The sequence below is a fragment of the Dermacentor variabilis genome, chromosome 6 (genome assembly GCF_050947875.1).
Source record: "Dermacentor variabilis isolate Ectoservices chromosome 6, ASM5094787v1, whole genome shotgun sequence".
In the NCBI taxonomy this organism is placed as follows: domain Eukaryota; kingdom Metazoa; phylum Arthropoda; class Arachnida; order Ixodida; family Ixodidae; genus Dermacentor; species Dermacentor variabilis.
The window spans coordinates 65932813-66004901 of NC_134573.1; positions in this window are offsets into that span (position 1 = coordinate 65932813).

The window sequence follows — 72089 nt, forward strand, 5'->3', positions numbered from 1 at the left end:
AAATTAATAGCGGGGTGGCCAGCCCGACAGTGTTTTAATAACCGAAGCTGGCAGGAAGCGAGTCGAGTCACTCGGCGCCTGGTGTGCCTCGACCGGGTGGCCTGCTCACGGGAAGTCTAGCGCACTGTGCCGCGCTCTCTGCCGCGGGAGGTCGCGTGAGCTCACGAGAATGGGGGCAATGAAATCAAAACCAACGCGCAATATTTCTGTCTGGCGCACGGCTGCAGTATAACCAGACCTGGTCATGAGTGTTCACAACCTTTCACGCTGGCACGCACGTACTGCAGGCTGGCTCAAGCACGCACGGCGGAGAGCACACTCGCACGCCAGATTTAGGGAGAGCACAGCAAAAGCGGGCCGAAGTTTCGTCGAAGGGACTCGCCGCCTCAAAACAAGAGCTAGCTCGGTCTGCATAGTATAGGCTCCGTCTGAACCGCTCGGTAGAGCTAAGTATAGATGGCTCTGATAGTTAGTCGTTGATCGAGCTTTCTTTTTAATGATACGATTCAACAGCCGTTCAGAATACAGGGAAATTATGCACTATGTCCCAAGTAATGTTAAATAAGCTGTTAAAAATCGCTTTGTGGTGATACGGCTTTGCCGCAACTGGCCCGCATAGTTGTGCCGAAGCCTTCGCCACGTCATCGCTTCGTCCGAGCTGTGCACGTCACCGTCCTCGAGAATAGCAGCAGGAAAAGCCACTGCTCGCCATACGGACAGCTGGACGAGGCTCGCTGCGAGCCTTAGCTGCGGCTGCCGTTTTCCTTCGACAAGGTTATTACGCAGTTGCCGCTTGATATATATATAGTAAAATAATAAACCAGAATATGGTAGTCTGCGATGGCACTCGCCAATGTCGCAATCGCACAGGTTCGATGCATGCATCCTGCTCTTAGCACGACGTGCGAGTCCGACTTCTCGCCGCGTAAAAGAAGAAAATTGCTCTCAGCCTGATTTTGGCCGGACATTTTCGTAGCTTCATCCTTTAGTTTCATCCCCTGGCTCCAACTTGGGTCAGCAGATATTTCTGCCGGCTTGCATACGACCTTCGACACGCTACTCGGCATAGGGAACGGGAAGGGTAGTAGTAGATTCCGTTGTAGACTGCAAAAAGAAAAGAAAAAGAAAAAGGAGGAAAGCTGAAGGACGGTTACGGGTATGCAACGCACATTTTTAAACGTTAGCAGTGGTGGAAGAGGACAAAACGGTTTGTAGTGGAAGGGTGGCCAATATCAACTTTTTCAAAAAATAAAACAGATAGGAATAATAAATATTAATTATCGACTATGAAATATTCAAATGCAGACGCATATACAGGGCGTTTCACGTAACTTGAACCAAAGATTTTTAAAAAGTGGCTAGCAGCAGCTGAATGCAACCAACGGCGTATGGTTTTCCGTCGTGTGGCGCTTCTTAGAGTATCTTTATATTCTGTTTAACTAGGAAATTAAGTACGATCAATAATGCAAAATTTTTAATATTCACTTTAAGGTATCTGCGTTTCGTGGCGTTGTATAGCGGATTGATGAACGACCGGTCCAATTTTCGGTGGCAATTGTACATGCCGCGTGGCGATTTCTTTTTTCGGCGTTTAAAGGAATCCCGCAATATATGAAATAAAACCACGTGACTGCGCTCGTGCGCCACCGTATTGCGGCGCTTTCAACCGTGCGTTCAGCCTATCGCTCTTCAGGCACGACGGCGCTTCCTTTCCGCGTGCCACCGCCAAAGATTCTGACACACTGTGAAGCCGATGCCCAGAGCCGCGGCCGCTTGCTTCGGCACGGTCCACGAGCGCCGTTCAATCGCACGAAGCGCGCTACAGTCCGCCATGGCCACCCCACAGTCCGGACCTCGCCCTTAGTGATTTCCAAGTTTGTGGTCCGCTGAAGAAGTTTCTCGCAGGACAGCGATTCACGTGCAACGATCAAGCCAGGACAGCAGTCCGACGGTGGTTCCCACAGTCAGCAGGACGAATTCTACCACAAGGGCATCTGAAATTGAGTGCTGCGATGGGACAAACTTCTCAACCGGTGTGAGGACTATGTAGAAGAATAGTGTAGGGTAGGTACAATAGTACGCATATTTGTAATTATCTGTACGCACCTTATTTTGGCTAATAAGAAGTAGGAGCAAGGACTTTCTCATTCGCGCTCGTAGTTCCCGCGATCATCGAGTGAGATGTGTTCATGCTTGCTTGTGTGCGCGTGCCACCATGCCTGTTAATTTAATTAGTCAGCGAATGTGAACAAACTTATACGGCCGATAAACCTACTATCCATATTCCGTATAGCTCTGTACTAAGTTGCTATTGCAATCAATGCTCCGTCTTTCTGGTGAAACTGCGACTTTTTTCTTAGAAACCAGGACATAAATTGTGCTATGTGTTGCACTGAACGACATGGATCGAAAATGCGATCTTTCTGCAAAATTGAGCAATAACAGTGCAGTGGTAAGTGCAAAATGTCTTTTCGAAGATGTTAAGGTGAATATACAGGACCCCGTATAGTCTATATATATATATATATATATATATATATATATATATATATATATATATATATATGTATATATTGTAACGCGCAGTTGAGTGACGGTACTTTAATGGCCTTACGTTGGGCGAACTTGTGCCCGACAAACAGCTAAGCGAGAGCCTCACTACAACGCCCACAGTATTTTCGCAAGAGCCCCACACCTCTTCATCTTCCCTCGTGTCCCGCGCTGATGACACGTTGCTCCGATTGCGCGTGCCTTGCGAGCCCGTGTTGCCCGCTTCACTGCCGCTATCTTTCGCAGGTAGCAGTAAACAACTGAACGGACGCAGGAGGTGGCTGGCGCGAGTAAATTGAAATCATCTTGTGTCAATACATAAAGCCGGAATATTCGCTTCCGAATAACTACCTAACGTGCTTGTCCTAACTCGTAAAAAGAGGTCCTGGACAATTACAATGAGCTTTAAACACAAGTTCACTAACTGTCATTAAAGTAACTGCATGATCGAATAGCCTCTCAACATTATTTAGAACGTGGTTGCAAACAAGTTTGCCAAGAATTAATGGTATGCTTTATGAATATTTTCCAAAAAGGCTAATTTATTTGTTGTTTAAAAATGTCTAGAAGCTTTGCAAAAAGAAAAGAAAAAGCTGCTGAAGGACTTGTGTGCCTTATGCAGATGTAAAAGGGGCCGTTGCAAAGAAAACGTCGTTGGTTGGTTAGATTCGGCATTCGAAAATACTGAATAAGGGATTGTATAATGCAAATACGAATAGTCAGTGTGCAATATTGTATTTGTGTACGAAACTTAGAATATGAGCCCACCCCTACTTTGTAGACATAGGGGGTGGGAGAGCGGGGGGAGAGTTAACTTTTGTCGCAGCGTTTATTTATTTTAACATTGTGATGACGGCCCTTAGAACGCTAGAGTGATTATATGCTGAACGTCTCCGACAAAATCGTTGTTTTTGAAAGCGAAGTCGATGCACGTTCCCTTATATGTGGTGACAGATCCCGGCCGGGCGGCGAGTTCCAACATCGCTTGTTGCTGATTACCGGCCAGGAAATCAAAGTTGTTTGCTGGAATGTTGAAGTGTCCCACGAGGAGCATTGCGCGAGGCCTGTATGCGGCAGCAATGCATTGGTGAGGTAGGAGACACCCTGTGAGTAGGTGGCTTTGGGATTAGAGGGCACCACTGCGACAACTAGTTGATTCTCCACTATCACTGCGCACACCTCGCCCGCGCTCGTACAGGTGTCTTCGAAGAGGTCCAAGCATTCCGCGTGCAGGTTGTCTCAGTAGTAAATAGCCACACCCGCCGCATGATTGTCGCGCTCACGTCGATATGCAAAGCAGTGCACGCATCCTGTCACCTATAGCGGCTCTTCAGGATCCATGTAGCTCTCAGAAAGAACAACACATTATGGGGCAGAACGGGACAACGGGGTCGCAGTGAATGCCACGTGCGTTCGGTGCCAAGGAGCGTACGCATTGATCGTTGCGACGGAGATATTGGCGCGTCGATCGCTCACCGAGCAATTGTATTCGAAGGGGTTGTTCGGAAACTATGCGGTGAACGCCTCGGTTGCAGCCTCTTCCACTCTGGCTGGTGCATCTGCTTGCCCGCTCCGGCGCCTCGGTCCTGCCTGGGAGGCTTCAAGCACGCGGTAGTGGCGTCAAACACGGTGCGCCTCTGTCTCTGCGCGGCTCGAAGTATACAGGGTCGTCGCGCTATGTGCCGCTTTGCGTCTGCTTCGGCGCGCACTCAGGAGTAATCTCGCCTACGTCGGCGTGCTGCTGCCTCCAGCGGCACGCGAGACAGGACTGCTGGGGCAGGCTGGGCTGTTTCAGCTCTCGATCTCGTGGATTGCTTGGGATTCGGAGGGTCCCGCTTCCTTCGTGACATTCCGCGATATGGTGGCCGCATTCGGTTGGTTTGTAGGTGGGTTGGTGGCTCGCGCCCACTACGGGGTGCTGATTTCAGCCACCCGTGGTGCAGAAAGGGCAAGACCATCCGATGTTCAAAGGAACCGAGCTTTGAATAACCGTGAGTCAACTATCATCTTCCATTGGTGGAAGCGCACGCTTCAACCAATGGAAGCGCCTTCTGGTGCGCTGCCTTAAGGTTTAATTTAGTGAGTAAACGTAATAACGATATTTACGAATGAGACGATGACGAAAAATTTAGGCCTTTCTACATCACTAAGTGAGCCTTTTGTTATGCTTTCCGAGAAGGCGTATTGCTGGGAGTTATGGGAACAATGAATTCAAAGCCAGCCGCTGTTTTGAAACGCGGGGCATATGAGAGACCTAAGATGCCACGTAAAGTTAGCAGTTCGTGACAAATAATGGTCATTTCGCGCTCAAATGAAAATATCTCGTTTGGGTACGTCGGGTATTCAATTATTATATGTTAACTTGTATCTACAGTGCCACAGCTATCACACCAGGGACCAGTGGTGCGTCCTACGGGATACAGATAACTGTTCGTGAATGCTAACTTACTTCAGTGGAAGGTAGCTCTCTGACTGACGAGGAAGTATATACACAATAGTGAACAAAGATATATGATATTTTGCATTCAGGTCCCGCAAGTAAAATTGCTCAGATAGTTGGCCCTGCGTTATGCCAGTCCGCTAACCTATAGAGCAGTAGTCCCTTGAACGAGAATTTCCGCCGTGCTTTATTCTCGCCGCATAGCGCGCCCGCCGCGTACCTAATTTGCGTATTCCAAGTACGTATCACAAGGAAACCGTAATATCAGACAGTAGAGAAATTACCTGCCTGCTGATGAGATAAATTTTAGCGATGGGTGGGGAGCTTAGCCGAACAAAACATTTGGCATGCTACTACAGGAATAATATAAACCAATAGATAAAACGACGAGAAAAAGGAAAGAACGCGAACCTTTCTACTCGCATAAAAACTCCGAAACGGGCAGCAGTGAGAATCGTGAACCGAACAAAGTGGGAAAACGAGCTCTATGGCACCGTGAATAATAATAAAAAAAAACTCTATCATCCTTTGTCTTTTTGGCTCCGCCGCAGAGAGGAATATTTTTGTTATCGGCGGTGCCTAAGAGCTCAGCTTTCCAGTTTCTAGTACCACATGCATATACATTCAAACCAATGTGCAACGCATCGGAAAGTATGTCGAGTTGGTTCAAATTCAAGGGGAAGAAGAAAAAAAAAAGCCGCCTGTGTTGCAGCTCCTGTCTTGTGTATGGAACCTCGCGTTATTCTTTGAAGCATATGTTCGAAACAAGCCAGTGTACAGAGTTTGCTTTTGCTTTGTTTGTGCAGCTTCAGGTGCGCGCACGCGCGCGGGTAAGAAGTCCGACTGAAGGGACTGATTGACGAAATGTTTACTACATTTAGGGTCCCCTTCACGCTGTTTCCTCGGCCCTGTAGTGCTCTGTTCAAACGTACAACCAGGCTACCGTGGAACTGTTTTCCCAGCCGAAAGTGAAGCAGGAACTCCATCACATGAGCTTTCTTTCTGCGCGTTTTGCACCAAGAAGCGGGCTTGCGCGTGATTGCCAAGCACAAAAAGGTATAAGGCACAAGCTGGCTTCTCAAAAAAATAACAAAGAGTTTTTCAATTTAGTAACAGAGAAAGCGCATGTTTTAAGGTTTTGAATTTAGCGCGCACGCGCTTTGCTATGCTGCGAAAGTTAAGGAGCTTACTCAACCGAAAGGGGCTAGACGACCTTAAGCTGCTTGAGAGGACTCGCTAGTTGCTTTGGTAACGAGATTGGGAGCACGGCGCCATTTTGGTAAAAGGCTTTCGTCATGCTGAAAAGGGCGTACCCGGAGGCAAATTATGGGGCAGCACGTTTTGCGCATGCTCGAAAGAAGCAGTACTCATCTGCATGTATCAGGTAAAACGTGGAATAGCTAATTTTATCTGACCAAGCCTCCGCTGAGCGCGTTTGGCTGAAAGGAAGCGCGACACTTATTTCGGCAGATAAGCCTATTTACCTACTATAGTGAATCAACGTCTTTGACATAAGGTTAGGTTGTGCTCCATGATAAAGCCTACCATAAAACTTTAACCTTGCGTTAGTGCGTAATATATGGTTATACTTATATTTTCAACAACTAAGGCAACAAGCGCTTCGGAACCAACTGCTATATTTTGGGACGTATAAGAGCTGCAATTTCTGTTATTGAAAAGTAAAGCTTTCGTGCACTTAGCGTCGATCCTCCTTGCAAACTTTCAGTACGCCGCTGAAACATGAAAAAAATCTGCAGTAATCTGCAGTTCTTAAACCACGAGAAACGGACCGCAACACAAGAAATGGGGCTGAATTTGCGAAGTGCTCCGTTAGTAAGTGCTGTTTTCCGTTGGCAGGCCGCATTCATTAATATGTACAGCATTCGGATTAATTGGAATTTTCTTTCACGAACGGTTCTATCATAAGAGAGCAAGAGCTCTTTGGGAATGCGGGTCCAGAATATGGTTTGCTGGAAGTTTTGGGATACCGATGTTTCGTAATGTAGCCGTGCAGAGTATGCTTTCTATTCTACTTATGCGATGACTGCGCCTTAATTCATGTTGAAGATTCCAATCAGCTATACCTCCAACTTTTGATGTAGGGCCTTACCTTAGGAATGTCGACTGATGTACGTTACAGCAAATTTGCGTGTGTTGTTCCCGACAATCACTTAGTATATAATAATTCTCGGCTTATTAGCATATGACTTCGCACACGTGCTTCATTAGATATGTTAGGCTGTAAAAGCGTATTTTTTTTCGTAATAAATTAATATTCAATGCATTCTTGCAAATCTTTAACAGAGTAAGACGTCTGAGCTGGCTTGCTGCAAGTAATTTAATGCATTTTATAGCACACGGGATAAGCGCTTGTCCCACTGATATCAACATTATGGGGCAAAACATAATAAATATCATTGGCTTGTCCCGCGGCCTTCTACATAATTGTGCCGCGTCTCCTTGCGCTGTCGCTACGTAGTGCTTGCTGTGTCAACAGCTCGTCATAATTTCCATCGCAGTGAGATTTACGATATGGATGCGGTATACTGGGTGAAATAATTGGGACCCACTGCCTCGTTTCTGTTATGGCCCCATTCCCATCGCAGGCTCTCTAAAAGCGACGCTTTTGTTTGCAAACCTTGCTGGGTTCCGCGACCGTGGTAGCTGCGGCCTGGCTGCCACCTTTGACGAATAGGCCAGCCAAACAGATCGCAGCACGCGCGGCGCGCGCGCCGCTGGGCTCCTTGCAGCACCACCAGATGACGGTCACCTCCCTGCATCCGCGGCAGCGGCGGCGCCGGCCGTGCGGTGCGCAGATAAAAAAAAAGAACCAGAAAGCTCGCCTTCGCGCATCCGGGGCTGCACGGTAATAAGGAAGCAGACGCTTCTTGCGGGTAGAATGGATTCAAATTGCGCTACGTGCATACGCGCATGTTACCTCCTAAACCATGATGCGTTCAAGGCGTCCCTCGTACCCGCTAGTAGTCAGCAACTCCGCTTAACAAAGGACTTGGTATAATTTGTGTGCGCCCGCGCTTGTGTGCGTGTGTTTGCGTGGGCGCATGCGTGGACTCGTGTTTCTTCTCTTTATGCGTTCGCAAGAGGCTTCGCTGTGTGTAGATTCCAACTCCTTTATTCTGCTGTATATGTTTTTTACTTCTAGAACACCACGACACGGTCACGTAATTTCGCGAAAGTGATATTTCGTGCTGTCACTCCCCAATCGGTTTACTTAGAAAATAAAATGTTGTAATGTGGTATGTCCTGATAGGAGGAATAATAAAGCTTCGTCATGAATGCAAAGGGCAGAGGGAGTAGGTGTGTTGGTTGCATCACTCGCACGAGTTCATTGCCGTCGATTGGAGTGGTTTGTACTGTTTTGCAAACTGACGTCACCACAGAAGCTGATTCGATTGCTTATTACTGGCATCTACTAGCCGTGTCACGGGAGGAGTCCCGCTTTGCGAGAGTCTGCATGTAGCGACGATCAGGTCTGTTTTGACCTTCTTCGCATCGATGACACAGAAGAGGACATTATCCTAAAATGCATGCTGGAGCTATTTATGCAATGTGGAAATACATTACGACGAAAGGTCCGAGGAATTCGGAAATAACCTACAGGCGAGGAATTATATTACAGTCATATATATAAGGTAACGATGAAAAAGCACGAACCAGTAATAAAAGTTCCGACATATAAGAAACATGAATAATAACGAAATAAGTGGCACAGAACTAGCAAAAATAACCATGTAAGTACAATAATGGTAATACAAAGCCGTACGGACACGTGAACAAGGATATACGAGTAAACAGTCAACGTCCCACGCTCCGTGAAATGTGAAATTTTGGAGTATTTATATCTTTATTTTTATTTTCGCGTTCTCCGATTTCATCGTTATAAGCTCCGCTCATTAACTTGCTTGTTGATTTGTTTGTTTGCTCTTTCTGCACACTCATTACATTGAACAGGCATGCTCCTTCGTTTTTTCCAACGCCTTTTTGTTTAATTTTTCATTCTCTCTGTCAGTCTTGCCTTCTCCTTTTGCTCACTTTCTCTAATGCAGGCTAGCAAACTATACTTAGACTGCTATAACCTCCGGTCCTCTTCCTTATCACTTTTCTGTGCTTGAAAATGTTCTGCTCGTTGAAAATCGTGTTATCGTTCTTATCCATGCCGATACTCGATAAAAGGCTCTGCAAGTGCTATCGCCTTTGAAATTGTTTGAACAAGGCTAGCTGGCATATTAAACACAGCTCAGCTGCGCGTCAGAAACGTTCTGTGCGGAAAGAAGTGTCATAGGAAGCAAGGCACAATGACGTACGCTCAATAAAAAGCAGAAAAACGAGAAAAAAAACGCAAGAAATCATGTTGTAATGCTGTGGAGACCAGAAAAAACGAGGGACTGGAATTTTAAAAAATTCCGCCTCTTATGAGTGAATCTGAAAAAAAAAGAACAGTTTGGCAATTCTACCGAGTCGCTCCGGAAAACACCCTATCCTTGTTGCAGAGAAGAGGCATTCACACGGATCGAAAATTGGAAGCGTCTTGTTGATAGCTGCCACGACTGTCTTCGTTATCCTTCGTTTTTTTTTTATCGGTCTCGGTTTTGAGGTTTATCAAACTTGGAATGGCGCCCGTAGAATGGATGAGTGGTTGAAAAATAGCAGACGAGCACGACACGGCACATTCGTGCTCGCATACGCTAGCCCGCAAAGAAGCCAGCTCATTCTAACATTCCGCTTTTTTTTTATCTGAATGGGTGATAGCCCGAGGGCGTATGATCAGTGGTCGTATTTTTGCTCTGGTAACCATAAAGACGAAAAGGAAACCATAAAAAAGAGAAAGCGGGAAGTTGACACACATAAATTCATGAAAAAATGGAAGCCTAGAGGTATCAGCAAATTCCATATAAAACGTGAGATTCCTGACTTGACGTTGCGGCAAAAAGATCTGCTTTTTCCAAACCGTCAAGCACCGCAAGGAAATGCGAGGACAGGAAACTACGCGTTGCGATCAGCACGACGCGAGAAACTTAGCGGCGCAGCGCACGAAGCGTGGGTAGACACGGCGGTGGCAATTTTAAGATCTGCCTGCACGTAGGCGATCAAGAAAAGACGTATCGAAAAAAAAAGAAAGAGAGAAAAGCGATATGTACTCTGAAAACCCGCGAGCATCGGGCATTCTTCCCCTAAGCAGGTTGAAATTCGATAGCATTGGCAGCCCGAGGGACGGTTTTCCTTTACCGCCCCCCCCCCCAATCGGTTTTCTCAACTATATATATATATATATATATATATATATATATATATATATATATATATATATATATATATATATATATATATATATATATATATATATATATATATATATATATATATTTATATCTTTCTGCACAGCGTAAAGCTACAAAAATGTGTTCACACTGTCTTATACTCTCCGTGCGATTAAAAACAAAAAAGAAAAAAAAACAAAGTGGAGGAAGATTTTTAAAAGCTTCGATGCACGAGGCTAGTATTCGTCGTGAGTAAGTTTTATACCTTCACAAGCAAACTTTTCTCGTCCCACGGCAGCCAAAACGGCGACGTGAGGATGCAATGCTGCCCGCTGTTCTTGACGACATTATGCCTCGGCGCAGTTCTTTGTTTAGAACCATAAAGTATACGTGTCAAAAATGTTTGTGGTTTGTTATTATTTTTTGCGCTTATGTACCGAGTTCCGTGTACATCTCGCCGTGCATAGTTTCTACAAACAAAGCTACCACGTCAGCTTGATCTCCTTGCTCGTTTCATTGGTTGTCAATGTCTTGCAGTGTTCATATTTATTAAGAAGCTTACGTTTCCATATCCGCGGTCCTTGCGTCCAAGTCCCTGTGATAATTTATCTGCACATTTGTCGAGCAGCAGAAATGATGCTCATACCGTGCGTTGCGGGACATTCTCAACTGGGCCACGGCGAAACACTGCTCCCTCGCTGCGTGGTACGAAAGCGCTTCAGATATTTTTGAGGACTACGGCCGAGTTATAGTGTGCCTGTAGGTGTATGGCGTCGATATTGTGTGTTTCCTTGTGTTTTTTTTTTCGTTTCTATCCACTGTTCCTTTCGTCTTTTATTTCCCCTTACCCTTCGTTCCTGTGCAGGGTAGCAAACCCTCCGATTAACCTCCTTGCCCTTTCCCGTCCCATTAATCTCTTTTGTGCTTATCTGATCACCGTGCGCAACATAACTTTCACCCAACACCTAGAGTAGCATGCCAGGCCGTCAGCCACGCAAGCATCTGCAGTTTTCATTAAACACAGAATTCGTTACAGCCTGACACTCCTTGAGTTGTAAGCTGTTCTTTGTATCCCAATCAGTTTTTCTACGGTGCGTCATGCTGACTGTAACGGCATGCTTTAAGTGCGCGCGGATTTCCGTAGCAAAATAAAACATTCCTCGTTGCGAAGACTCGTCCTTGCAGTCAACATTCATGCGGTATGGCATCAGCCTAAGTGCGCGCCTAGTCGCACGCAACGTGCTACAAACTACTGAAAAGGAATTGCATCCTTACCTGAAATGCTCTGAAAGATGAACTGACGGAGAGCGACAATCAGCTTCGTCCTTTATCTACAATACTTTGGACAGATAGTGATGGTGATGTGGGTGTACGACGTCTGTCTTATTGACGACATATTGATCGAGATGCCGAGGACTAATGTGGCATTTTCTGACATTTCAGTGTAACGCGAACATGCACGTTTTGCCAGGCAATTTTCGCGACCCTCTTCGTGACTTGAAACCTCTTCTCTCTTAGGTGGCAAACTCGTGTTTTCTTTCAGCAGACTTGCCGAACCAGTTTGATAGCCTCGAGCACCAGCACACTTCCCTGGGCGCCAGGAAGTTTGGTATTATGGCCAACTTTGTGTCCATCATCTGTCGTCTGTCCAAACACGTGTCCGCGTGGCTATACTCTGGAATTGTCTATTTGGCCCAAAAGATACCCCAATATTTTAATACTGCTAACCAACTCTATAGCTGTCTCTACATATAAGAGGTTTAGGACACCACGTACTTGTCTATTATTTGGTCTGTATACTATACATTTCGTCTTGTTTGCGTTTATTTCTAAATTATTTACGTCAGGCCATTTATGCATTTGAGAGAATCAAGCCTCACTTAATTCGAAGTACGTTATAGCCTCTACAAACAGAATACCGTCACATCATCAGCGTATAAAACATATTTCGCTTCTGTGTGGGTGTTTACTAAATCGTTAATGTAAAGATTAAAAAGAAGAGGTTCAGTCGGTAACATCGGTAGCAATCGTTAACAAGTTCAATCAGTAACATTGAATTTTTGCAATCTGTTTTCTGTCGTTTAAGTAAGACGTGATCAAATTTAAACCGTGAACTGCTATAACATAACTTTCAAGTTTCTTAAGAGGAAGCTTTAGCTCGGGCCCAACTCCGACGCGGCCTATTCAAATACATGTAAAACGCAAACGCGTTTTTCTGAGATAACCCCTAGACCGATGTTAATGAAATTTGTTGCATGTCAGAGAGAAAGTTAAATTCTAGTGACTGTTGGAAGCGGAACTTCGATTTGGGTCCTGGATTTTGTTAAAAGATGTTGCAAAAATACGGAAGTTCAAAAAAATAAAAGAACGAAGTTTACGAATTCATAACTCTGCATCAAAAACAGATATCGTAGTTCTGTAAACGGCATCCATTAGACCACTGAAAGCGGACAAATTTAATATGTCATTTTATATCTTACGGGAATTTGTTGCGCTGTTTACAAAGATTCTGCAAAGCTCAATTTCCATATTACTAAATTTTTGAGATTCATGTGTATCATATAAATTTTGTCCGCTTTAGATGTACTATTAGATGCAATTCACAGAATTCTATTATAGTTTTTCGTTTCTGAGTTACAGAGTTGCAAACTTGATAGTTCCTTTTTTTGAAAATTTTTGATCTTTGCTAATTTTTAATAAAAAATTAAGGATCTAAATCAAAAATTCGAAACCAACAGTCACTAGATTTTAAGTTTTTCTTTTAAAGGCAACAAACTTCATCAAATTTGGTGCAGTGGTTGCCGAGAAAAACGAATTCTCGTTTTACATGTATTTAGATAGGAGCACTCGAGCTAAAGCTTCCTTTTAAGGACTATATTATAGTCATTGTTATCAAGAGCCTTGGTAAAATCCATGTAAATAGCGAGCACTAAATGTTTTTCTTCAGACTGTGACAAAATAAAATCCTTTTGTTCCAAGAGTGTAAGTTCCGTAGGCCTGAACTTTCTAAAGCCATATTGCGCAGTTGAAATAATATGGTGCATTTTTTTTCTAGACAACTATTTATTTGTCAGTGCATAAGATTTTGGAGTCCTTCAGGAAAGATACGCAAGACCTAAATCGACCTATAGCTCCTTATATCGTTCTCATTCCCGTTTTCAAGGATAACTATCACTCTCGCATTTACATACTTCACATTCTTCTCGGAAAAACGCCAGGCGATAAGCAAAGATTAAAAATCTGAGTAAGATACGGAGGCAGAATATCTAGCTCATATTTAATCTGCCCTATTCGCGTGCCGTCAACATCGCACCTACAGCTGTGCTTCCGAGAAATAAATAAAAGTGCGAACTTCTTCCTCAACAACAGGCCGTAAAGACAAAGAAGTGTATTTTCGTGGAATAAATTTCGAAAAATTATCGAAGAAAACCGTGTTTGTAGTGGCGATTACATAACTGTTAAAACAAATTGCAAAAGCATCGCCAGATATTTGAAATGCATTTAACTTATTCAGGTATTCACGGGGGATCCATACCCCCTTAAATAATTTACTGCGCTTTAAGAGTGAACGTAATTTCTTCCACCAGAGACCGGTCTTCCGCGAGCAACCTACGCGTTCCAACTGAATGTATCGCGACCTAGTCGCCTTGATTGCTTCGTTTAGTTTGTTGCGGTACGCCTTATGCTGCTTTAGGACATTAGATCCTCTACTTTTAATGAAGTCGTGGCATAAGTTATTCTTGAAGCATACATTTTTTTATACAGGTCGGGCGTTGTCCAAGGATTTCTCATTTTTTCTGCCAACATTAATTTTTTTTTTCGAAGAAGTGACGTCTGTATAATTTTACCACGGGATTCGTGAAACTGTTACAGGCTTCTTCAACGTTAAGAATCCGTCGAAGATCACAAAAAAAAGTAGCTCGTTTCTAAAGGCATCTAAACTTTACTCAGCAATTGAGTGCCAATAAATCCACTGCTGTTTCTTGTTTTTGAAATTGCTTCTTTTTTACCATCAAGCATTTTACCATCAAGGAAGGTGGTCACTGATACCATGTGATAATGTCCGTACGTTATAATTCATGTTTCAAAATTTGTTATGAATAGGTCAAAGTATGTGTAGCGAAGCCTTATGTCACATTTTCAATAAGCGGGGACGCCGCTGTTACGATGCAGACGAGTGTCACGTAGCTTCATCGAAATGTTACTTAGCGAGCCCAAGCGTCTAGACATCACAATCAGTGTTTCCGAGAACTTGTCGCCATGTTCGACAGCACACGTATGGTAACCGTGGAAACAGGTGAATTCAGGCAAAACACGCGCTTTATGTTTTGAAGTTGGCTAGGGCAGGGTATTCGAAGATGAAAAGTTGGGAATGCAGATGATATTTGCCACTAGCTTCATGCAACCAATGGTAAATAGTGATAAAATATTAATATGAGCCTAACGTGATTGCTACCTTAAAAGGCAGAATGCACACCGACATACAGGATGCGTTGAGGTTAAACAACTGGGGAATAAGGTGCAAATAGTCGACGTGGGGAAAGTTGGGAAAATGTTCTGTGGAGGGTGAGAGAATAGATGTGAGTGTAAAACGGTCGTACACTTTTATTTTCTTCGTGGCACGGCATCTCGCAAGACCGATACGAATGGGAAGCATTTAACTGTTCACCCATCCCATAAGTGCACCACTTCATATGCACACTCATCTGCCTGTCGTGAAGACGGCAGGATAGGAGACGGCCTAGCCCCGAATCAGCGCAGCGCACATCGTATTTATTTGTTGATGCTGAAATGGACGGTGCGGGTTGCGACGCAATCTTCCGGAAAGTGCTTGAATACTTGAAGGACGGCTTCCGCGGACTCTTTACTCAGCTTGCGCCGACAGACCTGCTGGGACATTCCTACAGCAAATTACGTTAGGCGAGCGAGGGCATTCGTAAAGGGTCCGCACAGTGCTCTCGCGGGAGCCAACACCGGTCGCCGCAGCGTCTCGAAGCCAGGCGCGAGCTCCATTCGAAAGACGTTCTCCTGCACTCGCACTATGTTGGCCCAACGAATTTTGCGGACAGCAGCTGCAGCTTGATATGCGCACGCAGCGTTACAGCAACAGAGCAGCGAAGCAAAGATGTTTGGGCAGCCAATTTTACGAAGGAAAAAATAGTGAATAAAGGAGCAGAACGCTTCGTATTTGCTGTCCTGGGGTTAACAGCGCAAAACGCAGACGGGTGACACGAGACGAGAGGACGACACCGCGAGCGCTGCTCGTGGTGTCGTTTTCTCGTCTGGTGTCAGCCCTCTACGTTTCTTTTTTTTTTTTTGCGCTGTTAACACCAAGATAGAAAGCCAACAAGCCCAAGCTGCTGTTCTAGGATTTGCTTTGACTTGATGCACATCGCTCACGAGACCACTAGAGAAGATTCTGAAGTCACTCAGTTCTACAAAGGAAAAAAAAAATAATTCTGCGCTTCCTACGGACACTTTGGAATCTTTCTCAAGCGATTGCGTAATCTATTTAAAGGAAATGCAGTACACACAACCACATTTATTGTCATTTATGCAGCACGCAGCATACATTTCAAGACAATAAGGTCTTGAAATGTTCGTATCTATGGACTGCAGCATTCGGGCAGGCTACGCTCTAAGGTAGAGCTCATGCGAACGCACGCCGTGGAACGTCGAATCAGCGAATCCCACGATGATGACGATAGTGATCTAGAGAAAAGAAAGACGCTTGATTCGGATGAACGCAGTGTTTGATGTTTGTCGAGGAAAATGTTGTGGGGATATTTGTACGCAGGCAGAAGCAACGACGCGGTGGACAGTGGTGAGGGGGACAGTTTCGTCTCGTTCCAGAGTCTGTGGCCAATTGCAAACTGGCACACGTGCGAGTGCGAGTGCTTTTGCGCGAGCGGGGCCTCGTGAGCGCGTACTACGCGATGCGAGGCGCGCCGATCGTCTGAAAGAGATCTGCTGGCATTGGCACAGAATTAAGTATTCTTGCGATTGCGGCTCAATGGGAATAGTACTCGAAGATCGGGGTTTCAGCCCACCATTGTACTGCGCAGCAAATGTTTAGGAGGAGTGAGCAAAAAACTGAACTTCAAGCACAGGGTAGATGCGACTGACGGATGATTATGGTAAATACAGATCGCTGGGAAACAACTTGCTGTTACGGGCGATATGTACATATAGGCTTGATCACGATGACAGTCGCAACGACGGCAGCCATATGTTTGTTCGAAAGTCTTCAGACTAGGGGTGTGAAAAATGTAACCCTTAATACCAAATAGAATACGAATTAAAGAGTGACTGAAGTGACTCAAATGCAATCATATATTGAATCCTTTTTGTATAATTTCTGGTTAATCGACATGAGTTTCAGGCATTAATAAGAAACGGTGTTAGCATGTTATTTTCACAATTTTAGCAAGTTCCAGTAAATTGCAGATAATGAAACAAGGATGATTGAAGTATAAATGGATCGACTATTACAAAGAAACAAGCGGTTTGCATATTCACTGCTCTCCGGAGAAGTGCTCACAAATTATAAGAATGAAGATTAACGGGACAATCTTGCGGGTCATTGGGTACGTGAGTACTTGTTCGAGACTCAATAAGAAATGAGCGTCGTATGCGGAAATAGCAGAGTGAAGAAGAAAAGCAGACTTTCCTTCTCTATCTGAGATGGTCATGGCTGAGAGTGCCGCTATCACACGAAATAATTGTTACAACGAAGCGTATTACTTATTTAATCCGACGACAACTTATCGCAGCAGCATCTATAAAAACTACGAAACAGTATCCACTGCCGAAGGCTATGTCTGAGCGAAATTTATGCGAAAATGAGCACGCTATAGCTGCAAGCCTCGCTTTCTGAGCGATGTAGTCTGCTGCTCTATCAAATTTCTAGCGTAATATGTCAAACTTGACCAGCGGGATGAAAGTGGGCGCATTTTTCTTCAGCTTTAAGTTTGAACGCGCAACGTTGGCTGTGTGAAGAATTAAGCTGAAAACTACTTTAAAAATCTTCATTTTTTGCGAAAGATGGCTCCATTCCAGAAACGAATTGAATAAGTGCGTATATATGTTGTCCGGAATGTTCGAAACAATGCACACCCGTGCAGTTAAAACTATTGCAGCTTCCTTTGAGTGAGTCGCTACAGTGTGAGTGAAAGGCCAGCTCAAAGGCTGTAATGACATCAGACGTTCTTGCGGCATTTCCAGTGCGTGAAACTCGAGGCTTGGGGCTTCGAACGGGCTTGTTCCCTTATCCCTAGACCAGCGCTTAGCTCGACGTACTGACATGCCAACCTTCTCTGTCGAACATCGCGCTCCTGCTTAGCGCGTGTGAATGAAGACATTATGGGAATTTGCTGCATCCAATGGATGAAGTAATTAGCCGCTCGCTATTAAGGAGCATCAGCCTATCGTGTGAACGTAGCGAGGCAGGAACCGCTAAATCTGGCTCACGTTTTTGCTAATTGAGCTGAGGAGCGCCGACATGTTCGAAGCCATCCGCGTCGTTACGCGCCTGCGCCGCGAGCCACAGCCGTTTGACAAGCAAGACGACGTCTGTTGCGTCGAATCACTTGGCCGTGGAAATGATAATGAGGTCGACAATCACTTCTGATTTTGAATGTCCTGTTGAGAACCCCAGAGCCAGCTCAGGTACATAATCACTTTTCAAATCCAATTTTGGTTCTTGAGTGACTGCCACGTTGGACAAGTGAATACATCTCTTTTTTAGAAATACCGAGATTAGATGCCAAACGCAGTGCCTCCATGCACATGCATAAGGTAGCCACGTCTTCGTGTTTATTAGGGCAAGAACCAATTTTGTTTGTGAGATACAAAGCCACGAATATGAAACATTGAGTTGTCATTTGACATATCGACAAATCAACACTACGACTGTATAGATCAAATTAGTGTCAATTTTCTCGTAGAGCTTACAACAAAAACGCGGTTAAACCACTTTGGTACAGCGGATTCTATATGTGAGACGCATTTCTTACGTAATCGCTTCTCGGTTAATTTTAAGAACAGCTGAAGGCGATGTGCAGCATGTTGTGCAAGGGGCATCAGGAGGATACAACACGTGCGTGCAGCCTGCCACACGTTGGGGCAACTGATGTCCTACGGCGGAGAAGCATCGGCCTTCGGTTCGCACTCGCGTGATAAAGTCTGTGCAGGCTGATCAGACCCGCCGCATGCGATTCGACTGTAGATTACACGGTACTGCTTGAGCCTTGGGTGGTGATGCAAAAGTGATTTCCATAGAGGCGAGGAAAATGAGGACCTGTTGTAGTACTGAGGTCACACCCCAACCGAATTTCTGCCCCTCTTCCCCGCTCCCATTATTTATAGTGCGGTTGGCATTCTATTTGTATTTCGCAAACTTAGCGGAACGTTCGTATGTAGCCTCTTTCGCACCACCGATCTCATCAATATGTCTGCGCCCGAACAGACAATTTGGACCACTGGGAATAGGCAACTACGTGCGTGCCATCGGGTATGCGCCCATTTTTGGTCAATCCCTCAGAATGTGTAAGTTGCCGCACTCTAAAAAAAATGCTTTAAAATGTATCCTTGTCTGGGCTGAGTCGAATCCGCGTTACACGGGTTCCTCAAGCACACGAGACCGATACTTTTGCGTGCTACAACACGAATGTGCATGGGCAGCAAGGGAAAAAAAATGTCAGCGTTCACACGTACTTGGACTCCACGAATCTCGGAGGGTACGTGCAGACTTTACGGCGGAGTCGCTAGATGGTGCATTGTGCGCATTGGGAGTCACGTGAGAGGAACGTGGCTGCAGTACACGCCTTATGCGTGGCGCATTTCGCTGGTTGTAATACGGTATGTCGCTACGTGGCTTCAATGCTAAATCATTAACGCAGACATTCATCGTAGGTTGGGTTCTGAGAGCATTTTGTTTCGATTGCCGATGCATATGATTTCAGAGACAGATTACCGACCAGGAGCTTTTTTTATTAACAACGAAAGATAGCCGACACATGAAAGAAATAGCTAATTCGCTCGACGTATAGAAGGGGTAGCGGGGTAAGCTTGAATTCATCCCACTCTGAGCGTTGTATTTATTTATTTTTTTCTTACTCAAGCGCTTGCACTTTCACCGCCGGAACGAAGACGGCACGACAAGCAAATTATCGGTGGTCAGAGAGGAAAATCGCTTTCATACATAAAAGTAAGGAAGGTAACTAGAACTAGCGCGGCCATTTCGCAGTCCGACTGCATTCACGGCACGTGTCGTCTGGCACAAGCCTGGAAGCTCGTAATTGGATATTCCGTACGATAATGCGATAACCCTTTGCTCACCTTTTGGCTCCGAATACCGCATGCGAGTAATTCGGAGTTGGCTTTCATGCTGATTAGCGACGCCGCTTCGTCTCCACGGGCACGTATACATTCGTGGTCTGACTGCTCGCGCGCAAATGAAACGCGCTCGCTGTTCCACGCCGTTGCTTTTGCGGCACCCAGGCAGTAGCAGCGGCTCGCGGGCGCCGCCGTCTCTAGCTCTTTGGTTTGCCGCAGGACACAGTGAGCTCCGTTTTTTTTTTTACTGTCTGGCTTAACACAGGACAAAACATGACAGAAAAAGAAAACATTTTTCGTATGCACAACCCGCCATCGCAGAGGGGAGCCGCCGCATGCAGAGACGTGACGGGAGTTTCTTCCTGTCGGTGTAACTAGACAAAACCAGGCGAACAACTGTGCCATGTGTTCTGACGAAGGAGACGGTCGACACGGCGGCAAATATGTTGCTAAAGTTGCCTAGAAACGAGGATGGGGCAACCTCAATATCTCCTAAAGTTGCAAAGAATAAAGAAGTCAGGTTTAATGTTATAAAAATGAAAACGCAGGTGACTGTACTAAACGAGATTAACGGTCGTCGAATTGAGCGGGCAGTGCCTTCCTCGGTATGTATATAAAAACCGGGTGCGGTGACGGCGGCAGCAGCGATACAAAGCGCGAGCAAGTCGCCTGCGATATCGAGACGGTCTTGCGCAGGAGTTCCTGCGTCTTGGCCGGTAAGTTTGCGTCGATGATATCGAGCTTACGACGAGCAGAGCGTGAAAGAGTGATGTATGAAGCGCCATCTTTGTCACCGCATTTTATTGACTAGTCGCTGTAACAGTAAATTTCCGAAATTTCTTTTTTTTAATGACAAAGCACGATGCATAATTGATTCAAGAAGTCGACAATCCAAAACAAGCAGAGATGGTAGGAGGGGCGTCGTAATGTAGGGTTCCGGATTATTTTGAACCAACTGGGATCTTGTAACGTGATCCTATAGGTCTAAGCGCAAAAGCATTCTTGCATTCATCCCCACGTCCGGAACGCGGCCGCCGCGGCCGAGAATCGAACCCGGAACCTCGCGCGCGGTGGCAGAATGCCATAGCCATCGCGGCGGGTTCGAACCACGACGTGCTCGCGGTGCGTGTCCAATCTGTTGCCAAAGATCCGTCCACCGGGTGTGGCTGCGCGGTGACACAGGACTTGCGACGTCGCTGCGTCGACAGCTGAGACGACAGTAGTTTCTCCCGTGTGCCGGAAGATTTGCGCGGAGTTTCACTCGATATCTGTCGAGTCTGTCGATGCTCAGCGTTGTAAAACGCGTCCGCGTATGTGAATGGCTTCCGCGAGCGGTCACTTGTGTGGAGAGATGCATCGGCGTATCTCAGGCGTCTCGCTCGCGCGTGTTGCTTCAAGTCATCGAGCTGCACGGACACTTTCATTCAGCCGGGACTAGTGTCCCAGCGTGATGTGCAGGCAAAACGAAGCACAGGAATGCTGGCTTTCGGAGTATTCCATGTTAAAAGTATTCATGGCTGTTGTAGGCTCTGGTAATGTATACGTAATACAACAAAAAAAGGAAACTGCAGATAACAACTTATCTCGAAGTGCTCCCGGAACAGCTATCACCGACGGGATGACAGCGACAGAGTTGGTTGCTTGGTTGATCCTATATACAATTGGCGAGCCCATACAAGATGCAGATTCATTCTGACTACGTCAATAGGTGTCCGGAACGTCGGTGAACCCCGCGAGAGCGCACGCTGCTCGAGCCCGCGCGACTCTGCCGCTGCGACAATGGCTACACCTTAACCAATGCTGCAGCCGCTACGATCTCGTCACATTCCAGCCAATTTCAAGTCCAATTCGCAGTTCCGGCAGTGACAAAAAAAAAAAAAAAGAAACATGGTCCGTGATTCCCAGCAATCCGCATTTTGATTTGCGCTTACCAGTCGCGTAGCCAGAATTTTTTTGTGGGGAGAGAGGGAGAGGGGAGGGAGGGTGCAGCAGGCCATCGACTGTGCATGGTCACCTGACTGTTCCAAGTAATAATGAATAGAAGTAGCACGCACAACTAACACAGGGCCTCGCTTCACTCGTGGCCTCCAAGTTTGTACCTGCGTGCGCCTGTAGGATCTCGGAGACGACGGCTTCAAGATTTGTGTCTGCACTCTCCAGTTGCCCTTGACTATAGTTACTTTGCTAGTATGTCCCATGACTCTTCCCTTCACCATCGTGCAGTGCCACCTACACAGAGGATGAAAGCCTCTTGCTTTTATTGCGATAGCAAATATATCACACACCAGGCGTATTTCTGCCGTCGGTGTCGATCGGCATCGCCGTGAAGTTCCGTACAAAGCACAAAGGCGAGAATATTGTCCCCGTGCACCGCATGCTGTATGTGCGAGTGAAAGCGCACGAAGGTAAGCCGGCGATGGTGGCTAAACCTCGCGCACGAAAGAGAGGCTGTTCGGCCTCTACAAGAAAAGTCGCGCTCGTTCACTTTCACATGCCAATTTTTTTTACGGTTCTGCATGCGAAATTTTTTGTCCGGGTCACGCAGTCAGTCGTGTGGGCTCTCGCACGTCGCTAATAACCATTTCTATGGGGTAACATTGGGGATCCTAGCCTGATCAGCTGGACGCCATCGGGGAACGTCAGAAGAAATGGCACCTTCGCGCACATACATCCAGTGGCGTTATGTGAAGCCACATCGCTGCATGTTAAAAACGAAAACGCAGAAAGGGGCAAATGATTTATCAAAGAATGATAAAGGCGATAAGAAATTCCCGTCGAAAGCCGCCTCACAAGTACCAAAATAGACTCTCTTACCATAGCGCGGCACAACGACTGTGACATCCCTGAAGTGTCGACACCCATGATAAATTTAAACCCCTGTCACTCAGGCACGCAAGGGTGCTGTGGAGTCCAATCTGGGTCGGATGCTTGAACACGGATATTTTAGACCACGATCTTGCATGATCCGGACCCAGCAGTTCGCGATCGTAGGCTGTCCTCTCCACCGGAATGCTGATTGAGCACTGCCAGCTCGATCCGGATCGTAGAAACCTGCAGCAGCTACAGTTCTGGATCGCGACCGAAAAATTTGATCCGTGTCGGCCTTGATGGCGATCGGAAGTGTCCGCGTTGCATCGGTATCAAAGAACGACCGAAAGTCAAAGCGATTCAAACCGCCACTGTCCTCCTCTCAAAACCCAACTCGCGGAGTCAGGAGTCCCTAGAGTACGGTCCGCGTTCTTTTGATAAATGGGTTACCTAATCACACGCCTGTGCTAAAGCGCTTAACTGCATGCAACTGGCCACTACATATATGCTACCGATCAAGCTACCGATCAAGCGCGCGCTGTAAAACAAACGCGAAGTAGCAGAATGGGCGTCGCACGCTGGAATCAGTCGCGGCTCAGCGAGTCGCTCAAAGCACGTCGAAGTAGAGCTGCAGCGTCACGAGCATACTCGTCGTCACAGGCAAACTATCATGGCTGTCATGGCTTAGCTACAAGGCGAAGCAACAACGCTGCCGCATTTAATAGCAAGTATTATGTAAAACGGCAAACTTTCGCATTCCGACTTACTTGATTTTGCGGACGGCGGTTATCCACGCCTGCGTACGCATTCCTTTTCATACCATTTGCGCGAGAAACTCCTGAACTTGACAGGCGGCTGTGGGTACCGGGTGTTCTTGTCAGTGTTGTGGCAGTTCACTACGCAAGAGTACCGGCCTTCTTGGACATCCGACCACCGAACCTTCGCGAAACAACGACTACGCGAGATGCATTTTGGCGAACGTCGCGGGCATCGTGAGCCTGGCGAGCGCCTCACGGTGCCGGTGACCTGACGCATGTTGACACCCCGGTCCGCTAGGGGAAGAAGTGGCGCTAGCGTCTGTCGGCAAACGAAAACGCCTCTATTGAGATACGCGTTGTGCTTTGCTTTGCATGCACATCTCATCTACATTGCCTTCTTCCTTGTGACAGACAGTTCACAGCCACAGGCGACGAGTCTGCGCTCGTGTCACCTGCCAAAATGATGTTAGATAGTCACATTTCAGTCGACAGAGTTTCTCTACTTACTTTTTCCTGCATTATTTCTACTCACGTTTCTACAGTCTCTGCATATACTTTCTTTTTTGCTTGTATGAATAAGTACAAGGCTGGAAACAACAGTATGCGCCGGTTACTGCTTCTGAAGTGAGTAACGTGAAAATATTTTCCTAATGACAAAACATCACAAATCTAAAAAAAAAAGTTGTAAAATGTCATGTTGACAAATCTGCAAAACGCGATACTTCCCTGCAATGAAATGCGGATCAAAATGTCACAAACACTACAGGTACAGTACAGTACAGATGCACGAAGTGGCGCAAGAGGGAAAAAATGCATACAGTAACCTACATACAGCGCATACATTGTACATAGCGGTCGCGAAACGAAATGTCGCCAAGAAAAAAAAAATGCCGTAGGCTCTCACGCAAACGGCGCCCACTGCATCCCGGTAGGCCATGCTTCACAACTTGTGCCTTTCGTTCCAGTCTGCCCGTCAGATTAGAGACTCGGCACGAAGGTTCTTAACTGCGAGGGTGGTAGAGGGCACGCGTCAAACTGTCACAGTGCTTCGGTAGCGGCGGGCATAAAGGGGCGCGGCCTCTCCCTCCCATAGTCTTGCCACTTAGATCGATATCGATTAACTAGTTCAATAAGAGCGAGTTAGGTGGATGACGACACACGCGGGAAGTGGCGCAGTGGTTTCCTTCTTCCTGGAGAGGCCTTGGGAGATTGCGCGGGTCACGCAAACGCTGACCACTGTATAACGCGATCCTGTGTGCATAAACCTGCGAGCGTCGGGCACCGTTTCTGCTATTTCAATCGAGTGCATTGCTCCACACACGCCGCGGTAGCTCAGTCGCTATGGCGTGGCGCTGCTGAACAGAAGGTGATGGGTTCGATCCCAGCCGCGGTGGCCTCATTGCAATGAGGGTGGAATGCAAAAGTGTTCGTGCACTGTTCGTTAGGCGCAGGCTAAAAAAAAAAAACAAGACACAGACGAACCCTATAGGTGAAAATGGATCCGGAGTCCTCCGCTACTACGTGTCTCATAGAGATCGTGGCTATAGCACACAAAGCTTTAGAGTATATATATATATATATGTGTGTGTGTGTGCGTGTGTGTGTGTGTGTGTGTGTGTGTGTGTGTGTGTGATATAACCAGTGCAAGAGGGGACACAGAACATAACAAAGGCGACAAGTACTAGCGCTGACTTCCAACAGGCGTTTAAAACTGTGATGTGATTGGATGCAGGATCACTCCAGAAAAAGGCAGAAGCAGCACGCAGAATCACAAACACACATCAGACTTGTATTGACGCACATAAGACACAGAAAACGGAAAACACACGTGGCAGTTCCCCAGAATAGCTCACAGACGACATGCAGCTATATATATGTATCGGTAAATTATAATTGGCCTTACAGTTCAGGCGGAAGCGCGTGTCGCCGTGTCGGAGACCTGCCGGAACCGATGTCGGACAGCCGTAACGGACGGCCGGGTCGGTTTTCGGTTGTAGAATAATTGCCTTCCGCTTTTGACAATGATCCGCTAGCGTAAGCTATCACGTGTTCATGTCCATCTTTTCTCTGGACTAGGACGGCACCGAGGCCTAAGCTACTGGCGTCAGTGTGTATTTCGGTATCGGCGTGCTCGTCGAAGTGCGCAATTACGGGCGGCTACTGCATGCGTCTTTTGAGTTCTTGAAATGCGTCGGCCTGCGGCGTTTCCCACTTGAACTCGACGTCACATATAGTTAGCTTTGTCAGCGGCTCAGCAATGCGTGAAAAGTCCTTGACAAATCGCCTGTAGTAGGCACACGTGCCAAGAAATCTACGCACTACCTTATTGTGGATGGGCTGCGGGAACTTTGCGATGGCAGGTGTCTTCTGCGGGTCGGGGCGCGCTCCAGACTTGCTGATGACGTGGCCTAGGAACAGAAGCTAATCGTAAGCGAAGCGGCACATTTCTGGCTTCAGAGTGAGCCCTCATGACTTGATGGCCTCTAGTACTGTCGCAAGCTGCCGAAGGTGATCGTCGAAATTTCCGGCGAAGACGACAACGTCATCCAACTAAACAAGACAGGTCTGCCACTTCAATCCTGCTAACACCGTGTCCATGACGCGCTGGAACGTTGCAGGCGCCGAGCACAGTCCGAATGCCATGACCTTGAAATCGTAGAGGCCGTCTGGGGTGATGAAGGCGGTCTTTTCGCGATCTCTTTCGACGACTTCTATTTGCCAATAGCCAGACTTGAGGTCCATCGTCCAAGTATTTAGCGTTGCAGAGCCGATCCAATGCGTCGTCAATCCGTGGGAGGGGGTATACGTCCTTCTTCGTGATCTTGTTCAGACTACAATAATCGACGCAGAAACGTAGGGTTCTGTCCTTTTTCTTCACCAGGACAACAGGGGATACCCACGGGCTTTTCGACGGCTGGATGTTGTCGTCGCGCAGCATTTCGTCGACTTGTTCTCTTATAGCTTCACATTCTCGCGGCGAAACTCGGTAAGGGCTCTGGCGGAGAGGTCGAGCACAATTCCTCGGTGATTATGCCATGCTTGGCCACTGGTGTTTGTCGAATCCTCGATGACGTCGAAAAGCAGCCTTTGTATCGTCGGAGAAGACTTCTGAGCTGCTGTTGCTTTATCACGGGGAGACTTGGATGAATGTCATAGTCTGGTTCGGGAACCACGGTCGTCGGGGTAGATGCGGCGGAATCCGAGAGGACAAACGCATTACTGGTTTCCATAATTTCCTCGATGTACGCGATCGTCGTACCCTTGTTAATGTGCTTGAACTCCTGGCTGAAGTTTGTCAGCAACACTTCAGTTTTCGCTCCATGAAGGAAGGAAAAAGTGGAGAAGGAAGGCAGGGAGGTTAACCAGTTTTGCCTAACCGGTTTGCTACCCTACACATGGGAGCGGGATGGGGGGGGTTGAAAGATGGGGAGAAGAGATAGAGGGCACATAACACGGCACACACATCGTTGGTTACAGTCTGTCACTCTTGTGCGGTACGTGACATCACTGTCACAGCCGCTTGTCCAAGCCCGTATCCTTCATGAAGTTGAGCGATCCCTCTTGCGACGCAAATTTCACCGTCTAGCAGTAGACATTGGTCGCCTTCGATGACGCCTTCTACGTCAGCCGGTGTTTCGGTGCCGACCGAAATAATAATGCTGGAGCGAGGCGGGATGCTCACTTGATCTTCGAGCACACTCAAGGTGTGGTGACTACGAGGGCTCTCCGGCGGTATCGCTTTATGTTCCGACAGCGTTATTGACTTCGACTTCAGGTCGATGACTGCGCCGTGTTGGTTCAGGAAGTCCATACCGAGAATGACGTCTCGTGAACATTGTTGGAGGATAACGAAGGTGGCAGGGTAAGTCTGGTCATGAATGGTTATTCTTGCCGTGCAGATTTCAGTCGGCGTGATGAGGTGTCCTCCAGCGGTCCGAATTTGAGGGTCTTCCCATGCGGTCTTAATTTTCTTCAACTGGGTGACGATGTGTCCACTCATTAAGGAGTAATCAGACCCTGTATCCACTAAGGTGGTAACGGCGTGGCCATCGAGAAGCACGTCGAGGTCTGTGGTTCTTTGTCTGGCGTTGCAGTTAGGTCTTGGCGTCGGATCACGGCTGGGTCGTGTTGAACTGAAGTTGGAACGTCGCGTCGTCAAGTCGTCTTTCGTCGGTGTAGTCTTGGCTTCCTGACTTCGTCGGGACGGCGGCATGTCGTTATAATGTCGTCGAGATGGTCTCTTCGTCGTCTTCGTCGGCGGCGGAGGATCTTGGTCAGTTCGACGAACAGCAACCGCACCTCCATCGGTTGCTGCTTTTAGTTTCCCGCATATGGGCTCGCAGAGCGGCCCCGTGCTGGGCCAGTGTATGGACGGCGCTGCGGCGACAGGTAGCGGACTGGTGACGGCGACCGGGATGGTCGTCGAGGGCTCCACTGAGTAGCGGCGAGGTAGTCGGCGATGTCACGAGGGCGTTCACCTACCCGAGGGCACGGTGCGTTGACGGCGAACCCTCGCAATCCCAGGTCGCGGTATGGGCATAGGCGGTACACATGGCCGGCTTCCCCGCAGTGGCAGCAGAGCGGGCGGTGGTCAGGAGCGCGCCAAACATCTGTCTTCCTCGGGTAGCTGCGCTGGGCGACGTCTGGGCGTGCTGGCGGCAGCGGCAGTGGTCGACGGAATTGCGGCGTTACGGGGCCCTGGCGCGATCGTGGAGGGGGACCTTGACGGCGGGCGACGGCGGCGTGGGTCATCGCTTGCGGCTGGGGCTGCGATGATTGTGGTTGTACCTCGGGAACTCCGAGCGATCGCTGGACTTCTTCTTTGACAATCTCGGTGATTGAGGCCACTTGAGGTTTCGATGAAGTGAAGATTCTTTGAAGCTCCTCTCGTACGACTGCCCGGATGGTCTCGCGCAGGTCGTCGTTGGCCATTGATTGAACTCCGGCGCAGCTTGTTGGCTTGGTGCGTCGGTCGAATTGCTGGTTCCGCAATTCCAGTGTCTTCTCTATGCTCGTCGCCTCACGAAGTAACTCGACGACAGTCTTTGGTGGGCTTCTTACCATTCCGGCGAAAAGTTCCTCCTTTACACCGCGCATCAGTAGGCGGACTTTCTTCTCCTCGGACATTTCCGGGTCTGCGTAGCGGAACAGACGGGTCATTTCCTCAGTGAAGATCGCGATCGTCTCACTCGGCAGCTGCGCTCTGGTTTCCAGTAGAGCTTGGGCTCGCTCTTTTCGCACGACGCTTGTAAATGTTTGCAGGAAGCCGCTTCGGAACAGGTCCCACGTCGTCAAGGTGGCTTCTCGATTCTCGAACCACGTCCTGGCGGCGTCCTCCAATGCGAAATAGACATGTCGCAGCTTGTCGTCTCTTGCCCAGCTGTTAAACGTAGCGACCCTCTCATACGTTTCCAGCCAGCTTTCCGGGTCCTCAAATGTGGAACCGCGGAACGTCGGTGGTTCCCTGGGCTGCTGCAGCACGATGGGTGACGCCGGGGCTGCCATTGGGGTTGCCTTGGCCACAATCGTCTTGGTCTTCTCAGCTAGAAGTCCGTGCTCCGGGGGCAGCTGTTGAAGACGGCGGCTTTCTCGATCGTCTCGGACTACGTTGGTGTTCTCTTTGCGGTCCGGGCTTGGATCACGGCTTCTCGGGGGCGTCCGGTACATGAACAAAAAGCACCTCCACCAGATGTCACGTGGTGGTGACGGTGAAGAACACAGTAGCAATACTGTGAACGACAAAACTAACTTTTATTGGGCGAACCTGTGCACACAAGATAGGCTACACTTATAGCACAACGATAGCGGCGAACACGGTCGGCGACCGTCGAAAATCTGGTCAGCGGGTCAAGCGCGTTGGCTTTTATAGATCAGTCGTCGAATGTTCCAGATTAACCGCTGGGACCCACGTGTCTCCCACAAAGTTCTACACAATTCGCTGCGCGCATACATGCAATCAGATTACACAAGTTGCGGTGAAAGACAGTGGACGGAACCATCGATAACATTCCGGAAACTTCTTTTACATGCATGCGCGTCCTGCGCTGTGCGATAACATTTGTTAGGCGGCGAAACGTGGTCGCCCGATAAAGATAAGTACACGTGTCAATATTGCTACGAGGCTCTGCAGTAGCGAACGATGATGAGATAATTGACGAAAACGACGATCGCCAATAGTCGCCCGCACGGACTCCATCTTGTATGCCTCTCTTCTGATCGTTGTATATAGCCTGTAAATATATTGTCAAGCGTCTTTTCTCCCCGTAACATTTTGCTGAAAAGTGCGGGTTTTTCACGTTTCAAGACGGATTTACGCAGCGGACGCTCCTTGGCGGCATCTACAATACCATGCACAAGGCGGGGACGAGACTGATTTGGTTTATATAGGTTTAGCTTGCAGTTCTTACCGCCTTGTGAGCATAGCTCAAGATCAGAGGGAGGTGCTTCGTCAAGTATCCATCAAAGCAGCTTTGAATCAGTCACTCAGTCAGTAAGTGAATCAATCAATCTTGGATGCGAGCACGAGGAATTAGACCCGTTTTCTCGCGAATCATCTCAACAAGCGACTGGGGTTGAAAAATAATGTACTAAATGCAAAATTTAGAGGCAAAGAAGATAAACATTTCACAAACCAGCCTAGAAAAACAAGCGTACAATGAAACAATTAGAAGATATCTAACGAACTGACGGGAAGTGTCCAAGAGGGACCAACCCAGGTGGCCGGGATTTCCTTCTCAACGTTCATTATAGCAGTGCGGGCGCGGATCCATCGACTTTTGGTGTTGACATATTTGTGAATATCCGGGTCCAATAAAGGCGTGACCTGCGCGCTTCAGCCATGCGGTAGGCATCGCTCGATCTCCTCGATGGAGCTGAAATCAGGAAATTTGCAATCGTAGGGGGGTGTTAGCCGGTAGAATATAGGGGTAATTGGAGATCTGTGGGAGAGGCATTCGACCAGCAGGGCGCATAAAATAAAGGGATGTTGATCTCGATGATGAGGGTGGTAAACTGCAACGCAGGTTCTGTACATGCAAAATTCGGCGAAGTTAGACTTTCCGGCTAAACAAAGCGGATTTAAAAAAAATGGCTACTTTTTTACATAGCCTCCCACTCCTCCTCCTCCATCTGTGAACTTTTAGCTATAAGCAAATACAGTGCGGAGTCTAGCTGAATGGGTGCGGAATGCGCCTCGTCACGTGATAACTTCTCAACGGCTACCCCAGTGATGGCACTGATTATGCAACAGTAGGCTCTATACGGTACGAAAGGGAAAGTGTAAAGACAAAATTAGAATTAAACCTTCTATTCGCCCCGCTATGCAGCTTGAGTAATTGTTTCTCGCCCTAAATTCAAACCTACAATAAGACTTTTACATGTAGTACGCAAGAAAGATGTTGCGAATCACGTACAAAGCACCTCAAGAGTTGCTCACGGGTGTCAGCTATCGGAGGAGTGCCTCAAGCTTTTATATTTTAAGCAGCAACGTCGTATTTCGTAATAAACATGCAATTCGACTGTACTAAAACTTCGGCTAAAGTATTTAAAGGTGCTGGATTTCCAGCAGAACGAGTGTCCAGCGCAGCACACGCGATTAGCTGAAAGGAAGGGACGTTTTTCAGCCTATGGTCATTTTACCACCAATACCACTTTTTGACTCGCGATATTTGCGCCGTAAAAGTAATACAGAAAGAACATCAAATATAAGCACTGACGGTCCCGTAGGGTGCTTAGCGAATGTTCACCACGTGAGCACATCGTGTGTGCGAAAAGCTTAAACTCGCAGTTCAACGAAAAGGAGATGGCGTAGGCCAATCTGAACAGAGTAAAGACTGTTTACGCGCGTTCAATTTCGCGGTAATGAAGTGCCCCTTGTGTGCCTTTGACATCCACGACACACGGAAGGTTGGTTTTATTCGATTTGTTCTCTGTGCGGGAGTATTTTCTTTAGTTATTTGGGCAAGAGGTAGAAACACTGTCGCAGCTATAGAGAAAGGAGAAGAAAAGGAACTTTAAAATTTTCCTTACTTTGCTTGCAGATATTGTGCATCCTTCGAAAGATAACAGTCCATGGGGTAACAAATAAGAAGTTATTTTCGTTATACTTACGGGCTTCTAAGAGCCCTCAGAAATCAATAAATCAACCAATCAATCAATCACTCTATCGGTGTTTACTTTGTGTGCCCAGGAACAACCGGGGGTCTAAATACTGGCACGCACAGCAGCAAAAATAAAGATGGGAAGGCAAAATGACTGAAGGTTCCGGGATAAAAATAGAACTGAAAGCAAGAAGGAGCAGAATAAACAGGTGCAGAATGAGAAACAATTCACCAGTAACACAACATTGAGAGGCCGAGTGTATATACGGAAGGAGAGAGGAACGATGTGAAGACAGCAGATGAGGGCAGCTCAAGAGAAGGCGCAAGAGAAAGTGAGAAGCTCGGAACAGAACGAAAACAACGCCTTTGGCAAGATATCAAGATGAAGAAAATGACAGTTGTATAGACTGCATCCTGCAGAGAGGGAAGTGTCTGTTGAAAATAGGCAGGAATGCGGAAGAGTCTATTTTCCCTGATAGTCTTCTGCGGAAACAGCAGTGAAACAAATTAGTCGATCTGTGCATGGAATAATTCCACGAATGATTTTATACAAAAAAGGAGAACGTCGGAACGCCTACGTACAAGGCCCTTTACGACGTCATTTCTATGATAACACATCTCCACTTGACTTATGGGTTGTGCCATTCCCTGACGGTGTTATCGCTCTTGGACTTTATACATGACATCACGGCGACGGCGACAGCAAAATGCCCCTGAAGTATCCATGTAATTGCTTTAGCAATAACAATGAAATGAACATTTTTAAAATTGTCCAACGACACGATTCTAACGCAGAAACTCAAGCACAGAAGCCCGATATTCAAACCATTACGCCACAAACCATGCACGCATCGACAAGAGACAAAAAAAGAAACGACCTTATGAATATATTGCGGGCAAGCCAATGCCTTGCAACGCTTGGCGCGTTTGGATTTGGACACATCAACAAGCTGAACCGTCGCAATTAGTAGCCATTGTGCGTGTTCGCAGCGCCTTCCGCACTTCGAAAAGTATATATTGCTCCGAAACTTACGGCAAAGAGGCGCATATAAAGCATAATATACAAAGCCACAAAAACGTGTGAATCCACAAGCACGAAGATCAGACAGATCCGCGTACTTCTTATGATTCCCATGGTGGCTGAACGATTGCAGCGCCAAAACTTTCTCTACTAATTATTGTAGTAAGCTTTATGGTTGCTGCTGCTGCTGCTGCTGCTGCTGCTGCTGCTGCTGCTGCTGCTGCTGCTGCTGCTGCTGCTGCTGCTGCTGCTGCTGCTGCTGCTGCTGCTGCTGCTGCTGCAAACCGGCGCACGTGACGTCACAGCGTTCAGCGTCCAGTGGCCACGCGTTTACAATCCTCGAAAAATACAGCCACCCGTTTAAAAATATGTGGAATAAACACTGCGTATAGGAACAGACGGGTCTTCCGCTTCGAATGTGGATGCTTCCCTAATTATTTTTTCATATTCTTATTCAGTATCCCTTTAACTGTGAGGAATCATTTGAACTAACGCAGCGTTACTCAGAAAGAAAAGTATGCCCTGCACGCAGAGCTGCAGAAAGAAAACATTCAAATCATGGATGACTATTCTTGTCGTGGAACAAGACCACACCTAAGAAAAGGTGGGACGCGTTTAGGAGTGTTCACCGTCCGCACTCATTTTCGCACTGCGCTATGCGCTACGCGCTTCGGAAGCAGCTATGGTTCCTCCAACGCTTGCTTAACCCAGTATCTTATTGACATAGAAAGGCTAAGAGCGCGATTCTCTCCACGGCAGCCTATGTAAAATGTTCTTTAGCATGCATTTTATTTGGTCACCGGCGACGGACAAGGCTTGTTGTTGACTGTGTGAGAGCTTGTTCGAAATTTTGTCTAACGCCAACTGTCGGAATTTCGCGCTTTTTTTTTCTTGTCTTTTGTTCCGCCCTCATTTCCCGTTTCCTTGTTACTTCTATGTTTCAGTGTTCCAATTTATTTTCTTCCTTCAATTATTGGCTGCATTGCATATTTGGCTTCGTGCGGTTATATCTAACAGAAACCCCAGCCCCTGGCTTACCATTATGTATCACGCTTAACATAAGTGATGTAAGTTTTCATTTCTTCCGCACCGCCACTTTGTGCCCTAATGTGAGCACTTAATTTAGCCCCTTGTGTGTCGTGACAGCTCTCACCTTGAGAAAGGCTGTAAGCGCGCCCAATTATTATTCAATTAAGGAAGTGAGTTCTGTAAAAGCTGTACAAGATGAAAGAAAGAACGCATAAAAGGTTTCCTATCCCCAAGGCTGTAACCAGACCGCTACGAACGGAGTTCAAAGCTCTCTTTCCAGTTTTTCTTTTTATTTGTCCTTGAGTTTTTTTATTTGTCCCTGGGATTTTTGGAACCCGGCTTTGCCGTAGCCATAGTTTCTCATGCTTCTACATCTAAATGAACAAAAAGAACTAAAAAGGAAAGACAAGGAACGAACTAAAAATTTTTAACTCCTAAGCTTAACCAGAAATAGTCCAGGTTGGCTATATTAAGCAGGCGGATGAGAAATATTGCATAACAACATGTTTTAAAGGGCCTCTCACGAGGTTCAGGCATTGTGAACAAAAGAGCCCAGAGTGTAGATGAAGCAGTAACAATCCTGTCTGCAAGATCATTAGACCTTTGTACGCCGAGAAAACCGTTGAAAGTTCAAATGAATGTCAGAAGAAGAGATGAAATGAAAGAGAGAAAGAGAAACAGTGTTAATGCCACGTATGAATAGTACGCACAGCTATCCCAGCTTTAGAGCCAAGCAAACAAAAGCCAACCAAGGTCATCAAAACGCAGGCAAACGCAAGCACAAAGCGCACCACATTGCACATGTGGTAGGGGAGTACTTGTAAGCGTACAGAAGCGTTTGCAACGAGGAACCAAGGAAAGCTGCCATTTGCATTGAAACAAGTATGGCTCGTTCATATTGATCGTAGTTCATTGATCGTAGTTCAATAAAGGTATGCCAATACCTTCATTGCAAAATTCATTCAGCCAGATAGCTAGTTGATAATCTAGCATGTGGTTTCAATAATTCTTACGGCAACGACTGACGGCCCATCTTTCAGGATTGCGGGTAGCGTACGTAATATAATTCATTTATAGTCTTGCAGGGGTTTCTAATGTGTTGTTTCTCTAGCGACACGAGCATCGGAGTGACTCTCTTGTCTCTTGCGCAGCCCTTCCGGTTCACCACTTGAGACGACCGGGGAGACGATTCAAAATAAATCAGATAAGAAATAGAAAAAATAGTACACTACAAAATTCACGGGTTTCATTATAGATGTCATATCAGAGCATAAGTTTATTCACGAGTTGAGTTACTAAAGTGTACAGAATAATCAGAATTAATTGGAAATCACTGATTACCGCACACCAAAGCACAGAATCGTACACCTTAGAAATCCGCCATATGTTGAAATTCTAGTAAACCCGGGAGTAGAAAGCGGAAGTAACGACGCCACTACTGACGTCACACACGAGAAGGTGGCATGATATTTGACTGAGTGAGTGAGGGAAGAAACTTTATTTGGAAGTCCGGCGAGGACGCGAACTCGTCGCGCACCTTTACCTGGCTAATTAATGGAAAACAGCTGCCTGGCATATAGCCTGAACATTTTCCAAGCAATGCGGATGTGACGTCACTCCCTCCTCTTGCTTCTCCTCTCCCGACGCGCGCCTGCTCGCTCGCTTGCTCGCAACAGCTGCGCGCGCGCGCGTTCGTTACATGCTATGACGTTAGCGCCGGAGGAGGCGCGTAAGCTTACGTAAGCTGCCCTTCGTGCCCCGCTCACTAGGCGGCTACTCAATAGGGGGCCCCGCCACGTGGTGCGCGCTGCGCTTCCTCCTCGCCCTCCCTTGCTCCTCCCTCGCATGTCGCGCCAGGGGAAAGACGTTCGTTCGCTTAATCTAGGAACACCAACGCCGAGGTGCGAGTGCCACTAAGAGACACCGAAGTCAAAGATTAGGGTGACCGACCATTTTTTGGTTTTTCATTTAGTGCATAGGAGCGAGATAGCTTGGAATTATAAAGTGGGACCGCGGTTACAGTTGGCATCTTCTTGAAGTGAGCAGTCTAAGATAGATCACGCATTTTACACACTAAGCGGATGATACGCTTTTGGAAAATTATGTTTTTAGCAGTTGCCTGCCATACAAGTGCACGTTAACTAAGAAGCAGAGCAGAAAAATCATTCTTGCAATACAGCATTGCCTGGAAGTGAAAAAATTCTTGGAGTAGCGCTGCAGAAAGCCGACAGTGCGAAACAATTCGCTGAGGGGTAAATTCGAATGAGCATCCAAAGGCACGTCATAAAAATAAACGCCTAGTGTGCTGAACCAGGGAGCAACGGCGTTGGTCCTGGGTTCCTACGAGTTGAAAAAAAAAATGCTTTGCAGTTGAAAAAGAAATTCGTGCTCGTCTAGAGAGCTAACCAGGATCAATTCCATTGGTCCTGGTTCGATGTCTAGAACAGGACGAATATTTCTTCAGCTGCGACGCTTTCTTTATGAAAAACCCGTACGGGGTTACTTGTAGGTTCCTGCTACAGTCGGGTGGGCCACATTTTTCTCGCTTCATTAGCCACCACGCTGGTCGCTAAAGTGAAAAAAAAAAACAGAAAAAGAAAGGAAAAAGTTATCTCGTTTTACAAACATGTTAGAGGTGCTTCAGCAATTGCTAGACATCTTCTAGATTTCGAGTCGGCTGCCCGCATCGAGCGTCAGCGAAGTTGAGCAGCAGCCAACCGGCCAGGTTTCGTCGCCCGCATGCAGCCCGCGCCACGAGCGTGACCCGCGTCCGCTCGTAGCCAGAAAGCAAGAGGAGGAAGACGGAGTGGAGAGAGGGAGGGAGTCGCAACAGTAGTCGCAACAAAAAAGCGTCGCCGCTGCGTCGTTGTTTGCGGAGTTCGTCGATAAATTAGACCTTTGCTCGAGCCGCACCGAGCCGGCCACATCGCCGTTCGATGGCGCGTGAGGGGCGCTCTCACGCACACGTGGCCCGGCGTCGATCAATCACGTCGTCAGCTTTCTCGCTGCCTCCCGGTGGGCGCGACGGCCAGAGCCGTGCCCGCGCAATCGTAGTCTTCCATGCGAAACACCACACTGCGCTGCGGGAGCCCGTTGCCACGGAAAAGCTGTACGCGAGCGTCTAGCAGTGCGCCCGATGCGGGGCAGCCCACGAGAATGCGGGAGGAGGCGCTGCGCGTTGGATGACTCCTCAGTGCGGGAAACAATACCGTATAGAGTCACGTTATAGCCTTAAGCATAACGTCGAAGGAATGCAACGAAAATAATATCGCGTGTTTGATCACGATCGGGCCATTTTACTGGCTAATGACTACCATTTCGCCTTGAAATTTCCCCTCCCGAGCGTTTTAACATGTCACCTGTAGTTTATGTGTAGAATCAGCGATAAAGACGGTGATTTCTGAGGGAGTTACGTGACATTTTTTTTTTTTTTTTTACTTATAGTTCGCTGTCAGTGGCAATGCGTTTATATTAAGTTGTCGCAGGTAAAAATGTCGCAGTGGGGGACTGGCACGAGACACGCCAGTCCCCCACTACGGAGGGGCTAATAATCGCATCGTGGATTTGGCCCGTAATACTCCACAATCTTTTTAAACATACATTTAGCCTAATCACACCTGGTCCATTAGCCGGTTGTACCAAACACCAATGACAATGTATATGAGTAAAGGAATGAGCTACCACTCCCTGCAGTACCACGTGCTTTACGGTATGTAACAAATTAGTCCTGCGACTGTGCGGAAGAAACAGTAGCACAAATCTACAAAGCAAACCCGTACGGGTTTCGCGAATGCAGAGCGACCGGTTCTAATTCCTGGTCAACGGTGGACTTTTAATTATTTCTGCAGTTTTAGGTACCAAAACCAGGATTTTAGTATGAGGCACGCCGTAGTGGGAGGGGACTCCGGATTAAATTCGACCACCCGGGTTCTTCAACGCGAACCGAATGCCCGGTACACCAGCATTCTTGCATTTCGCTCCCATAGAAATACGGCCGCCGCGACCGGGATTTGATCGCGCGATCTCGGGGGGAGCTTTGCTTCACGTTCGAAGCTTTCTTTCCGAGAAACCGTTGTGTGGTTTCCTTGTCGCTTATTGCTACAGTGCAGGTGGATGCTAACTTTTTTTTTTTTTGCCTTCAGTGTTCTTGGGGACTTTGTGGTTACAGTAAAGGGGTGATAAGTTTGCCTTCCTTGTATGACTATTCGATATTGCACGTCAAAGTTGCAACACCTATTGCTGCTTAGGCTATGACTAAAATAAGTTAAACAAACATAAACCAATTTTATCCAAACGAGGAGAAGAAAAGGACTGGCTGGCTGCAGCTGCAATTTCCGCACCGCTCCGTCGCGTTGTCGCTAGCACGGCAGTCGCTTTGGCCAATGGACGCATTTCCTCAAGCTCGAGCGATCTCACCGACCCCATCCGAAGGATAGCAGACTGGGCTGGTTGGTGCGTCATGTTCTCTGTCACGTCGTGTGATGCGTGCGTGTTGTCCTACGGTGTTCTTAACGCTGCCGTTCCCCTGACTAAGCTAACGTCAACATTCTACATTAGCCAGCCCCACCTTGATGTCAGTTAACGGCCAATAGTAGCCGTCCAAGGGAATGACGAAATTGTGCGTCCGATGACGAAATAGTGCGTCTAGAAGAGAGTGAGCACAGGGCCCGCTGTTGAATAGAGAGCGTTTGAGAGAAAGGTGACTTCGCGATCCGCGTGCGGCAGCAAAGTTTGGCTGAGGTGTTCACAGCAGCGTAAACATGCTAACCGCGGACTATGTTATTTCACCAAGCCCCAGGGGTGGGCCAAGGCCCCTTTAAGCGTCCTCCAAATTTTTCTGTTGAGGAATACGATCGCAGAAAAAAAAAGAACAGAAAAAGAAGCTTTGAAAATTGAGCCCTTTGAGAAATGCCCGAGGCCCACCAAACCACAGAAATAAATAAATAAATAAATAAATAAATAAATAAATAAATAAATAAATAAATAAATAAATAAATAAATAAATAAGTAAATAAATAAATAAATGCACTCCACCATACCTTTACTAATCCTATACAGGCAGTGCGCGCAATATTTGATTTAAGGCGCGAGGTCCATAAGCCAACAACTCTCACGATTGATTCATGCGCTTTATAAGTCGCAAAGCGACGCAATTGTGCTATCACAGACGGCGTAATAAGACGGCTTTGGATTAATTTTCACCGCCTGGGTTAGATTATCTTATGCGTACATTACGTTATATAATAGTTTTGTTTTACTTACGGTATTGTAATTCAAGGCCTTTGTTATTGACAACATTATTTTAATAACTACCGTGTCACGGAACCGAACCGGCGACCTTGTGTTCAACAGCAGAAAATCCTACATCAACCAGAACTTACATGCGCAGATTTACCGGACGCTCCTCGGCTTCACACCGCGGGTTTTTATGCGTCAATGCTACGCTGGTGCTGCTGGCGAACTAAAAATGTTCGCCCCGAATTGGGCGTAATGGACGCATCGCGAAAGAAAATGCAAATAAGCGGCTAATTAGCATGACCTCTGCCTATCACTTCGGGATTAGCGATAAAACACGCAAAGCTCGTAGTTAACGGCTTCACTTCAACCGGGGACTGGCGTGCCCCTTTGAAAGCCACGCAAAGCATTGCTTGAAATCATATTCCGAGAAGAGCTATATAACAAGCTTGGGTTACTGAACCAACTCAGCCGCAGTACTGCGCGCGCTCAAGTCGCTTTTCTATTTTTTTTTCTTTCGTTTATCTATGCTCTAGCATCCCTCCAACTTTATGCGGCTAGAATCATAAGGCCCGCAATATAAAAAATTTGCCTTCAGGCCATTCGCATTAGCTTCGCGTACTTAGCCAAACTTGCGCTTTATAGCGCCAACGCGAAACCGTGGTTATTATATGGCGCACATCTTTATTAGCGGGGACCCGACCCCAGCCGCAATAAAAATAATAACAGGCCCAGCCGACGTGCTTATAATATATACTGACGAGACCATCTACGATGCATCGCGCATTGCCCTGAATCGTTTTCAGAATGAATTCGGAAGCGATTGCTTAAATTTATCATCCTGGTTATGAAGTCAGATGCAGTTGGAACAGCGTAAAACTGGTTTATTTATGCAGTTGTCATTGAGTTCAACGAAAATTGACTCTAATTAAATCTAGGCTGTTCCTTCTTCACAGGCCACGAAAAGCAACCGTGATGTGTTCTGGATAAGGCGAGATAATTTTCATGCATCCATGTTGCACACTACTGCAGGATGCAGCATAACCGTAGCAACCTATCACACGATGTTTACATGTCTGTCTGAGGGTATACACAAGTAGAGCATATTGTACCAAGCGTTATGAGATGGTTACATTGTTCACATCAACGGGATACGCTGTTTTTGCCATCTGACTGTGGCAGGCAAACAATATTGACTCTAACGTGATAACTTTCTTTGGGGCTTCCCTCCACACTGCAGTTTGTCAGTTTCCGATCGTCTACTGCTTTAGAAAAAGTTTATTTCCACAAAATTCGATACGAACATTTTGAATCACAATGACTGGCACAATATCCCAAGGAGGATAACACATACGAAGTACTGAGCGTTGTATACACGGCGCATTCCCACAGAAATATCTGAGTCGACAAGGCTTCACTAATATATTACCACTTAGACCAACGTACACACAGCTACCCGTTTACTGCCAATCTCGAACAATGGATGTCACTATGTCCTATTAGGCGTGGACTGAAAGTACCAGTGAACAGGCGTATATAACCATTCTATGTTGACCAAGTATTCCCAACTCTGTTCGGCGTAGAAAAATCCAAAAAGAAAACGAAAGCTTCCTACATAAAACTTGAACACAAAATGTTGGCCCACAAGCACACCGATCTGTTATTATAATGGTGAAGTATAATGAAACTATTCTCTGATTTACTTTATTTCCAATAATTACTTTTACCCATTCCCATTAAAGCTTGCCCATTCCCATTCAAGCATGCACCCATTAAAGCCAATGGGTGCATGCTAGTTCTTGGCCAATCCTCCAGAATTGACAGACACCACTTCAATTCCTACATAAAATTTCATCAACTCAAACCAAATCAATGCAGTCTTTGTAAAGGCATCGCCAATACCCAAAGCTTTGATTCACATTGCTTCTAATACGTGCATTGGATGAGCATGCAATTGCAACAAACCTGGATTGAAGACGTTATCAGAAGAAAATAAGAGGTAAGACAGAAAAGGAGAAAGAAGACATGAACATTATTAAAAACTATTCTGAAGAACAATCGGTACTTACATACGTAAATTTGTAATATCTACATATATGTCTGCATGCATGCGTTATTCCTTAACACGATATGCTGAGGGATGCTTACATAAAAATATATTAACCCATTGTTGATTTTTCCGGAATTTTTTCGCGTTTGAAACATATCACTCGGTAATTAAGAGCTAGTTGAAGGCCGGTTATGTTCCTGAGCTACCTTCGCTTCTGAGGGGTTTCTTCGCTCCTGAATGTGTCTACAGCGCTTGTAAATACAAGATCAGTCGTACCTCCCAAAAGAGACGTTCTTAGAGGTCGCATTGAACAATAAAACACGTTACGCCAATGTTCCCTCTCTCAACACCTGCACGCTGCTTCAAAACTCTTTCCCGCACATAAACTCGCCACTTGTGTATAGATTTCTCCCGCTCTATGTGGGGCATGACCAGTTCTTCGACTGCTTTGGCGTACTACGCTGATTGTTATTGCAATGTGGGGCTATTGTCTCGCCCTTCATGCTATAGGCTTCTTGTTCCAATAGCGGTGACGCTTCATGTCGGACATCGTAAGATGTTACAGTGCTTCTAGTGACTTTCGAGGTCCGGGTGTTCCTTTAATCTGTACATTGCATATGTGTAGTACTTTTTATATGCGTTAACTTTTTTTACGCTGTCATATGTTAATGTGTGCTTACAGTTTTATCTGTTCCTTCTCGTATACTCGCGTGGCTATACATGACATGTAGACTAGATTAAACATTTCTGTTGTATGGTCACATTTTGCAACTGTAGTCCAGGCGGGACGGACCCATCAGGAATTGCGGCCATTTTCCCCTCTCTTGCTACGTGTGAAATGCACACTTGAATAAAGCGCATTTTGAAGATAAAGGACGCACCTCGGCTTCTGCGCATAAACTAAAGGGTTCTGGTCTCTACATCCGAGAGGACTTTTCCTTCTCTACGAGACAAGCAAGGAAACAATCGATCGAGCATGGGAATTGAATTCAATTCAATTCACTTCAGTTCAGCATCCATCATAAGCACCGCGTCGGCAGGCACACGCGCTGCTCGGTGGCCGCAACACCGATTTCGAAGCCACTCGTCGGTGACGGCAGCGTTCTCGTCCAGTCGCGTAGAATCGAGGCACGCGTCCGCATAGCGTTCTTTTTTTTTTTTTGTTTTCTGCGTGACGAGGAGCGGCAGCGTGCCACGATCATCGAACCAGGTTGTGAAGAGCAGCGGCGTGCTGTTAAGCCTTCACGGACGAACATTGATTCCCCCCCTCCCCCCACCCGCAAGCGTAAAAATAGATTTCGTATTTCTGCGGTCGATGTGCGCCTTTAGCTTTTGCGAGGTGGACGCCGACCGCCGGCCTTTCTGGCCGCCCCGGACGAGGCGGTCTCGGGGAAGGCCGTCGACGTTCTTTTTTTTTTTTTCTGCCACTGAGTGGACCTGACAATACGGCAGGCACTGAAACAGCAAAGTTTCGACGTAGAGTTGGCTGCACCTGCGTTTGAGCGACATTATAGCGGCGAAACGAGAGCTTGTCCCAAAAAACAAAACAAGAGGGCAAATATACCCCTTAGCGTACAGATGACACGTGCCTTGACTGAGTGGGAGCAAATGTGAAGTTTCCGTGAGTACAACGCAGGCAGAGGGGAAAAAAAAAGCAAGAAGGGGAAAGGCAGGGAGGCCAACCGGAACTCTGTCCGGTTTGCCACCCTATACCGGGGGTCAGGGGAAGGGAAGTAGAAAGCGGAAAGAGGGAGAGAGCTGGCACTGCGTGCACGTGAGAGGACCTACACAGGGCTGTAAGCGGTCACTCAGGTCGGCGCACTTCAGGAACTGCACCAGCGCACGGATAGCATTGCGCCAGCGACAAATGTAGCCTTGGTCACGTCGTAGACAGCGCGCTCACGTGCGCACGCAGGTTCTACAACCGTGCGGCCACTGCCACCAACTTAGCGCACAGAGGTGTCGTCGTGTCGGTGAGACATGGCGACGGGGAAGTGCGATGGCAGCCATGAACGACAGAAGTGCTCCCTTCGAGCCATTTGTCGAAGTTGGCGCTTGCGTGCATCCACTCGCTTCATCAGCCTCCTCTATTGCGCCTGAACGTTCCTTAAATAGTCACCCGGGGCCTGGCCCCTTGGGATAGCTGAACTTGATACTTCTGACATTCCTAAATGTTAGAGGGGCACTCAAGGGAAAAGTGATTCCGCCTCAGCACGTCGTCACGTCATAGATTTCGACGGAATCTGATAGCGCCCAGCTATATATCTGTATCCTTTAAGATGGACTGACACAGCATTATAAAGGATCCATGTACTGAACTTTGAAGCTTTAACGCTTTTACTAATCCACAATGATCGAAAAGGAAATTACACGCAGAAATTACTGCGGGAGTTATCTAAATGATGCGTAAGCATTTTATACTAATCCCCTGCTGTTTCGTCGACGTATACTGCTGTGTTTGGAATAATTGGGAGAAACCCTACGAAAGAATCGTGAAAGGTAGAAGCGCGGTTGCAACACCGAAATGCTCACTGGGACCAGCATGAGACGACAAAGAAAGTGCGAGTAGCAGCAACGTTCCCTCATGTTATATATAACTTCCAGAGGATGTGGACGCGGCATCAAATGACAAAAATGACGAAAAAAAAAAGAAGCTTTGAAGTAAGGGACATCCGAATTGGCGCACCAGCTCTGGGTTTCCGTGTCGAAATAAGCACAAGTGAAAATTAAACCTTCATTTTCTGTTTCAATAACGAATATATGTTCAAATAATGAAAATAAATGAATCGGGAAAAGATTAACCGCCCTGTACTGTAGCACAAAGTTAAAAACTAAACCCATATGGATTTTCCAGAAATAAAGCTTCGTTGTTTAGGAAAAAGTCCGCCTCCACCTAACCTGTGAAAGTGGATGTACAGCAAAGCTGTTGCCTACGCCAGACGACGTTGTACAAGTAACACCACCACAAGCGACGTACGGCATGCGCGCAGGCAGGTGGGGTTGCGCAGCACACATGCTAATTCCTTTAGGCACTGCGCTAAGCGCAAGCGCCTTGTTGAGCTATTTGCATTTTTAAACTAAATTGCGCCAGACAATTCGTAAAGTGTGACTTACACACAAGCTTCAGGCAAGACAGCTTCGGACTGTAATTCGAATAAACGAGAAAACATATTTCTGTGGCGAGGGAACTAAAAGACAAAGCACTTTTCCATGTGCTGTTTGTGGTCTGTCTGAGCGGCCGCGGCTGGTAGGTGGAAGTACCGTTTTCGGGCAGCGTTTGCCATAATGTCGATTACGGTCGCAGCACACGCCGTGCGACAGACGCAATGGGAAGAGTGCCCACGCATCAAGGGCAGGAGGACAGGAGGTCCCATTACAGTCTTCGACCTCGGGACCTCCTCCTGTATAATACTGCCTTGTACTATATCTTGTCTATTAATAATAAAAACCTCAAACCTCAAGGTACATTGCGTGCACACGCACGTAACACGCAAACAAACGTTTTCTCCTAGGGCCTCAGCCAAGCGCAAGTGCGCTATTCAACTAACTGAATTTCTCAAACTAAGTTGAGTCAGGAAATTAGTAAAGTACGACTTACACAGACATGATAGCTTATAATTGTAATTCGAATATACGAAAATAACGGCATCGCCACGGGTCGATATCGCCTGATGACCTTATCTGACGACGTCATCACCTCAAACGCGACGTTGCGCGATGACGTCTTAGTCAAGTGATGATGCCGACTGCTGACGTCGTGCAATGCCTCTTGGAGAAGCAGCGCACTGTGCTCTTGTCTCTTCTTTGCACTGTCTTCGAGATCGGCCCACATTTCTGTGCGATCACCGCGCACGCGGACACGAAAAATCCCGACCGACTAGAGGCTAACAGCCTCCGCTGCAAAATTGGCGCAGAAACTCCTCTGGGAGTTGTCTAAGTATGCGTAAGCATTCTGCCACTCGCTCATCTCCACGCAGCCCGGTGTCGTTGCCAATTTTATGAAACTTGATCAGACCAGTTCAAGCGACACTGCTGCGCCGACGCGAACCGTTATCAACCGTGGTCAACGGTATACTCCAGCGATTGCCGCGGCCGCGCGGTCCCTATCTTGGAAGCGATCTGCGACGGAGACACATCGCGCCGAGTGCTGATAGCTTCGTGTGCGCTGTGTTCTCGCCGCTTAGTTCGCTTGAAGCAAGAGGCAACACTAAGGACAATTCGCCTAGCTGCGGCAGGCCCAATCTTGAAAGCGATTATCTCACATGACGGACGGACGGATGGGTTTCTTCGTTGGGTGGACATAAAAAATGCTTACGCGTTTAAATATTCTTCCTGGGTAGGGGATCGAATGCGGGACACACGACTCTCCGGGGTGCTGGCCCTACTATCTGAGCTAACCGGGAGGCTAATTATCACAGCGCAGGGACGAATTAATCGCCAACTCGAAGCACAGGGCCACTGGGTATGGCACGTTAGTTGTGCGGAAGCCCGCAAAGTGCAAGAAGATTCATGAAAAGGAGAAAATGTCAAAACTCTATGGGTTTGCCTTGCAGCTTCGTGATACTCTATGACAATTTCTACGGTTCACGAAACTTCCACCATGTGGTGGGCTTCCGAATATCAAAATTAATGTTTCGAAATAAGTTATCAGTTTAAATTTATTTGGTCTTCTATCTTTGAATTTTTTCGAATACTGAAAGTCTGACAGTGCTTTCAGTTATGCACTCAAGCACACGCTCCACCGATATTGGCGGAAATGAGATATTTTTGCAGAGATACGAGTTGGGAACGCCCAACTGCAAGTAATTGTAAACGTTTGCCCTTCTTCGTTGACGGGCGTGTGGTGTTTGCAGAGGCGTCTGTTTTAGCTGTGACTGCTGAAACAGCAAGCGGTGCGGTCTCGGAGGCCACGTTTTAAGCAAGTCTGTTTTACGGCACAATTTGAAGCCAGTCGATTGGCATCATTTCCGGCGATAGCCACGTCTGAAAGTATCCACAGGCAGATACCCTATAAAAGAAGATTTTGCTGGCAGGCAGGCAACTGGACAATCAGTGTCGCTTCACTGTATTAAGCTAGAAGAAGATAGTATACGAGAACAACACTGTCATGAGCAGGTAATGGGCATAGAGAAAACAATTAAAATGCACACGTACCGTTATCGACAAAATTATGATAAATTTATGGTAGACGAGAAAGTTGGAGCGTTCAGAGCAAACCTTGGTTTCTTGGGTCACGACATGGTTCCAATCAATTTATCCCAGAAAAAAAGGACGCCCGTCTAAAGCGTTGAGACGACTGCGAAGTGCCTGTCGCCGGTGGCCACGTGCTTGGAACTATACATTTGATTGGTTCTCTAAGGCTTGTGTGCTACATGCGCATACTTAATGAACAGGCGTTCCTTTCTATGTGTGCGCAGAGTAGCCGCCAATGGTAGTTTAGGTCCCCGAGGCCTGCCCGCGTGAGCTATCGCTCCCCGTCAGACGGCCCGCATATTACCACCGCCCAGCTGCTATATTCCACGCCTACTTGTTGTGTGCTAGGCAGCACTCTGCAGACTTCGCCAGCCCCACTTTCGTAAACGCTGATGAGAAAGGCGATAAAGCCGATGCAAATAAAGAGCAGTATTCACAGCGGGGCGTCCCTGGAGTCTCGCACAATTTGCTGTCCGACGCTGCATTGCACTTTAAACTAAAGTGCCAATTTCTCTCACTCACTCTCTCTTTGTCTGTTTGATTTCTTTGTACAGTTTTTATTTTTCTTACGCAGCTAACAGTCACCAGCGTGTGAAAATGCAAGGACTCGTTCGTAAATGTTGCTTGGCATAGTAAAAGAAAAAAATTGGTGAGGGGGGGGGAGGGAGGGAAAATACGGGAAGCATCAAAAAATAAATTTTTTCGAAGCGCCGGCCTGGAAATGGCCAATATAAAGAACAATGTTTATAGCATGGTAGATTGTGCAACGGTGGGCTATGAGGCTTGGTCCATTTTTCTTTCTTTTTTTTCTTTTTGAAGTGGCAGCCGTAAAGCGGGAAATCGCGTCGGCTATAAAGCCAAATGACCCCGGATGTATTACGCACAGGCGTCGCGCTGCCGTAAGGTGGCCCGCAAGACCCGGACGGTGTCCGAGCAGCATTGGCTGCGCGGGAAGATAAAGCCTCGCCCAACCCACTGTTCGTAGCGCGAGCAAGTATGTACGCAAACAACTGCTGCTCAGTTGCGCCGGAGTTGCTCCGGAGGTTGTACTGCGAGTGCGAGCTAGCGCGAGCATGTAGTACGATTACCAGCTCCTGCAGTCGCATTCCAAACGTTTCTCGACTCTTGTAAGCCAATTCGAGATGAAAAAAAAAAAATAACCTGTCAAGGCAGGCAACGCTACTTGCTTGCAAAGCAAACAGAAGCGACCTCTAATAAATGAGCGAGAGCGTTTCTTTGGGCTTCTCAAACAACGCTGTGGGTGACGGGCCGCTGCTTGCTTTGGCGCTAACGTAAATTTGACGTCAGGAGAATGGAATAAAGTCGCAATGGAACAGTTTTACGTAATGCGGCCCCAGGGCTTATGCTGCTTAAGCTGCTTCAAGCACAGCCCTCTGAAAACTACTCCAGTCTCCCCCCTATACAGCGATCAAGCGTTCTTTTATTTCTTTTTTCAGTACACACTGCAGACGACGAAAGCGTCCAAGCGGGCAGGCACATTATTGTAAAACTATTAAAATTACAAATATATTACAGGAAATGGGCTGCCGTACGCCCGGTGGGAGGCCAAATGTGTAGTAGTAGTAGTACGTAACAACAACAACAACAACAACAACAATAATAATAATAATAATAATAATAATAATAATAATAATAATAATAATAATTATTATTATTATTATTATTATTATTATTATTATTATTATTATTATTATTATTATTATTATTATTATTATTATTATTATTAGAACTTTCTAATATTAAGTTCTCACGGCCTCACGCAATCAGCGCAGTACGCAGTACACAATTTTGCACCTTGAAGGGGAAGCTTTAGCTCGGGTGCTCCTATCTATTACTATTATCTATTATCTATCTGTTATCTGTCTATTACTATCTATTATCTATTACTATTATCTGTTATCTCCTATACATGCAAAAGGACAATTCGTTTTTCTGGGCAAGCACTGCACTGAATATGGCGAGGTATGTTGCATTTAAAAGAAAAAGGTTAAAATCTAGTGACTGTTGGTTTCGAATTTTCCATTTACGTCGTCAATTTTTTATTAAGAATTGGCAATAATCGAAACTTATCAGAAAACAGAACTATCAAGTTTAAAACTCTAACTCAGCAATGAAAAACGATGACACAATTCTGTGAATTGCATCTAATAGTACAATTAACGCGAATAAAATTGATAGGTTACACATTAATCTCGAAAATTTACTATTGTAGAAATACAGCTTTTACAGAACCCTTGTACACAACGTAACAAATGCACGTAAGATATAAAATGAGACATCAAATCTGTTCGCTTTCAATGATCTAACGGATGGCGTTTACTGAACCGCGATGTCTGTTTTTGACGCAGAGCTATTTTTAAACTTCTATTTCTTCTATTTTTTTCAAACTTACGAATTTTTAAAAATCTTTGTAACAAAATCCAAGCCTTCAATCGAAATTCAGCTTCCAATGGTCACTAGAATTTAACTTTCTCTTTCAAATGCAGCAAATTTCATTAAAATCGGCCTAGAACTTGTCTCAGAAAAATATTTTTACGTTTTGAATGTATTTGAATAGGCTGCGTCGCTATTCGGCCCAAGCTAAAGCTTCCTCTTAAGAGGAAGCTTTAGTGTTGGGGCTCTTATCTAAATAGATGTAAACGTAGAAATGGTTTTTCTCGGCAACCACGGCGCCCAATTTGATGAGGTCTGTTGCATTTAAACGAAAACCTAAAATCTAGTGAATGTAGTAAGCACCCTGTATTATTTAGGGTGTCAAATAAAGAAATTGGTGAAAATTACACAATGGAGAAAAACCCAGGTATCCAGTTTACAACTCTGCAACACGACACTAAACAATGATATCACAGTTGGATCAGCTGCACATAATTATAAAACTAATGCAGATAAAATTGTTGTATTCTACACCGCCCGGTAATATGCGCCCCTAATATGTGAGTTACGACTTTTTTTCAAAAGCCTCGTAAACGTTGCAACGATTTGGCATTGGCTGCAAATTCACATAAAGGATTTGTCCGCTTTAGACCCTCTGATAAAGTTTCGAGAACTGAGATACCTGTTTTTGATGCAGAGTTACTGATTTGTAAACTGCGTATTAATTTTTTTTAATTTGCCAGTTTTGCGGAATTTCGTAAAACGTATTCAGGTTGTAGTCAAAATTTTTCTTCCGACAGTCGCTTAAATTTAATGTGTTCTCTCAACTTTCTCTCAATGTTCTCTCAATTTCATTGAAATCGGCACGGCGACTGTCTCACAAAAGCATTTATGCGTTTTGCATGCATTCAAATAGGGAGTTAGCCACGAGCTGAATCTTGCTATTAAATGTGCCTGGTTTGTACTACGGCTAACACCCGTAAACGGCTGCAATCAAATCGTTAGCAGGGGCCATTTTTTTTCAGGACGGTTTTTTCTGGCAAGTCAACAGGATGAGAGTTGCTAAAGGTCAAATAGTAAAAATCAGTAGAAAGCTTTAAGGATGTGGCTTCTCGGATTGCAGGTGTGCAATAAACTTGCTGCAGTGTTCCCCGTGGGAGGACAAACCGGTGCCTCTAAGGCTGCAGGCATTTTTACTCTGTAAGAAGATGCTAGCCGTCGGGGGCCGGTGCATAGAGAGCTCCAACCGGGAATCCTCTCACGAAGGCTGAAAATCAGAATGAAGACGGGGTTTTTGGAAGCGATCATTTCTTACATTGCGACATTTATTACAGCACGTGGTAACAGACGCCAGCACTGTGCGTGCGCAAGTAACACCTTCAAGGACGAATCCTACCATCGTGGCGTGCTGAGACAGTAGGTGCATATATATTATCGTAGCTGGACGCATTTTTGAGCCATTTTAGTGTTCATAACCGCTCACATTGGCACTTTAGTGCGTTACTAGCAATGACAACGCGTGCGAAGAGAATACGGTTATTTTGTGAAAATCCTGCTTCTGATGTACAAAACAGCAGTATAACGACATCGTTCATTTTACAAACATTCCACAAAAAGATATGTTGGCTAGGCTCGCTTTCTAGCACAACATTCCGACTAGAAAAAAAAAGGATTTCTGAGGAAAGCGAGCGGTGGCATGAGTGAGAGAAAGACAGAGAAAAAAAAATAAGGCATAAGGCGATTAACCGAAGAGACTGTGAAGGTGTGGAGAGTTATTCAAGATGCAACACCAAACGCCACCCGGAAGCGCTGTGTCCGAAGACTGAGGACGAAGAAAGCCATAAATCGACAACACTATCAAGGGCGTGGCATACAGCCGATCGCAGCTGCGCAATCTTGGCCAACGGCCTCGCAGCTGGCATTGCCAAGATGTGCTGAATGCCGGACCATTTCGATGACTCTCGCTCGCGCATTATTCTTGTATGCGGGCCGATCACAAGTGCGGGCGCGATTGTCGTTGCCACCTCGACCTCTGCTGTACATTCGTCGCTCGCTCGACGAGCGAGTTCGTATGCAGCTTCGTCTGTCTTCGTTTCTCGAGAGACACGTCGGACGGAAGAAAACCTTAGCATTACTGACGACGCCCTGATGCTGCGCTGCACTGCTTGGTTCTGCATAATGGTCCATTTATTTATTTATATATTCTTTCGCATTCGAGCGAGAGCAAACAGAGGAGCTCGGCCACGCCGTGTCATACTGGTTTCTTCGTTTGGACGTCGGAGGGGCAAGAATGTATTCTGGTCTGGTAAGATGAACTACAGACGGCTCTAAGCGCGATTTTACGAATAATGAGAAGGAATGCGATCACGCACGACATTTCCGCATGCGTGCGCACATTTGCCCCGGCTACATTAGGGGCCACAAAAGAAGGAATACGAGGGAGAATGGGTTGCTCAGACTGCAAGTGCCCCCCCCCCCCCCCCCACCACGAAAATTCAGCTTTATTGCACGTGGCGGTGACATGAACGCTTCTTGACGCACTGTTTCACATAGCGCAGCTACTCGATAACAAACGTCGGACGAACCGTCGAGCGCCAACGTCGCATGTTCCTTAACTGTTGATAGCCTGTATTGCGTTTTCAAAATGAAGCATATCTGGGCGAGTTACCACCATTTTTTTTGTATCGCGTATGATTCTAGCCTCCTCCATGGGCGGATCCTGACGGTAGTGCAACCTAAAATTATTGGCCAATATGTGCTACTGAGACCACTGGTTGCCGTGGTGCTCAGGATATATATATATATATATATATATATATATATATATATATATATATATATATATATATATATATATATATATATATATATTATAAAGAAGCTTTACTGGCGTTCGTAGCGACCGCCGGTTCTAGCATGCACCGAGCAGTTCCCAAGCTCGAGCCTGTGCCGCGCGCTTGATGCTGCCGATGCTGCTGACTCTGTCCGCACGTTGGTTATCTTCCTTACAATGGCCCCGCGGAAATAAAGGAGCCATCCTGGCGACTTAGTTTTCTGGAAGGACGGTAGAATGGTGATACGACTTGAGACGCTGAACGTGAACGACTTCGCGGTTACGACGTCGCATGTCGGACGGCGGCGTTAGCGGCTCAACCAGGTAATTAACGGGTGATGTTCTTTCGAGAACGCGGTATGCCCCGTCGTACTTCGGAAGGAGTTTTGAAGCGAGCCCAGGCGTGTGGTGTGGCACTAACAACCAAACAAGAGCGCCCGGGAGAAAAGTGGGAGTCGAGTTCTGGGCATCGTGAACGGCTTTTTGACGTTTGTGGTCGTCCGAGGTGAATCGGCGGGCCAGCTGGCGGCATTCCTCGGCGTGTCTAGCGGCTTCCGCGATCGGCAGGCATTCGGATGGGTCCGGCCGGTAGGGCAGAATGGTGTCAATTGTGTGCGAAGGATGACGGCCGTAAAGATGGTAAAATGGTGAGAATCCGGTAGTGATCTGAGTCGCGGTGTTGTAGGCGTAGGTGACAAACGGAAGAACTAGGTCTTATTTAGAGTGATCAGGTGCGACATACATGGCGAGCATGTCACCAAGAGTTCGGTTAAAGCGTTCCGTGGTACCTTTAGTCTGTGGGTGATAAGAAGTACATTTACGATGAACAATAGCGCATTCAGCAAGCAGTTGTTCGATGACTTCATTTAAGAAGGTGCGGCCTCTGTCGCTTAAAAGTTCACGTGGACCTCCATGACGAAGGAGAAAACGGCGAAGTATGAAACTGGCGACCTCCTGCGCTGTAGCATTTGGTAGAGCAGCAGTCTCCGCATAACGGGTTAAGTGGTCTACCGCAACGATTATCCACCTGTTGCCGGTAGGAGTCAACGGAAGTGGCCCATAGAGGTCTATGGCCACGCAATCAAAGGGTCGGGATGGACATTGCAAAGGCTGGAGTTCACCGGCGGAGTTGTGCGGTGGCGCTTTGCGGCGTTGGCACTCATGACAAGAGCGGACGAACTTTCGAACAAAATTGTACATTCCCCGCCAGTAATAGCGGTGTCGAAGTCTTTCGTAGGTCTTGAAGACTGCCGCGTGGCCACACTGAGGGTCGACGTGGAATGAGGAGCAGAGCGCTGATCGCAAGATTCTCGGAATGACGAGTAACCAGGTGCGTCCCTCTGGGGCATAGTTGCGTCGATATTGTAGCTGGTCGCGAATCGCAAAATGAGGAACTTGGCGCCGAAGCGTAAGTGACGCGGAGCTTTCGACGTATCCGGGAGAAGGTCGAGCAGAGATGCAGTCCAGGATCATTACGCTGTGCAGCAGCGATAATGTCAACGTCCAGAGAGGCTAATGTGCACTCGCAGTAGGAGTCGTGACTGGCCTTCGGGGGAAGCGGTGATCGGGATAGCGCGTCAGCGTCAGAGTGCTTTCGCCCGGAACGGTAAACCACGTGGATGTCATATTCTTAGATTCGCAATGCCCAGCGGGCAAGGCGGCCCGATAGATCTTTGAGCGTCGACAGCCAACATAGCGCGTGGTGGTCGGTCACTACGTCAAACGATTGGCCGTATAAATATGGGCGAAGCATACCAAGCGCCCACACAATGGCCAAACACTCCTTTTCTGTAACGCTGTAATTGGTCTCCGCATTGGTTAATGTGCGACTCGCGTATGCGACGACGTATTCTGTGTGGCCAGCTTGACGCTGTGCGAACACAGCGCCAAGGCCTACACCGCTTGCATCGGTATGGATTCCGGTTGGCGCTTGAGGGTCAAAATGGCGAAGAATGGGTGGCGTCGTGAGAAGACGGCGCAAGATTTTGAAGGCGTCGTCACATGCTGGAGACCACGATGAGCGATCTCTAGCGCCGCCAAGCAGCTGCGTGAGAGGCGATATAATTGACGCAAAGTTTCGAACGAATCGCCGGAAGTAAGAGCAGAGGCCGATAAAACTGCGTAGCTCTTTCATAGTGGTAGGTTTTGGGAACGCAGTAACAGCACGTAGCTTCTCGGGATCCGGGCGAATGCTCTCCTTTGACACGACATGGCTTAAAATTGTGAGCTGACGAACAGCAAATCGACATTTCTTCAGGTTAAGTTGCAACCCGGTGTTGGCCAAGCAAGTGAGTACGTGCTGGAGGCGGAGCAGGTGCGTTGCAAAATCAGGGGTGAACACCACAATGTTGTCAAGATAGCAAAGACAGATTTTCCATTTGAGGTCACGCAGAACATTATCCATCATTCTTTCGAACGCAGCAGGTGCATTGCAAAGTCCGAAAGGCATAACGGTGAATTCATACAAGCCGTCTGGTGTAACAAAGGCATTTTTTGGCTGATCGGCTTCTGCCATCGGAATCTGCCAGTTGCCTGACCGCAAATCCAGCGAAGAAAAGAACTTGGCTCCCTGCAAACAATCCAGAGCATCATCGATGCGTGGTAATGGGTAGACGTCCTTCAGCGTGATCTTGTTGAACCATCCAAAATCAACACAGAAGCGGATGGAACCATCCTTTTTTGCGACGAGGACCACGGGAGAGGCCCATGGGCTTTGGGAAGGTTGAATGACGCCTCAACGGAGCATGTCGTCGACCTGGTCTGTAATGATGCGATGTTCCGTAGCGGACACGCGATATGGTCTTTGTCGCAGGGGTGAGTGAGAGCCAGTGTCGATGTAATGCTCGACCGTCGATGCACGGCCAAGAGATGTTAGCGCAACGTCGAAAGAACGGCGGAAGTGCTGAAGGACTGCGAGAAGTTGAGATCGCTGCGAATGCGTCAGATCGTCGGCGATGAATGGGCTGAATACGCCAGTCCATGTTGAGTCGGGTACGGAGAGGGCACTCAGTTCATGGACGGCAGTAGAAGGCACTTCGTCGAGAACGGAGACAATCCGTGTTGAATCGACTGACTCGACGTAACCAAGGCATTCGTGGTGGAGCAGTGATAGCGGCGATGAAAGATGATTGTAAATGGGCATCGTGCTAACACCGGCGGCAAAATCAAGAGCTGCAAAGGGCAAAGGAAACGCTTTTCGGGTAACAAAGTGATGAGAGGGCATGAAGAAGACCGTCCCGTCGTATATGGTACTGCAGAAGGCTGGTACGAATGCTGAAGAGCACGGGGGAATACAGGTGCCTTCTTTCACGCCAATTTTAGCGGCAGGATGAGCATCGACGGAGGCCACGTCACCAAGGCGGAAAGTTCAATCTCAGCCCGAGCGCAATTGATGATGGCATTGTGGCGTGAGAGAAAATCCCATCCTAGAATAACGGCGTGGGAGCACCATGGAAGAACTATTAATTTAATCGTGTACAAAACGTCCTGTATGGTCACACGGGCAGTACAAGCAGCGGTAGGGCAGCTGGGTTGAGCACTCGCCGTTCGAAGCAGCAATCCAGACAGAGACGTCGTCACTTTGCGAAGCGAACGGCAAAATTTGGCATCCATAACTGAAATAGCGGCACCTGTATCGACGAGGGCGACTATAGCGACATTTTCGATAAACACATCAATGACATTGGCAGGTAAAGGAGGAGGACTTCGGCATGTCGACACTTGCGCAGTTCTTGCCTCAGGAACTGCGTCGTCTAGTTTCCCTCTTCGTTAGCGATGGGTCGTCGACGCATAGGGGAAAGCGATCGGCGACGTGGAGAGGGTGATCGGAGGCGTTCGAAGCGAGGACGGCGATCAGTCTGGGAGCGAGCTGGTGATGGGTCGAAGGGTCCGTAAGGCGCATTTTAATCAGGCGACACATAGGGCGCTCGGCGATCGACATCGAACGCCTGCGATCGGCGGCGGCAGAGCCTTGCGACATGACCGGGATACCTACATGCGAAGCATATAGGGCGATTGTCCGGCGTACGCCACGGGTTAGCGACGGAAGTGTTGGTCCAGGAGACGGGAGGGGGAGGGCGCTGCACAGGCTGCGGGAAGCGATGCACAGGCACAGTGCGAGGGGCCCTTGCAGCAACCGTAGCATAGGTGACTGGTGTAGTAACGACATCCTGCTAGTGAACAGCCGGCAGCGCTTCTGCGACCTCTTCATGGATCACGTTACGGAGATGAGACGGCAAAGTGCTGGCAGATTCCTGGGTAACGGGCACCAGAAATAGCTGTCGTGCTACTTCTTCGCGGACAAAATCCTTGATTTGGGCTATCAATGAGGTTTGTTCTTGGCCGGTGGTCAGGCTGCAGAGTGACGCCGCATTCGGTGTGGGATGTCGCCTTGTCAGAGCTCGCTGCTTACGTAATTCGTCATAGCTCTGGCACAAGCTGATGCCGTCACTAACAGTGCGCGGGTCCTTGGCCAGAATCATCTGGAACGCGTCATCATCGATTCCCTTCATGACGTGCTTGATCTTTTCCGCTTCCGTCATGGCAACGTTCACGCACCTGCACCAAATCTAGAACGTCTTCTATACAGCTGGTGAATGTCTCACCCGTGTCCTGTGCGCGTGTACGCAAGCGCTGCTCGGCTCGGAGTTTCCTGACGGCGGGTCGGTCAAATACTTCGGTAATCGACGTCTTGAACGCCGACCACGTTCGGATATCCCTCTCGTGATTTCTGAACCACAGACTGGCCACGCCCGCGAGGCAGAATGATACGTAAGCCAGTTTGTCCGAGTCATTCCATTTGTTGTGAACGCTCACCCGTTCGTAGGACGACAGCCACTCTTTAACGTTGTTGTCGGTTCCGCTGAAGATGGGAGGCTCACGCTGGCGAACGGTGCCAGCGCAAGGGAAGGGTAGCGATGGAAGAGTCTGCTGGTCGGCGTTCGGCATGGCGGAACGGAGTTCCAGGATGGTAGAATGGAACGTTACCCAGCACGGCTCCACCACCTATAAAGGAGATTTATTGGGGTTCGTAGCGACCGCCGGTTCTAGCATGCACCGAGCAGTTCCCGAGCTCGAGCCTCTGCCGCGCGCTTGATTCTGCCGATGCTGCTGACTGTGGCCGCACGTTGGGTATCTTCCTTATAATATATATACATGTATATATTGCGAGCATTTTATTGCGAACGTAATCTTCCTCATCTGCACATAACCATCACCATCGCTTCGGGTCGTCATCTTCGGTGCGCTAACTCGTGCTTTGGGAATACAGCGTCGGTCCAACCGTTGCTTCTCAAGGGATGGAAGTGCCCTTTGAGATCCCTTTGTCCACTTCCTTTCCACATCACTCCTAGAGCTGCGTTCGGGACGCCGCTTACACCAAGTACCCACCGACATGTCGCAAGACGAGCCAGCATCGTGCACGTTCGAGCGCGAGCCGCCCCATACGCCTAGACTGTAAGCAGCCGTCTGCGCGATCCTGAGGTGTTTTCTGGCCTGCCTGGTGGAGACGTTGAAGACAGGCAGCATAAACTCGCTGGATCGAGTAATCTCCTTCGCCGACTACGATGACCCTTCTGAATTACCCAACATTGCCCTCTACGTCACTGATATCCCCAAGACAATGTTCAAAAAGTACAAGCGGGACTTCCGTGATTGGTATTATTTCAAGGGACACCTTCGGCAGATTTCTCGCACGCCCACGGTCCGCTCTGATGTTGCGAAGATGATCTCAGAGCGCGTGCAAGATTAAGGCGAGTCATACACGTCGTACATCGACGATGCACGACATGTATTGCTCGCGCTTCGCCGTCGCGTCCACAGCGCCATGCCAGAAATTGACCGTGTGCGCCACCTTCTCAAGGGCGCCGAATATATCGCTTTTAACGCCCTTGCAGGGCGAAATGCCATGAGCTTGCACTGCGTCACCTCTGCGTCTGCGCCTCGATGCCTTGCAGCCTACCCGTTTGCAACCCAACTACTCCGGCAATACCCTGAGAAGAAGTGATTACCTCAGAGCTCGCATTCGTGAAGAGCTGCAAGCTCGCGATTTGACACCTCCTTCTAGCGCTCACGTTCATCCTGTTTCAACCAGCCTACAGATGCGCCATCACTAAGGAGAAGTTGGCCTCCCTGGCATCCTGCCACTTCTCCTTGCCTGCCACCGCCTTCGCTCGCCCACATTGCTGCAAAGCCACCCGTATCTCCTTGTGCCACTTCGCATGTGCCGGTTCAAGGTCAGCTAGCACCTTTACTTACACGAGCGCCCAATCCTCCTTCCTTCTCTGCCTGGCGTCAGTCACGCCCGACATGCTGTTAGTGTGATATACGTGGGTACATCTACCGGTTTTGCAGACACCGCCAACAAGACGAATGACGCGGCTACGCTGCTTTTAAGCACGATGTGCCTTCTCCTCCTAGATCATACAACCGGTACTCTAAGAATCTGTAGTCTCACCAAACTGAACCTCCAGCCGGCTTGCCCAACATGACCCCGAGTTCACGCATCTCGAGATGCCGCTCCCCATCACCATTACGATGCTGCGTTTCAACTCCATGCGCCCGCTCTCCCAGCTTCGTGTCCAGCGCCCGTCGAGCTAACCAGTGCAGTTCTGACGCGATAGCGTTAAGAAGCCCGTGTCGCAGAAAATCCGGTTTCGGCAGATTATCAGCAGATTATCAGCATGGCCTTCTCTTCATGTGGCAGCAGCATTAATGTACGACGTATTTTAAACAACCTTCAGTGCGAAGACAACCTGATCGACGTAATGAAATGAAATAAGTAACGTACATATAGTCATATATATTTATTCGACGGCAGCTCTTCTGTTCTGTTTACTCACCTCTGAACTGAACTTTAAGTTTTTTCGGGGCAGCGGGGGAGGGGGGGGAGAGGGGGAGGGGTACTTTAATGGGCCACATGTCTATTGTAGTTATTCACCTCTCCTTTTTGTCATCATTGTCCTTGACCACTTTTTCCCATCTTCTCTCCTCCTCCGCCGGTGCAGCGTGGCCCGAGCATATACCAACTCAGGCCAACCAGACTGATTTTTTCTATATTCATCTCTCTAAGCATCACTTGTCCTATCTCCATAAACTCAGGGACGTGCAGGCATTGATCGGCAACAGCATTCAGCAATGCTAAAAATATTCAGAAGCGGTCAGGTCGCATGTCGACTTTGACAGTAACACTATTTAACAGATACTGGGCTTCATAGCTAGATAATAAATAAAGAGAGAAAGAGAGAGGAGGAGGAAATAACTTTATTGCGTGCCCTGCGAGTTCGTGGGGAGGCCCAAAAGCCCCGCCTAGGTGACGGCCAGGAGGTCGTGGATCCTGGCGGCTTCCTCGGCCCGTTGGACGGCCCATAGTTGATCCTCGAGGGCGGGGTGAGCAGCGCGGCTTCCCAGCGCGTAAGAAGGCTGTTGATAGAGGCCCCGTTCTCGTTATTTTTATGTATCCCTCGGCATTCCCATAATATATGCTCCAGAGTGGCTCTGGGTCCACATCTGTTGCATTTGTCCGTTTGATATATATCCGGATATATGATGTGCGAGAGCGCAGGATTCAGGTACGTCCTAGTTTGTAACTGCCGCCATGCGACAGACTGCTTCTTTGTCAATTTTGCGTGAGGTCGCGATAATATGCCCCTCTGTAATCTATAATGGTTCGTAATGTCATCATATTTTGTCATTCTGTCCTCCCACTCCCACTCATTTACCGCACCGTCACGCCCGGAGGGTGTCGGGGCGTCACTTGCGACTACGGCTCACTCCGTAAGCCCTCGAGCCGCGTCGTGTGCCGCCTCGTTGTTGCCGTCCTCCGCGAGGGTGTGAGCGGGTGTCCAGGTGATGTATATCTTTCTTGTGTAATTTTGGCCTCCTGCAATAGAATGCGTAGTGCCTCCGGGAAGATTCGGCCGCTGGCAAAGTTTCTTATTGCCGTCTGAGAGTCGCTGACTATCACGGTTGCGTTAGTCTGAGCTACTGCGAGCGCTATGGCTACTTATTCCGCTGTCATGTTACTTGTGGTGCGTATCGTCGTGCACGTCTTACACTGTTTCTCGCCATCGATTTTCTTTTTTTTTTATTGCGATAAGGCTTGCCCTTAAGGCATAATTCTTGGACTGTATATGTGTATTATATGTGTGCTGCTGCCGTAAATTTCCTGCGACTGTATCGGGCCGCGTCTACGAAGACAGCGTCCTTGTCGCTGCTGAATTTCTACTGTATCTGCTTTGCTGTGTTCTCTCGTCTGTCCTTATTGTGTACTGGGTGCATGTTCTTTGGTATGGGAGGTATTAACATTGTTTCCTTCGTCTCTCTCGGGATGTCCACCTTGACACCGTGCTGTGTGTGGTAACCTATGTCTATTCTCTCTAGTATGTGTCTGCCTGCTCTAGTCTTAGAGAGGCGTTCATATTGTGCCGTACATTGCGCTTCAATGAGCTCGTCTATCGTGTTGTGTAGGCCTAATTGTAGCAACTTGTCCGTGCTGGTGCTGATCGGTAGCCCTATGGCTAGTTGGTAAATTTTCGAATGATGCATTCTAGTTTGATCTTTTCCGCGACCTGTCATTTCAAGTACGGCGCTACGTATACTATTCTACTTGTTACGAAGGCCTGTATTAATCTGATCATGTTTTCCTCTCTCATCCCGCTATGTTTGTTTGCTATCCTTCTGATTAACCTCATGATTTGCGCTACAGTTCCCTCCAGTCTTCTGAGGATTTCGCCGTTGTTACCCTTGGCTTCGATGAGGAGACCCAGCACCCTGATCTTACGACCTTGGGTATGAGTTTCCCATCGGCCGTCTTTAACTGTATCTCCTCTTTATGGGTGAGATCTTCCCTGTAGTTGCCTTGTTTGCAACCTCTGGGAGTCAGTCTGTACAGCAAGAGCTCCCATTTCTCTGACGAGTAGGTTAGCCCTGTCCTCTCCAGAAATCGTTCGGTTGTTTCGACCGCTGTTTGAAGGGTTTTTCTATTTGCCCGTAACTTCCGTTTCTCACCCATAGAGTGATATCGTCAGCGTATAAGGTACGATTGAGTTTGTCGATTTCTTGTAGTTTGGCTGGCAGCCCGATTAGGGCCAGATTGAATAGCATCGGTGATAAAACCGAGCCCTGTCGCGTACTTGTGCTGCCCATCTCGATCTCCTCCGAAACTAGGTTCACTATCGCGATCTTTGCCTTTTTGCCCTCTTGGATATTACGTACGTAATCATACGTCCGTTTTCCCAGTCCTATAATTATCCTACTCTATTAGTATCCTTGCATGTGTTACGTTATCGAAGGCCTTCTTTAGGTCCAACCCGAGAATTGCCTTTGTCGATCTGCCCGAACCTTCTATGTTCTGATGTTTTAGTTGTATCAGAGCGTCCTGCACTGAGAGATTTCTCCTGAATCATATCACCGTGGGTGGGAGCGCCTCCCAGTCCTCGAGGTAGGTGGTTATCCTCGCTAGGACCACGTGCTCCATGAGTTTCCCCACGCAAGAAGTGGGAGATATGGGTCGAGTTCTCAATCTGCAGTCGCTTGCCTGGTTTAGGTATTAACTCAATTTGTGCCGTCTTCCATTGCTGCGGAATCTGCCCTGCCTCCCAGCATTCGTTAATACATTCTGTTAACTTAGTTATAAACTCATCGTCCAAGTTTCTTAGCGTTTTATTCGTTATCCCATCTAGTGAGTGTGCCGACTTGGTATTGAGTTTGTGTAGGGCTGCCCTGACCTCTGACTCGTCGATTTTGTTGTCTAATTCGTGATTTACCTGCCCTGCAGTGTGTAGTGAGGCTGTAGGACGGGCATCGCTTGCGAGTTGCATCTTTTCTCGATTTCCTTGAGGAAGCCCTGCTCTGTCCCTGGGTACGCTTGTATTAGCCGATTTATATTTTGCCTATGCGCCGACGTGGTCCCGTCAGGGTCTAACAAATAGCGAAGAATGTTCCACGTTTTCGCCATTCCTATCTGACTGTCCATGTCGTTGCATTTTCCCTCTAACTGTTGTCTTTATAGCTGCTGGGCGTACTGTTCTATGCCCCTGTTCAATTTGGCTCTTTCCACGAAGCGTCCGGTTGTGTTTTTGTTTTTTTTCCATCTCCGTTGCAACCCTGCCTTAGCTGCCCACATGTGTAGAAGCTTATTGCGTGCGTTCTCTAAATGCGCCTCCGGCGGGACCGTTTTCTTAGCTGCCGGAAAATAGATATCCAGTTTGCTACCCTGCACTGGGGAAGGAGCAAGGGGATAGAGAAAAATAAAGAAAAATGCACACACAGAAAGAGAAATTTTAGAAGTACTAATTGGGGGAAATAATGTGATCACATGGAGAGCTAACTATATTTAATTAAATTCTGACAGCAGATTAGAAAGCAAAGCACTAGTGCAATGTTTCCAGTAGCTTGAGCATTCAATGAAGATGATGACTCAGGTTTAAGCAACGAGTCGGTATGCGCGTTATTGGTGCAAAATGATTTTTTCGACGTAAATATCTAAAGTGATCGTACTTTTTTTTACACAGTTTATGGTGTATATCTCATCTATTTGCACATGAAGCTCATCGCGATAACAGAGCAACGGTAGTGTAATCATCCACTTTTCTCCACTCGAGCTGAACTTCAGCGAGAGGCTCTAGCTCACGGTCGCGCTACCAGACTCGTTAGTTATTTATCATAAACAGCTGGCCATGCTGTTTCATTTCTGTTATGTGCTTTTTCTTTCCGTTAAAATTTACCGTCCCCCCTTAAAAAGCCATCTCCTTCAATATTTGACTTCTGAACTAATTAAAACTTCTTTTTCTTACGTAATTAGTTTATCCATCGCGATGTTATTCTACCACGTGGTCAGTCTGATATTCGTGTCTTCATCCTCTGATAGACGCTCCAACGTGACAAACCGGAAGGGCAGACATATAATCCGCCGATGTGTCAAATTAAGCACAAAGGAATATAGCGATGGATGAAGTGAGAAGCCTAGGGTAAAAAAAAGACGAAAAATAAGTGAGAGAGTGCCAGTTGTAACGATTGTCGAGAACACACGTGGAGATATAACATACACAGAATAAAATTATGACCTCGAAATCGACTAGAATGAATTTTTGTGCTTCCTGCTTCGCTTAGATTTGTAACAGTCGCTTAATTTAGGATTGAAAACGCAGACTTGGCACTGCAGCATGCTGAGACACAGACAACAGAGCAAATACCACGTTGCATTTTCGTGTAATTGCGTGGAACAGGTGCTGCGCCTATGGCTTTATTTTCTGGTCGCGTTTCATTTTACCCTGATGATATGGAAGCAGTTCGACAGCTTGCGTTCGCGTGGCGTTTGTTGTAGTCACTGCCAAAGAAAAAAAAAGGTGCAAATAAATGGTAATAAAGATAAGCCAAGAAAAAACGAGAAGAGTTCGGACCTCCAAACTCTCCGGGATGTTGAAATTGCGCTCACGGTGGTGGAGCTTCTATTCAGGCAAAATGAAGCCCTATTTCCTCGGAAGGCTTCGTACGCCTTGGTGCACCATTTATCAGCGAGCGCTTCCCGGAAGCTCCTCGTTAATACGTTATACGCCAACAGGCGCGCTCGGCCGGCGAATATGAAAGGATCGAAAGAGTGACCTTGCCACGGGCGACACCCTGTAACGCATTCGGCGGCTGTAGAGTACGTGGCTATAACGGGTTGGCGGATAGCTCGCATGTGTCTGGCGTAGTAATTACAACTGACCACTTGTTGAAAGGTAATTTGTAGTCCCGAAGAAGAACAGTGGAGCTTACGAGGTACGTCGTAGGGGAAATTATTGATTGATTGACTGTTCGATCGATCAGTCGATCGATCGGTCGATCAGTCAATCGGTCGATTGGCCGACGGACGCAAGACCGCGGTCGGCTAGGCAGTGAAGCTTCGCTTTACAAAGAGCGAGGTACGCCTGTCCTTCGTCGCCCCCCCCCCCCACCTTCACGTCAACAAAGAGTTCCCTTAGAAATCTCAACTGCACGAAGTGGTACCGCGACTGTTCAGCATGGCTAAGTGCGCCACGGGCACGACGTACAAAAAGCCTAAATCGTCCAATAGCACAGCCGAAGAGGATGGCCCACGGGACAAACAGGTATATTGAAAGCCCCGGAAGGCGATTCAACGGCTATTTGAAGTTGATGAAAGACAGCGTCGTCTTCGGAGATTTTATTCATTTAATGTGAGAGCCGCGCTGGAGCAACAAACAACGTTTGATCGGTGGGAAGTAGAAGTTGCATCGGTTTCCACGTTTTTGTAATCAGTTATCATCATATTTTTTAACATCACCGTCATCATCATCGTAATCGGTACTATCGCCATCATCGTTATCTGCATATTAATAATAATAGTCATGTCCGTCAGTAGCAGCATCGTTGCATACTTAGTCTACACTATTTTCGGGATCAGCCTACGTAAGAGGCTCGAAAAACAGTTTAGAAAGCCATAAACTGATACGGATAAGTGGCGGTAATTCCTACAGGTATTTTCCTAATGTTCTGCGTAAAGTATGCAGCGTTAATTAAATACGAGCGCCAAGTACACGTGCCTGTTGTTTCAGTTAAACTGCTGGCTCATTTCAGTTCAAGTACAGCACAGAGGTAGCATTTTGAAGCTGTTTTACTCGTAGTTCAATACCGGATTCTTAGAAACATTATTGGCATGTTTTGTGTCGATAAAATGGCGTGTGTCGTCTGTGCCGACGCCACAAGAAATCCTGATTTCGCCTGAATGGTGGCGTGATCTAGCATTTCTTCTGTGAGATCAGATTATTACCACGTTTGCGAGTTTACTAAAGGAAATAGTGAGTTTTGATGCTCTCATAGTCGCTTTGCTGTTTGTCAATGCTGGTTCGAACGTTGACGGGCTAAAAAGTTTGCGTCAAGCAGTGCCCCCGTCTTGATTTCGTCGTCACACGGACAGTGGCCCTCGGTGCACGACAACGCCAGGCTACACACTGCTGCATGAGTCCATTAATATCTGGCAACAATATTCCTGCTCTAGCACATGCGCTATATTCACTCGTCCTGTCTCCACGCGATTTATGCTTTCTCTACCCGTGCGAAATTGCTCTCTTAAGGACAGCTCAACGATGACATGGCAGCGATGGATACTGCTGTGCAGAACAGGCCTGGTGAAGCTTTATCCAGTTGGTTCCGTGATGTGTGCTCTCTGAACTTGGCTTAGATAGCCGAGTGTACTACTTCGTACAAATATTAAACGTAAGTGGAAGAAAATAACTTTTTTCGAGCCTACTCGCGGAACGTGTCTGACAAAGGTTGCACCGAGAACCGATAAGGTCGCGGCGCGCCGGCTAAAGTTTCATTTGCACGACACAACGGAGTCAGGGACTCCGCCACGTTTCTGAACGTAATGGTCGTGGTAAGTTTAACAAAGACTGTACTTTGGGCACGAAGGGAAGCAAAAGTGCACATACGTGCGCGTGCACACACACGCACACACGTGCACACACACACACGCACGCACACACTCTCTCTCGGACTGCCCTGTATAGGTATTGCAAAGGAAATTTTAAGTAAATCACAATCGCCAGTCACAGTCACCAGCGCCCATACTTTCATTGCACCCTTCAGACAGTAGCATATACAGCTTTACGAGCAAAGAAGCAGGGGATAAGTTTTTACCTCTTTAGATACTTCCATAACATGCAGCCGGTAGTTTCATGGCCCTCTGGCAGGGCACCACTCGTAGAATCTTCTGGTTGAAAAATACGTGTCTTATTTCCAACGGCGCTCTCGCGCTTCTACAAACGTCTACGTTACCGCTGCCTATAGCTCTTCTTCGTGTTATTGCGTTTGCTCCAAATACGTTACATTATGTATGGTTAGGCTCAGCCCTTTCCACAGAAGAGAAGCTGGTGTCCGTATTCTACCGCATTGGACCGACCGGAGCTGTGTCGTTAATGAATTGGTATTAACATAGAATTTCTCACAAAATTGCCTAAGTGTAAATGTGGCGCCACCATCTATGAAGGCTTTTTTTAAACGAAGCTGCTATGCTATGTGGATACCTGTTATAAACGGCTTAGATGACAGCAAATTTTCAAAGACAAAAGATTCTTGAACCCTGGCACCATGCTTCGCAGACTTATAAAGTGTTGCGGGCGTTGCTACGGTTCTTGAAATTGACTAGTCTTCGTGACTGATTGCAAGTGAGATGCGATGGACATCCTCACGTGTTCGCATTCATAGTATCTTCCCCCCTTCGTCTCCTTTCTTTTAATCCTTTAGCGCCCTTATGCCGGCGTAGGGCAGCAAACTGACGCGCATCTGGTTGACCTCCCTACTTTTCCTTCCTTCTTTTTCCCTCCCTCTTCCTCCTGTACATGTGTAGCTCGGCTGGTCATTAATGTGGCTTCGCCTTAGATATCGTCATAGCGAGGCAAATAAAACTACGTAAAATTATATGCTGAAGTGACTAGCGCAAGATTAGACACGGGGCACAAAAGGGCGACAAGGACAAGCGCAACTTCAAACAGGTGTTTATTACAAAAAAGGTTAGGAATATATACTCTCGCGCACTTGATCGCAATCAGTTGCACACGTACAAGACAACATGATTATCACAAGCAGACAAGAGCACACCATGGCGAGGGCAGGGCGTGAGGTGCTCTTCCGCAGACAGTCCCTAAGAATGCGAATTCTTTAGCGGTCAATGCTATGGATGGCTTGCTGACGCAGTTGCCTTCTGCGATAGCCGCTGTCTCAATGATGAGTCTGGTGTTTTCCTGCCCGTGCCTTGCTATTATTTCAGTTTTTTCAAAGAGTGGCTGACATTTACATTGGGAGCAATAGATCGCAAGGAAACCTTCTCTCCCTTTTTGAACTTTCTGATTGTGCTCCTGTAGTCTCACGTTTAAGCACCGTCTCGTTTGTCCCTCGTAACTTCAGTCACTTCAGCTAGTCGCTTCAGAATGGAATACCAACTAGCCCGCTCTCACACCCTGTTACAATAGAATATTCTTTAAATGGCACAGGCCTCCCGTAACACACCTTTTAATATTGTTTCCTCACTTACAGTGTAACTAAGCGAACAAAAAAATGCAAGCGTCCAACAGCGGAAACTAGCGCACGAGGTCATACGTTGTCGTGTTCTCACAAAACTTTAACGCCCTGCCGGTACTCTTTGCGCATATGTACACTCGATCACGAATGTTACAAACTCGGATAGAGCAAATTATCCTCTATATCGAACAAGCGAAACTTCAAAGACCAATATTTATGTAAATTAACTCGCTCATAATGAACTGGCCATTGGGTATATTGAACTCGGGGAGCCCGTTGCTGGTGCCCTAAACCCGCTTGCATGCCGCGAGAACTGCGCTCAGTGCGTTTGTCATTATTTTTTCATGCGTTCTTTTTCGACTATGTGTGCACGAATGCCTGGAAGCGTGCGACAAGAGTATCTGAAAGGTATCGAATTGATATTTTATAGAATTCGCAATCTCAGTGTCGCTGACAAAGAGTTCAAAGCACAGGCGAACATTATTGCCTACCATACGCACACCTTTTTGCTGAATAATGTATTTCCTCTTTTTTCTTGCTCCGCTAAAAATAAAAGATCCATGTGTAAGAAACGCACAACAATTGTTCGTTTAAGCTCGTTATAGGCAAATTGGGGGTGTGTGGAATCGCTCGACAGGTGGAGCTATATTTAGAGCCTGTTCGTCGTAAACGGATTCGATTGTAGCTGTACATCCTATCGGGAGTATTTAAGTGGTAATGAAAGGTTTTCTTACGCAACAATGGTTTTAGTGGTTGCTACACCTTTGTGACAGATGGAACGCTGTTCGCCTTACACGCCTTCTTGGTGTGAAAGAGGAAGAAATCGGGAGCTCCCACGTCCCCACGTTCTCATGCATTCAACAGCCCCGCAGTACCGCGTTCTTGTGCACGTAAATAATCGAAGCTGTATGAGTATTAGTGCGTCTGAAATCGCCTGCTATGACTCAGCGGCGAGCAGACGTGCCGTATCAGCAAAATACCAACAAGAAAGCCAATCCGCATCGTCTTTATTGGCCTGAAAGTGCGATTGCACCACCATTCAAGAAGTTATGACCGTCATACCAGGGTCACGGATGAACGAGTGCAGCAGGTACGATCTTTATTTAGCTTTTTCTCGTAGCTTGAAGTTGAGCAGAAGTTCGAAGCGATGGCGTCCTCCAAAGATATAAAGAACACAGGGAGCCCTGTCTTCCCAAGCGAATGCAACATACACAAGTGTGCACACTGTTCGCATATACCTTATGTATAGCCGTCACTACCTTTAACTTTTGTAGAAAACGCGTAAAAAGAAAAAAAAAAACTTGCCATCCCGGCCCTGCGAAAGTGGATGCCCAGCGAAGCTGCTGAAGACCACCACTACAACTACTGAAAGGGGTATGCAATGCCTTATGGCTTTCGAGTGGAGATAGTAGTGCTATCTTAAGAGTTGTGGTATGAATGGGAGTAATGGTAATATTGACAGCGCGTCGCCGCTAATAGCGAGGCTGCAACAACATTGACATCAGTTTCTAGGCTGCTTCTTTTATATGTGAAAGGCTAGTGACGTCACTCCCCGCGGTGCAAGCTGCCGTCGGCGTGGCGGCTTGTGCAATAGTAATCTTCACCGGGAAACGTATGTCGGGAGCGTACGTGCTTCGCATTGCTATCACGAGCGCCTTATCATCAATTAGGTAGTTCCAATGTTTGCTTTGAGCTTGCTATTTATTGAAACGTATGCTGTTCTCTATGTCGCACGCCTAATTTCAAAGAATGTATGCACTCTTCGCTTCACTTTGTTGAGTGCATGTAACCTCTGCCTTACGGGTGGTATGAGCCATTGATGATGATAGTCTTCTGTCGACGGACGCGAAAAAAATCCCGGGATCCTAGCCATAGAGAGATTCGATGTAAGGAACACTAGCCTCATGCCATTTTGTCATTTTGTTGCATTAGGTGTTGCATACCGTTGTACTCAGTTTCATTTTCCAACTATAGTTTTGTTCATTTGTACATTTACGCACACTTTTTCATTTTCTACGGCGTTGTAACTACATATTTACCTTTTACGCGAAGTCGGAAATGAGTAGTGACCACAACGTGAGGAATGGGATTCATTTGACAAAACGCAACGCTAAAATAAAAGGTTAAGCACAATGCCGGAGGAGTCTAGATGTGAAAGACCCGAGTGTTTTATTGGAACAAGCGACCGCGTCGTTTTATGGTAGGAATCGCAGTGTACACCCTGAGGTGGCTCTCTGTGACGCCTCGTTGCTGAGCGCAAACTCGCTCCTTGAATTCGCGGCCGTTGGGTGGCCTTATTTGAACGGCAGTGGAATGTCAATAAACGTTCGTTCGCTGATATTTTGCTGCGCGTTAGGCCACCGCAGGGAGCCAAAATCGTTGCGTAACCCTACGCTGTTCGGTGTCCCTCGTAGCCGCTGTTAGTTTAGGTCGTTACCTCAACATTACTTTACGACACTGGATTAACCAACGCAAAGTATATTGGAAGAGACACGAATGTATATATATATATATATATATATATATATATATATATATATATATATATATATATATATATATATATATATATATATATATATATTCGGCTCCATTAAAAGAGCTCTTAGATTCCTTTCGATAAAATACAGCTCAGCGTAAGCTCCTGGTTACGGGTCGCTAAAGTTACGTGTTGCATCGTTGCTTGTCGCCCAGGGAAACTTCATGGAATAGAACAACGATGAGTGCTTCAGTGCGTCAGTGCATCCTCCATTTCTCGTCTTGACCGTAAAATGGGTTTTCTCGAGGAAACTTCATTCCCCGCGGCCTGCACATGGCTTCGTATTATGCAAGGGCGAAGTCTTATAAGTTTTTGTCATTTCCAAGTAAGTTGAAGCTGTTAGGTCAGCGCAAATGTTCACTCCAATCTATTTCAGTAATATGTGACTACGAATTCGACAGAGCACAAGACGTATCAGCGCAGTATGCCTATATATATATGTGTGTGTGTGTGTGTGTGTGTGGATCCCACGCGCTGTGGGAATCGATGTGAGCGAAGGTTTGTCTGCTGTTCGCTTTGAGGGACGTTACCTGTCGGTGACTTTGCGGGCGCATACGACAGTCGTGACGTGATGGGAAATGTTACTTGCCTGCACCACTGGTGTTTCTTGTTCGTGATCCGCTCGACGCTTTTGCGAGCCTCCTCGGCACTAAGTGCGCGCTTCGGCGCCATTCTGGGTTGTAGCGTTGTAACTCACAGAACTGCTCTCTCTCTCTCTTTATCCCCTCTCCGACTTGCTCCCCACCTCCTCCCTCTACTGTCGTTGCTGCTGCGGGTGAGCACGGAGACAAGCTCGGCAGCTCCTGCACAGCGTTTGTGGGGATCACGCCTAATGACAGCTCATGAAGAAATGTCATGAAAGAAAACACCTACAGCGCATGCCTTTTATGTTTTTGCGACATCGTCATGTCCCAGCCACATGCCGAAGCGGCAGGCTCTATAGCGGCGCGCAGGACAGCAGCAGCGGGAAAGTCGAAGCAAGAGGCAAGGAAAGCTTCGCTTTAATATCTGGACGCTCGAGGCGCGCTTTCGTCATCGCTGTTGCCGCCGTCGCCGTGCTGTGTCACGGCGTCGATGGCGGATACACGCGGTATGCGCGTGCAGGACTACAAGGTCTGCCGAGACGCAGCAGTTGATCCGTGCATTTGACTGCCATAGCATCGAGGCTAAAAGTGGACGCACCTTCTTGCTCGGCTCCGTCGGCTCTGCAGCGTAGCCAGGGCAGCGTTCCGCCTTCCGCTGCTGGACGGCCGCGCTCCAGGGAAGCAGCAACGCATGTTGCGTCGCCGTGCGCCATCTCGAGCAGCAAACGAGGTGAAATGCGTGCAACGCCGTTGGCGCAACTCCTCCTGATCACCTCGGCGTTTTGACGCACACTGTAGCCGCTGTAGCTGCCAGAGCGCCGATTATACTGCGCAGCGAAAGTAGGCTCACGTGATGTCCCTTGCGCGGAACACCGTCCGAGGAAGTTCCGCGCGAGCCTAAACCTCGCTGTCGCTTTCGAGGTTTCGACCTTCGTGCGTATCTGTCCGACTTATCGAATGTCCCTCACCCGGCAGGCACAGACACTGATCCTCCCCAAAAATGCCTTCCTGCACCGCATTGATCAGCGTCGCTGCCAGGTGTGTGTGTGTGTGTGGAGGAGGGGAGGCGGGAGAGTCACCCCGATGCTCTGAAGCAGATAGTGAATCTGCCTGCGAGCGTGCTCATCATCGTTCCACCACGGCTCCCACAACGCCGCTCGCGAAAGTTGGACCAGAACCCCACGGGATATGCAGCCAACGCTCTGGGGAGGTATTCTGTAGGAGCCCACCTTGTGGACATGTCCATTTCGTCTGCTATTGAAGTTCTCATTGGCTGTGGCGCCTGGCTGCTGTGGACGTGCAGCGTAGCCCAGCCATTCAGAACTTCAGCAGCAGACGAAATGGACATGTCCACAAGGTGGGCTCCTACAGAATACCTCCCCTGGTCTGGCCCGATTTCTCGCATCCTCCACATTCGAGGGGTCAGTGACCCTACGCAGCTCCCCACCGGATCATTCATGATCACCGGTTGTACATAGAACGGCTTAGCGGACAAAGCATCGCTACGAATAAATGTTTTCTTCTTCTAATTATTATTATCCTTTCTTGTGGCGGCTATCTCTCATAATTTTAGCACGCACCGTGGTTGGAGTTAATATCCAAGTAAGTTAGCAAGCTTCGCGGCTTCTCTTTCTTGGCGTGTTCAGCACGAATTCTCAACCTTGTCCTTTTTATCTCGATTGTTCAAGAATAAGCGCAAGACTGCAGATGAATGTTGCGAGAACTTCGAAAGTATTCTCGAAATTATGTTGGGTTGGACTTAGAGTAATTTAAAAGCGCAATCATCGTAGCCATCGCGTGCACGTATTTGTAGTCAGCTTGAAACGAAAAGTGGGCAAATTTAAATAACATGCCGGATTTCATTTTTGATGACTGGGGTAGCCGGCTTTCGGTGGCCTATTTTTCCACATGTTCATCGTTTAATGAAACAAAAACAAAAACGGCTACAAGCCATAAGGCTGTGCGCTCGTTTGCTATGACCAACGAGCGCACAGAAATTTTTCGACATTTTTGCAGCTCTTAAGTTCGTATAAACCAGAAACAGAATTAATAAATGACGCTCCTGTTGCTTTTCCGGCGATCAAGGCTCGTAGAAAGCACAGAAGTGTCCGGGGGCAGGATGATTAAACTGCAAGGCGGTATTTCGAGCGAGCTGGCACAGCATTTTCAACCTACGTAAGGCGAAATAAAAAGGGAGAAAACGGACGTGCTGTGCTTCCAAACTGATCTGTAGTACGCGTATGAGCACAGTTTACACAGAGATGCGTAAACTACGAGAAAGGGAAACGATAAGAAATTATCCTACGTTGAGGTATCGCTGAGAATGAATAGCGAAAACCCCCAAAAACATAGTAATCAACCGGATAACACGACGTCGCCGGCTGCCGTACGCCCAAACAAGCAAGTCAAATAATCTACTAGTAAGTGTTGAAGAAAAGAGAAGCACGTGAATGGTCACGCATTCGCCGAAGGACATCACCTCTACATGAGCAAGCTATAAAAGTTCCTTCTCAGACAAAAGTTCAGAAGGCATGCTAACACAGCCATCGCGTAGAGAAAGAGAGAAAAAGGGAGCGAAGCACACATTCTCGCACCGATATCAAGAAGTACGTGGCGCTGTCTGAGCCGCTCACCTAGGTCGCTTGGCCCCTTACGCTACTTACCTGTGCCCCAGTGCAATGTAGCGAACCGCATCTTTGTCTTCCGGCTAACCTCCCCGCATTTTCCATCTCATCTCATCTCTCTCTCTCTCTCTCTATTTCTGCCCCGTGTCTTGGGGGGAAATGTAGTTGCTGTGTCTGTTGGATGATGAAATGTACCACTTAAGTTCACCGCCCGTGCAGAGCTGTATTCGAGCACTGTTTCTGGTTGGTCAGGAGAACCCGCGGCACGTAAAAAATCCCTTCCGTCGGGCTCTCGGCCA